Source organism: Pagrus major, chromosome 1, assembly GCF_040436345.1.
Source record: "Pagrus major chromosome 1, Pma_NU_1.0".
Taxonomy (NCBI): domain Eukaryota; kingdom Metazoa; phylum Chordata; class Actinopteri; order Spariformes; family Sparidae; genus Pagrus; species Pagrus major.
The window spans coordinates 14175534-14247622 of NC_133215.1; the positions used below are offsets into that span (position 1 = coordinate 14175534).

A 72089-nucleotide genomic window follows, 5' to 3' on the forward strand; every position below is an offset into this window, starting at 1 on the left:
GATGTTTTCAGTAGGTCTTGGCTTCGCCAGGTTTGTCGGCTGTGCCCACCATTCTCTTTGATAGGATCTCAAGTTGCACCCAAGGGGAAAACTGGTTTGTCTGGGTTGGTCTATGCTATTTGCATATGATATGGTTCTGTTGGCTTAACCAGACCGTGACCTCCAGTAAACACTGAGGAAGTCTGCAGTCAAGTCCGAAGTGGTCGGGATGAGTGTCAGCCAGAAAAATGGTGGATTTTTCCCTTCCAGGGTGAGAACGAGTTGCTGCCCCAAAACTTGTGAGACTGCGTGAGACTGACAGGAGGACTGGTGTGACATCAGCAGTAATGTGGGCATTGTGCCAAGAATTTGATGGGTGGATGAATGTTGCAAACAAGGAAGTCCTGGCTGTTGATCTTTGACTGACTGACCTGAGAGCCTTTCGTGTGTGGTTGTTACGCTCGACCAATGACATTCAGGGCAAGGAGATGAATTCTGGCTTATCCCAGGTGGACTGACGAAGCAAATTCATTCTCCAGTCGTGCCAGTCAGAGTGAACCTGCAAGCATGTCTAACACAGATGAAGGTAATGACTTTACAAATATGTTTAAAAGTAGAGTTGTGGATGCATATGTTGGTGTTTTTTTTATTTAGAAAAGGAAACACAATGACATTTAATTTCAGATGTAATTCGGACTCAGCATCACCATTGTGTTTACTATCCTTTAACTGTGTGCCTACACAAGTGCTGTCTCAAGTTTTCTTTCTCTTCAGTCTGTCACCAAGTTTGTACAACATGTGAGGGAGTTTTTTGATATCATTTTACTTTTCTCAACGTCAAGACTTAACTGCTCTTTCTTTACCAGGGAGTGTTGCTACAGACAGTACAGGTGAGTGCTATACACTAAGTTACATACTATTTTTAAAACTTGTTTCTTGGGAATTTTTAGAGAAGAGAAGATGTTATCAGAGCAAAGGTGAAATAAACAGGATAAGGTTGATAAGAAACCAGGTTTTATTGCCACTACAGTCATATCACAGTCAATATGAGTATGGTGAACTGTTTGGTGAACAAACAAAAACTGATCAGCTTGGAACTATAAAGGTATTGGTTTGTACATGACTCACAGTAATAATCAGGTAAGTTTGAGTGAATGATTAATCTCACCCTATTCAGTTTATTGTACTTTGGCTTTGCTGGCACTAAATAGTTCAGCTTCATAAATGACTGCTGAGTTGAATCTACACCTCTATGAAACCAGTCAAAAGGAAACTGAACATTAAGACCTTCATGAAAGTTGAATTTACTGGAAGACTGTTGTATTAAACTGCATTAATTGAGTGTGTAAATGTGTGTATAGACTTTGTATATTCATTTTAACATATATTGAATATTGGATTTTACATTTACATTCTGCGTATTTCTAATATTAAAAAAGCTGTGAAGTGAGACTTTTCAGTACATTATTATTATTTTTATTTTTTTTGCATTAATGCATGGTTTATTCATGTATGTGTTGTTTTCTATAGCATGCACAAAGAACCAAGCAGAGACTGATGCCTTCATCAGAAGGTAAACTGCTTCTTTTTGTTTGTGTGGTTGGATCAGCTGGACATTCTCTTCTCCCCCTGGTCCACTACTCACCTAATATTGTGTTTTTGTGCTTTGTTTTCATTATTAAACAGCTCTTTGGGTTCTCTGGAGGAGTACAAGATGGACAACAAACGACGAGGCCGTGCGCTCATCTTTAACCAGGAGCGCTTCTTCTGGAGCCTGAGGTTGGAAAAAAGGGTCGGAACCGATGTTGACCGGGACAAATTGGAGATCAGGTATCACTTCCCAGCTTGTTGCTGAAGAAGGAACACTGTCTTTTGTATTACTAAGAGTTTTCCATGTCTTTCATACTTGCTGAACCTCTTTTTTAGACTGAAAGAGCTCAACTTCGAAGTGGAGACTCACAATAACCTCAAAAAGAAGGAAGTCTTAGATAAAATTGGTGAAGGTAAGTACATGCATGATCACTTGTACTCGAACTACCCTGAACAACAAGATAACCATGTCAGAACTAACATGTGACATGCTTTAGTACGGTCACTTTTACTTGTTAATACTCCAATTTAACAAATACCTGATGTCCCACCAGCCGCAGAGGATGATTATTCAGACGCAGACTGCTTTTTGCTCGTCTTCCTGAGCCACGGTGAGGAGGATCACGTTTGGACCTTTGATGAAAAGATCAGCATTCAGGATATCACCTCCAAGTTCAAAGGAGACAAGTGCAGGAGCCTTGTGGGAAAGCCAAAGATCTTTATATTACAGGTACATGTAAACAAAAGTCAAAACCTGGTTAAATCCTCCAGAATATGGGAGCATGCAGTTTTACCTGTTTTTAATGCTTTACTTGGTAATCTATAATTCTTAAACCATCACCAGGCGTGCCGCGGAAACAAGTATGATGATCCAGTGACTGCCTGTGCTGTTAGGGACAGTGAGTCGGACACAGATGACGTAGAGGATGCCTGCGCCATACAGACCCTCCCTGCTGGGGCTGATTTCATCATGTGCTACTCTACAGCTGAAGGTGAGCCAGCTGGGATGTTTAAAACTCTTAATCTGCCCTTTTCGTTTTTGATTCACACTTTGACGTAACAGTAATCCCACCAGCAAACTACTTCATTTATATACTGTATGTATCTTAAAATATCTGTTTTGCTGTTCAGTCACTAATCATCCTGTCCTGTCCACTGTGTTGTTTGTTTAGGTTACTATTCTGTCCGAAACACCCAAAATGGCTCCTGGTACATCCAGAGTCTGTGTGAGCTGCTTGAAAAGTATGGGCACTCACTTGAATTCACAGAAATACTCACATGGGTCAACAGCAAAGTGTCGACGAGGAGTGTATGCAGTAACGACAGCGAAGTCAATGGGAAGAAGCAAGTGCCCTGCTTTGCTTCAATGCTCACCAAGAGGCTCTACTTCAAACCAAAACAGTAACAGTTTCAGACCTCAGGCATAAAATGAGCTGGTTTGATATTACTCAGCGTCCTTTAGGGAGATTTTTAACAATTTGTAATGTAAAATTTCTTCTGAATAAAGTACATTTCTTGGCTGGGTAAAACATGACCTGATTAATAAAGGCGTTTTCGGGTTGGCCCTGTATTTTTGTAATCTTCCTTTACTAAGTATACTAAAACATGACTCTTTTGCTTCCAATAAAGTGATTATATTTCATGAAAAGTGTATTATTTTTGTGTGTTCATGATGTGTATATTTCACCTGTGCCCTGAAGTTGTTTACACATTTTAATCCTCTAAAAGAACCCAGGGTTATTAATAAGTGTCTACCAGCAGTGAGTACAATCACAAAATCAACATGACGATGGAAAGATGGGTGAAGTTTTGTAGTCCACAAAACATTCCTGGAGCTCTCCGTGCATCGAGAGTGTAAATAACACTGGAGACACCGGACGAGCTGTCTGGAGACATTTTGTGTTTTTTATGGGTTGTTTCTCTGAGTTTAAAAAACGAGTCCCCATCTACTTCACCTGTTTCGGAGAATGCTGCAACTCTGTTTTGTTGTGGAGCTCCAGAAATGTTTTGTGGACTACGAAACTTCATCTGTCTTTCCATCAGCATGAATGCGAATAGATAATGAGTTTTGGGTGAACTTATCCTCTAAGTGTCTGCACCCGTTGCTGAGGCTTTAGCCAGTGTGGGACTAAACAAAGTCAACGAATTAACCTTACATGAGCCAGTTCATCGGTTGACCTGTATAATCCAGTGTTGGACAGGTGCAATCTACTTCAAAAGTAGAGGACTATAGTGGCATAAAATTTAAGATAGCATTTTACAATATCTTATAAAATAAACAAAACAATCTCTGCTGTAGTTCAAAGTGTATAAATGGTTGTAAAATGCAGTATGTCCAGCAGAGGGCACGATAGAGCTACTGATTATATAGAAATCTATATACAGTAATCAGAGGATCAGAGTGACCCTAGTTGACAAGTTATTCTTCAACACTAACAAGCTAATCTTGTCTGTCATAAACAAAATCAACATATCTGAATTGTTCTGATGGTGATTAGGCTTTAACGTGATAGCAGTAGCTCACTGTATTAGCACCAAATTTGCCAAGTTCTTGCCAGAAACTTGCAAGAGACATAATAAATAATGGACCTTGAAACACAACATACCACCCAGTCCCTCCTCCCTTAACCCATATAGGAGCAGGACAGGTGATTAAGAAGTCAACAATGTCTAAAACACATGTGATTATCCCTTTATAAAAGGTGTTACATATGTGTGAACTACCACACATGGAAGGTAGTGCAGTTGTTTATTGCTGACTGTGTCAGTTTTCATCACAGACATTTCTATATAAACTATGTGGCCTATCTTGTAAGCAGCATCCTTTAACACAGGAAGAGACTACAGGTGATGTTTAAATGGACTCCCATTGACCCCTCATCCAAAAGTTGAAACATATTTCTTCTATCGTGTCTTTTAAGTTGATGTTGTAAGAAAATCCCACTGAAATAAGTTCAGGATTAGAAGTTTATCTCTCCTAATCTCCGGCTGTACCAACGCTGATCTCACTTTTACTGATTCATTAAATCCCTGGATTTTAATGTTTGGCGAGTCGCTATTGCAATGTGACAAACACGGAAGTACTGACGCTTGACCTCTGACTGACAGACGCGAGGACCAATCGTGTTCTCCACGCGTCACACTCGGCCAATGAGATCGAGGGGGGAGGAGCTAAATCACGTCTCATCGATGCTGGATTGACGAAGCAGTTTATTTTTCCCAGTGGTGGCACTCGGAGTGAGTCTGTGAACATGTCCGACACGGCTGAAGACAGATGTGGAGGTAACAACTTTACATGTATATTTTTAACTGAAAGTAGAGGGAAGTTATGGACACCAGCGTGTGGCGGTTTAAAAGTTAGACATATAAATACAAACACTTTTAGTATCACGAGTGACGCTGTTTACTATCGTTTACCATGTTCTTACATAAGCACTGACACGCCTTTACTATAAGTCGTCTTTCTGTTCAGTTAGTCACCAAGTTAGTAGCTTTTACTGCCACTAAACTAGTCTCAATGTCATTGTTCTTTCTCTCGTCTGCCCAGGAAGTGTTGCTAAAGGCAACAGGACAGCAACAGACAGGGCAGGTGAGTGCTTTACATTAAGTTACATACTGTTTTCAATTAAAGCTCATGTCTCTGGGACTTTTCACATAGGGGAAGAGAAGATGTTTGCTTCTTATCAAAGCAAAAGTGAAACAAGCAGGATAAAGTTGTAAAGAAATTGCAAAGTGAAGCCAAAGTACAGCCAACTCAAACAGGGAGAGATTAATCATCAACTAAAATTGCCTTGATTGGAGAGATTATTGTCTACACATGATATCATTGTCCCATATTCCATGTAATCCTTTGTCACATAGAAACTGACCAGCGTGGGATTATAAAGGTACTTGTGTTTTGGGTGGAGTGAGAGTCAAGGATGAGACGCCCAATTGTTATATCTTAATCCAATATGCATTCATTTTTTACACACACCTAGCTCAAATGAATGCAATATAATACAACAGCCCTGATGCAAGTCCACCTTTCATGAAGGTTAAAGTGGGATACCACCTGAGCGGCTTGCTTTAGCACACAGAGTCAGATCTACACATCCGTAGGGTGGGGTGTGGAGGTGTCACTTTTGGCCTCTGTTCTTTTAGCAGCCTTTGCCATCTTTCTCCACCTGTCACCCAGCTATTGAAGGCCATGAGGACTCTAAGCTGATGGAACAATGGCTGCTTGACCCCATACCAGCAGCAGTTGAGCAATTCATGCACCTGTAGTTGTACTGCTTAACAAAAAAGCCTGAAAAGCTCAATCCTCCGGTGTATTTTTGGCAACTTCAGTCACATAGTGTATTTGTGATCTCTAAAAAAGCTGTAAAGCCAGATCTTCCCATGCATCGTTGTTTAGCAGTTATATTCTACATTGTTGCGTGGTTTATTCATGTATATGTTTTTTTTTTACAGCATGCACGGAGAACCTAACAGAGACCGATGCCTTCATCAGAAGGTAATCTGCCTCTTCTTGTTAGTTTGTTTCCACTTCCCTCTGGTCCACTAGTCACCTAATGTTGTGTTTATGTGCTTCTTTTTCATTATGAAACAGCGCTTTAGCTTTGGATCCGGCGGAGGAGTATAAGATGGACAACAAGCGACGAGGCCTTGCGCTCATCTTTAACCAGGAGCGCTTCTACTGGCGCCTGGGGTTAAATGACAGGCATGGGACCAATGCTGATCGCTACAACTTGGAAAAAAGGTATAATTTCCCAGCCCGCTGTTGGAGGGGGAGCACTGTGTTATGTATAACGGAGAACTTGTCTGTACTTGTTCAGTGACTGTGTCTGGATCTTTCCTGTGGTAACATTTGTAAGAATTTCTTGTTTATTTCATTACATGCTGAACTTTTTTTCACCTCTCTTTTAGACTGAAAGAGCTAGACTTTGAAGTGAAGGCTTACGAAAACTACAAACAGGTGGAGGTCTTAGATAAAATCAGTGAAGGTAAGCACAGGCACACAAATGACTAAAGATATATTACAGCAAGCCCTTTCAACACTTTATCAGAAAGGCTGACTAGTAGCAATTTAGTTTTCACTGGTGAAATTTCAGCATGTCTGAATCTCATTTTTAAATAGTTGAAATGTTAATTTAAGATATCTGTAAAACTATTTTGACATGTTAAAAATATACATGTAGATGTTACCTTTCTACTTGTCAAAATTGATTTGTAGTTACCTTAATTTAATTATAGATATCAGTAATATTCTTTTTCACTGGTAAGAATAACGATTACAAATACCTACTATTGTATTTCCACATGTTGATAAAGGATTGGACTAATGCAATTTCCCATTTCAGATATCAACATTTGCCTTTTCTGTTTATTGACAAATAAACCATTTCGGAAATGTCACCCAAATTGCCATATTCATTTCAGATATGAACGTCATTGAAGATAACTACAAAAGCATTTCCGAGGTGTCGAAATTATTTTGGTTATGTTGCCCAATTGACCTTATTAATTAAGATTGCCGTCATTAACATAATCATCTCTGACATGTATGTATGACAAGTGGAAACTCCTCTTTTTTAAATTATAGGCATCTCAAATATAATTGTTACTGGTACAGATATAATTTAGTAATTTTCATTACTTGTGAGAACTGAACTGAACTTGTTGATATCAATAATTAACATTTTGACGAGTGAAGATGTCACTAAATAGAATTGCTCCTAGTCAAAATGGCGTTATGGATATGTCTGCTTGGAATTCTGATTAGTCTAAAAGCAATTATTGATATCTACAATTGCCAGTACCGCTATTGATTAAATGTTAAAAGGGCTTGCCATAGATATATTAAGGACGCAGCGTTACAAGATCATTACTGTAGTTTAAATGCTTCACTGTCCTGCAAAGATAACTATCAGATCCAACATGCGACATGCTGTAGTACGAGCCACTTCTCCTCTTTCAGTCGCAAATTTAACAAATACCTCATCTCCCACCAGCCGCAGAGGCCGACCATTCAGACGTAGACTGCTTTCTGCTCATCTTCCTGAGCCACGGCGAGAACGATCAAGTTTACACCTACGATGGAAAGATCAACGTTCAGGATATCACATCCCTGTTCAAAGGAGACAAGTGCAGGAGCCTTGTGGGGAAGCCAAAGATCTTTATATTACAGGTACATGTAAGCAAAAGTCAAAACCTGGTTAAATCCTTCAGAATTAAGGCTTTGCTGGAAATCCATTATTTGTAAACCATCCCTAGGCGTGCCGTGGAGACAAGCATGATGTTCCAGTGACTCCCTTTGATGCGGTGGACAGCGAGTTGAAGACAAATGAGGTGGTGGTGGACGCTTGCGCCGTACAGACCCTCCCTGCTGGGGCTGATTTCCTCATGTGCTACTCTGTGGCTGAAGGTGAGCCAGCTGACATGTAAACTCTTAATCTGCTCATCTTATTACAAGATGGGTAGATTCACATTTAATTTGAGTCAGTTGATGCTTTGAAGATATGAACAATAACCCCACTTTGAAACTTTAAATGTCACTTTATTTCTGTTCAGTCAACAACTATCCTGTCCCGTCCCTTGTGTTGTTTGTTAAGGTTACTATTCCCATCGGGAGACCATAAACGGCTCCTGGTACGTCCAGGATCTGTGTGAGCTGCTTCAGAAGTTTGGGGATTCCCTTGAATTCACAGAATTACTCACGCTTGTCAACAGGAAAGTGTCGATGAGGAGTGTCGGCAACAGTAGTGACCGAAATGCCATCGGGAAGAAGCAAGTACCTTGCTTTGCTTCAATGCTCACCAAGAAACTCTACTTCCGACCAAAAAAGTAACAGCTTTAGACCTCAGGCGTGAAATGAGCTGTTTTTTTTTTTTATCACTCCTCCAAGGGAGATTTTAAAGATTTTTGCTGTTTTTCTCTAGTCTTCTTCTGTATGTTTCTCATGAAAACTATGATTCATTTCTAAGTGCTATATTATAGGCAACCAGACTTGTTTCATTTGTTCCAGTTGTCTACGATGTAGCACTCAGAATTACCATGACTTGGATGACTTGACCAACTATTATTCACATATGCATTAAACAATCAGCTAAATGGGGATCTACAGTGAAACCAGTGGTTACAAAATAACAGGAACAACTTGTACTTACACTGCACTGAACACATTTGAATATTCCTGGCCTTAGGCAATTACATAATTCCCGAAACCACACGTCTGTCGAAATTTCAGGTTTATGCATTTGCATGGCAGAGAATCAAGACAGGGGAAGTATCTGTGGCAGCAGTATGGTAGAGGTAGAGAAATTGAATACTGACCAACTGCAAGTAGACATTTTACAGTTTATTTGAGCCATCTGAGCCTTGTTTCCCACATGGATCCAGTTTCTTGTGCGAATTCGAAAACATACAGTTGACATTTTAATGCAATCTAATACAACAGCCCTACATGAATTTAAACTGAGACAAGTTATATTTGAGGACCAGTTTTGGTTTATCACAGGAAAAAAGATAAAAGCAATTGAAGCTTTTTTGAAACACTTTTATAGTAATTTATCTTGAAAGCTTCTGTCTATAATACTCAGCACAGCCCTGAGTCTGCAGGGTACTTTATCATAGTGGATCAGATTATTGAACAGTATATAAAATCAATTCATTTATAGTCCTGGCTGTAAATTATCCTGCCTCTAGTATATATCTGTCACAACTCTTTTACAAGAGGCATCGCTGCAAAAAATGCTAGTAGAGCTGCGCCAAAAAAACAATTATCCCAGTTATAATTAAAGTTGATAAACATTTCCAAAATAAGGTATCAAGGGAAAAGAGTAGAGGCGCTATTTTACACAGCAAATGTCATATATTTAATAGGTGGGACTTGTTTCTTTTACTGACTAAACTGATTGGATTTACCGCCTCAGCTGAACAATGCATATTTTAATTTATTTGCCTCTACTAGGGGTGTCACAATATAACGTTATGGACGATAACTGTGATACAAAAGAAATTAAATATCGATATTGTGAAGAGAATACACATAATATTTTACAGATAATCCAGCGCAGATGTTGTGGATCTTTTCTTTATCAGTTCATCCGGTTCCTGTTTCACTGATCATTGTGTAAATGTTCGCTCTTGTACAGTTATGGTTACAGACTCTGTCCACCTCCCTACCCTCATATTTTGAGCCTGATTTATTTGGCAAAAAAGAGACAAAACACAGTAAACAAAGTTAAAGCTACATTGGACTGAAAGCATTAAAATTTTTTATAGATGTCCCTATTACATCCATACCGTGATAATCATGAAGTGAAAATGTGATATCGCGACAGCCCCAGTCTGACTTCATATCTTATACTAACTCACAAAACTATAACTTGAATTTCTTTGCTCATTTGCGACAGAAATCGCAACTCAAAATCCAAGGTAATTGAACTTGTGGTCTTGTTGTATAGGATTGCATTATATTTAAAGGTGTTCCTGTTATTTTGTAGATCAATTCACATTTTGCACAAGAAATTGCTTTTAAACTTCAGGTTTTTTATGGGCCACATTCTGTGTTAGCTACTTTTCTTAGCTTTTTTGTCACGATTTTGCTTGCCTGTTTAATCCAGCTGAAATTACTAAGGTACCACAGATAAATTGCCTCATCCTGCAGCTGACATTTCCAGTGGCATTGCACAGGGAAGACCAAAACATTATCTCTGAGGAAACTGGAAATGTCAGTTGAGCCTGGTTTTCTTGACTGTAAAGTCGGCTGCAGGAATTTCTTACATGCCAGACAAATGATTTCCACCTCACTGTATCTCACATAAAACAGCATGGCAAGCTGGTACTTCTAATGACTTTTCCACAGGTTATATTAATACTTAATTATGTCTTTATTAGCAGCAATGATCAAGTAATAACACTCATAACAGATTATCCAAGCACCACATAAAAATGCTGTTTGTTTAAGCTCGCTCCATCAAAAAGGGAATTCATGTTTGTGTTGTTCTTTGTGTTGTAGAAGTTTACAGTACAAAATGTAGTAATGCGTATTTGCACCCAAAATGGCAACAAACACCAGTGTGGAAAGTACCTCAGGGAGAAGGGGTGTTAAAAAAACTGTACTGTGGACTTAAACACTTCTAGCTGTGTCACATGATCTACGACTCAGGAAAAATCAAAGCTACCAGCATACACTGATCCTGTACTTTGTGGTTTTACTGTTGTGACTTTGTGTAATAAAATGTGTGTCATTTTAATGACTTTTGCTTCCTGCAGAGCAATTATGCTTTATCAAAAGTTCATTTTATTTGTGTGTAATGATCTGATGACTTATGTGTAAGTAAAATCACAACACATTTGAGATTTCAATAATAAGACATCAAGCAGACATGAGATTCTCCCAATATCGGGGAAATACATTTTATTTCAATAGACCTTGGTGTCTGTTCTTTTCTCAAAGATATAATTGGCATCATTATCAAGACTGTAAACACAACATAGAATGCTATGGATTCCTAGTAAAAAGGCGCCTTTATCAAAATAAATCAGAAAAATTGTTTTTGCTCTGGAGCGTGTAAGTGACCGTTATGTATGGCTTGGCTTCGTTCATGGCTTTGGCTGGATCTGATCAACTGGCAGCTGAAGTTCAGTTGGATTCCTCAGACGTCTCAGGTCTTCCTCCACCTGACGCACACAAAACAGTCACACAGACCATGATTAAATTATAGTAAATGATTAATTCAGAAGGCAGATTATTATAATTGAAGTGTCTTATCACAATGAATGCATGTAAGTGCAATTTTTATTTCATCAGAGCTTGTTTTTAGTGTAGTTTGGTGATGATTCCCTGACTTTTCTTTCACGGCTCCAGGAGACTGACATTTATAGTTTACAATGTCTTAATTATTGGATGAATTATCATATTTGGCACAGATATTCATGTCACCCTGAGTTTATGATGATAACTCTGGTGTCTCCTTAACTTTTCCCTAGCTTTACCATGAGGTCAAAGTTTTAATTTGTCAGGCTTTGGTTCATGATCAAATATCTGCAAAACTAACGACATGTTTAGTTCTGATAACCAAAAGTTACCATGCTAATATGCTAAACTATGCTGACAATCATAGTAAGCATTAAACCTGCATGTACATGTATAAATATATACATCACCATGTTAGTATTGTCACTGTGTGCAAGTTAGCATGCTAATGTTAACATTTAGCTCAAAGCACATCTGTGCATAAGTAACATTACAGCCTCACAGAGAGGATAATGGGTCTCTGGAATTTCCATAATTCTTCCATTTTTGCTCTTATATGAAAATAGCACATGTACAGTCCTGTATACCACATGTTCTTCCAATAATGTGATGTGTCCAAAACATGTTGTGACTTGTCTGTACCTGTGGTGTAGCTAATGTGGGACTGTAAGAAGTGAGCCAATCAACCAACCTGAGACAGCTCCTCCTTCAGTTCATTGTATTTTGTCACGTTGAATTTCTTCTTGCTGGCACCCTTATAAAAGTAATGCAGGAACTGTCTGTCTTGAACCTCTGGGTATATGTAATCCTGAGGGAAAGAATAAAAGAAGGATTGCCATTAGCGTGGGGAGGAAAAATCTGCACACACATGATTTAGTGCAGCTGAGCTTCAGATTAACTGTTCAGAAATGTGCCATCTTGTCAAGAGATGGATGAGAGGATTGCCATCACTGTCATACCTGTCTGTTAATATGAAACCACAGCCAGCAGCTAGCTAGCAGTTAGCTCACTAATTAACATATAATATCTAGTTTATTTTATCTATACGATAACAAAAGTGCAGAAATGACATCTTTTTTGTTTTTATGGTCTGAAGTTATGTGCTGAACTTCTTGTCTCAAGAAGCATACTTCCAAAAATGCCAAACTATTCCTTTGTATTAAGTCATTTAAAGTTTCCTATCCCAGACTAAAGTTTCTCTCTTGTTTCACTGAGACTTGCCTGTTTGGTGAGGACATAATAGGCGAAGGCTCCCATGCTGGTGGCATAGGTGATGAAGTAAGTGACGGGCTCCATGACGTCCCATGAATAGACCCACCAGGTGAGCCAGGCCAGAGCTCCACCCTGCACAGATAACAGGGCCATGCCGGTCCAGACAACCCTGGAGGAGTGGAAGTCTGCTGTATGGGACAGCTGTGCCTTCATCTGTCAGGCAGTAATAAAAAACTGGCAGGTCAGGGATGTCACTTTGAAAACAATAAAAACAGACACTCAAGGAGAAGTGATGAGGGAGAAATAGAGGTTGAATGGCATACAGATGTTGAGACACTACCTTCTCCAGAGGCGACAGCTCCTGTTTGAGGTTGTCCAGTCTCTCCAGCAGCTGCCTCTCTTTCAGCAGGTGGTGCTCAGGCAGGTGGAGCGCCGTGTGCAGCAGATGCACAACATGCTTCATGTCCTCCAGCTCCATGGCATGCTCATTGGATGTACACACTGCAGCAGAGGACACAACAAGGTGGGCGAGGATGAGAAAGCGGGGTGAAATGTGAGAGCAGTCGTGCCTGGAGAGATAATAACTGCTATTTATCCGCGGGTCTGAGTTGTAATTACGAAGCAGACAAAATGAGGACCGTTTATGAGCGGAGAGAACTGTGTTTATACCCTTTTCAGGAGAGCGGACGTTATAAACTGCATCATTGATGACGAGCTGGAAGTCCTTGTCCAGCAGAGCGTCGATCAGCGTGGTGTTGGCTATGCGCTCTCCATCTGTCAGAGGACAAATGTCTAACTCAGTACTTTTATAGCATTCATATAACTTCGTCTTTATAGCCCAGCAAAAAGGTTTTCAGACAGGTTGCCCAAATAAAACACAATAAAAACACAAAACAGACAAAAAAATGCATAAAAACATAATGAAATTCCTAACAGATCATCTCTGCATCGTCTACATAAACCTCAGATGAATAGCATCATTCATTTACAGGATAAACAAAGTTACTCATCACTGCAAATGTATGTGTCCTATTTCCTGAAATGATAGCGATCTAACCGTCAACCTGCCTCAGTTGGTGATTTCAGGGTACTTTCTGAACAATCTCCCTGCATGTGTCATAGGTGGTGTAGATGGACAGAGCGATTGCTACAGAAACAAGCATGTTTTTCCAGTCAGGAGAATGTGAGTCACATCCCCTTTTTTACACTGCAGCAGTGTTGCATTATGGACCATCAAGGAAAAAAGACTTAACGTCTTTGTAATATGTCATCCCATTGGCTTCCATATCACCTACTGTAGTGGTTCCCAGATATATCTGTTGGGGTCATAAGGTGATTAAATGGAGAGAAAGAGAAGAAAAAGTTTCCTTTATGTTTTACAACCTTTCTGGAAGTTTTTCTCTTTTAACTCCCCAAGGAGGTTATGCTTCACTGGTGTACCTTTGTCTGTTGGTTGGTTGGTTTGTCAGCAGGAATACACAAAAACTACAGAACGGATTTCCACGATACCTGAACGGAGGATGGGTCTCGGCCCAGCATAGACCTTATTAACTTTTGGCATGGATCTGGATAAAGGGACGGATCCAGGAATTGAATAATTGTGAGATAGGGCTTTTTTTCAACATATCTGCTAATTTCTAATGGATCTTGATGAAAAAAAACAGGCTTATTTGGTTGACTGGCATCTGGCTCGAGTGAGTACAGTTTGATGTGGAGAAAGGGGACTGTTTGGAGGTATACGCTCTTCGGAGTGTCATTCTAGTTTCTTGAGCCTCTAAAAATCCTTCAAATTAAAACAACCAACAAGATTGAAATATCACGCCTTGGTTGAACTGCTCATAACTCACTTCTACATTAAAAGCGAAGACTGTGGCCGCCGAAGGGTAGGGAAGTGTTTGTGGACTGCCAAAGAAAGGATCAAAGTCGATGCAGCAGAACCACAGACATCTATTATTCCATGCATTATTTTTCTTTGTCAATGCCTGGCACATGCATTACCCACAATGCAACTTGACAGCTGACAGGTTCATTTTCAATTTTGTTGTCGATGCTGACTCATGACTTGAGGCAATTTGTCAGACTTCACATAGCTCCCTTTGGAGCCACGAAAGGCTTTATAAAACATTTCTCACTGAACGGTACGCCAAATGAACTGTAAACAGACTTGATTTGTAAAATCTTTGATTTATTTTATGGGCTCACAAGCTAAAAAGTTTGGAACTACAACGAATTTCTGCTCTCTCTCTACTATTCTTTCTACTTCTCTCTACTCGCTGATTAACCTTTTGAACCCTTTAGGGTGGATGCTGGAAAGCAATCAAGCAACAATGATAAAAATGAGTTAGTGGCTTGTGAAATTACATTCTGCAGGCATTGTGCCAAACTACTGTGTGCTGCTCTTCAGCTTTCAGTCCTACCAACCTGCCAAACCAGGTAGCAACAAAAATGGTTAAACAGGCCTGAGTTAGCATCAAGAATGTGGTCTGTCCGGTATGTGCGTAGCCGACGCGTGTCGTGTCCTACCCTTGGATGAAACAGAGGCAGTGACTCCGGGGTCCTCTCTCTGCAGATCTGTGATCAGGTCTCCTACACTCATCAGCATGGGCCTGAGGTAGAACAGACACTTCTCATTCCTGGAGGGCAACGGGACCTCCAGAACCAAACGGCCATATTTGTACTTCAAGGACACATCTGCAACAGAGTGAGGCAGAGATCTGTTGAGCTTGCATTTTCATGCTGTGTTTTGTGCAAAGATCATTACGTCAAGCTCATTTAAGTAGTTTTACCCAGCAGGACCGATTGTGAGGTCACAAACAGGGGGCAGACATGCAACAAACAGAAATGTATGATTATGTAGATGTAGTAACTGTACTTTACCACTGGAGGGTGGGAGTGTGCTGCAGAAAAGTGCTTGACAATTTCCAAGTAGAGGCAGTCTCTGTTGAACCTGAGAAAGAAAGAAATAAGGAAAGAAGGAAGGAAGGTACGAAGGATGGAAAGAAGGTTGGAAGGACGGAAGGAAGGAAGAAAGAATGAAAGAAAAAGACATTATCAGCTCATTCAATTTGTTCTTGGTGGAAAAAAAAGTACATCCCTCCTTTGGTAAACTGCTGTCATGTCAGCTGACATCGGAGGGTAAACAGACCAACAGCATCCTGAAGGATCTGAAAAAAGAAACGCCCCACACAAAACCAGTCTGCCACAAAGCCACATCAATTGAGTTTTGTGGGCTCTGCTCTCAGAGTGCTTTTTTCGCTAATGTGAATTTCTTCTGTGGCTGTTGAGCTGCTTTTCACTCCCTCACTAAATGGTGTGTAATCTGGCCAGCTGATGGTACAGATTCTTGATGAAACCAGCTCCTTTTCGCTGAGGCACGACTTTCCATTAAGTTAATTAAATTTTAGGCTGCAGCCTTTATTGCTTAATGAATTGCCGGTGTGCCCCTCAATAAAGATGAACCGTGGCACCTCAAGGCCTAGAGTCTCTCCCACACTCCTGATAATAGAGAGGGCGCCTGAAACGAACTGCTCATTATTCTAGTCAGCGGGAACACTTCTGCGTCCTGCACTCGACATTCTTTGGGTGTAGTCTCTTGTTACAGTTTACATGCAAACTCATATTCTCCTTAATTTTTAAAGCCACATGTTCATGCATTCACATGCACACAGCCTTACAAACACATCCACTGCAAATTTCAGCCTCATGGAGAGGAAGCTGCAGTTGCTATTTGATGACAGGACGTGGCTGTGCCATTGACCAACAAAAACCTGCTCTAAAGTAAATGCTGCTGTATTTTTCCCTGCTATTTTAAGGGCGCACATACAGTCCGCTTTAATTAATTAATGATTAGAGAGGCTGCTTCCAGTCATTTAAGTTTTTTCACATGCGCAGTAATGTCACTGCAGGAAATATGACACATTTTGGCAGCAAGACGAAAAACTGTACTCATAAACTTGGCAGGACGGAGGAAACTCTCCAGACAAAGCAGAATTACATTTTAGCTTCTGAGATAAATATTTTTTGACACCTCTGATCGAGCTCAGGATTTATCAGGTGGATTGCTGCTTTAGGCCAAGTCCAAACCATTTTGAGGCTGTCAGCATGTCAGGAGATTTAAATAATCAATGAAGTTAAGCTGGTGTGCCTTGTGCGTGAATGTGCGCATTGTCTCAATGGGGAGACGCACTTATCAAATCTGCTGCTGGGGTATCGCTGCAGGTAACATAATTAACATGTCCTCATCAAAAATGTATTATTTAATTCACGCACATCCCATTCGCTACTAATCAGAATGATCATTTTTATAACCCAGCCGATGATCTCAGTGCATCACTATAACACAAAGAGAGGACTCTCCTCCTCCTCAGGTAAATATTGGTGCATTTGCTTATCAAACGGAGTTGTTGATAGGATTGAGGATTAATAGAGGACAGAGGCAGAGGGCCCAAGGACCACATACCTGTCCCTCAGCAAAGACAGGTGCTGAAAACCATTGCCATCAAACGGTTGGGGAAACCAAACCAAAACAAATGTACAATATGTAATTGTAATAACAGCATTAATGAAACGTATGTATTAATGATATTATGTCCTCCAGTTTACTATCAAAAGCTCTAAACACCAGTTAATAAACACCAGTGTCCTAGTGTTGAAACACTTGTGCCTTTTAACCTAAAAAAAAAAGAAGAAAGAATCCATCCGGTGTTTCCCATTTAGCTGAGAGTCCACCAGGTCCCACTCCCGCATGACAACATCTTTCTTCAAGTGACATTTAAGGATGTTGCAGCCAATCTCTCCCGCCCCTTTGTCCTACAGCTGGGAGTTCGCTCAATCAATATCACATTAAAGAGGAGAAGGGGGCGTCCATGTTCATGGGCTGAGAAAGCTGTCTTGAGGCACACTGATGGAGCAGAGGCCAGATGTGCTCAAGTCCTTCTCACTCCACTGGTTAGGAGAAGAGGCTTTAACAGGAAAAACAACATTCACATACAGCAATGAGTGACTGTCCACATGACCAGAGGGGTGCTTTTGTTTTGATGGATTACAGCGGCTAGAACCAGAAGGTTAGAAAGGAAGCGGAGATTACAAACAAATTTTAACTACAAGTGTTTGTTGGCTGGCTAATGAAGCAGTGCACCACACTGTGACGGAAAGCATGATGTTATAAATACTCTATGTCCCCAAAAAGAGCCACATAAATTGATTCCAATGAGACCAGATTTAGCTGTTCAGCTTGTGTGCGATCTCCAGATGTTAATATACAGCAGAAAGCTGTCACAGAGCTGTACCGCCTACGCATCAGCTCACCAGCTCTCCATTGACAATGGGAAAAGAAGTATTTTTAGGGGATGCATGTATGAATTCTTTAAACCCAGTGAAACATTTGGCATCCAAATGGATCCAATCACGCATGCATGGTGGCATCCAAAATCATACATGTAAATTGAAAAAAGGACAGGGTTAAAAAGGGTTAATCACTTCCTGTTTTTAAAGATTGTTTTAAGTGATAATACAGTACAGGAGAATGAGTTTGGGCGGGTGACAATTAAAATCCTCTATCCCTATTTAAATGTAACTCTATTTTTTGATATATTACATTTTCTGGAAAATCAGTGAAGTAACAGTTAATGACTGTTAGATGACTAACAGAGGCAGGGCTTTCAAAATAAATCTGAGAGCCAACAGATGATGAAACTAATGAAAGGATATATATTTCTTAAAAAAGGTCCAGTGTGTAGGATTTAGTGGCATCTAGTGATTGAAGATTGCAACCAGCTAAAACTGCAAAAAATTCAAAAGGCCTTCTCCAGAGCCAGTGTTTGGTTTTTCCGCCTCCACTTTTGCCTCTTAACATTATCACAACTTCCTCTATTGTCGCCACGTTTGTTGTTGTCTGAATCGCTATCCATGCCCAGGGCTGCGACCAAAATTTGAGACAGTGGGACTAAATTTTACATTTAGTCGCGCATGTGCGACCAGTGAATTTGCAGTGCCAGAGTCAAATCCTAACTCAAAGGATCAGTCAGAGTCTGAAGACACAAGTGTGGCGAAAAAAGGGCAGAAAATACTGTTTTCGTGAAGAATGGCTGCGCAAATTTGACTGGTTAAGGTATCTCAGAGAGACGAATTCCATGAACTGCAAATTTTGCAGTTGATACCCACAACATGTGGGGGACACGAAATTTGCAGGTAATGCTGGCACTACACAGTTAAAACATAAGACATTGGTCAAACACAGTGCTAGTCTAAGGCATAAAATATGCTGTGACCTGTACTCCAGTGAAAATGCAACTCCACTGTCAGTTGCATTTAGAAGGCAAGAGGCCTTGTTTAGGCCTACTTGTTCTGTAGTGGCATTAAAGTTATTGACCAGTGCCCCAAATGCTTACATACATTTAAAGTATTTGTTAAGTTGTTGTCTGTGTACTGTGAAAGGATAGGAAGGTTACTGAGAACATACTTAGTTTAAATTTCTGAACACAGCTTTGCATTTTTGATTTCTGAATGTATGTTTGTTAATATTGTACTGTAATGACAGTAATGGTACTGTCTGTGTACCTTATTTCTCTTATGTTGCTTCTTCAAAAGTTCACAATAAAGTGTGACAGAATTTAAAACAAGACATTGTAATTTCTGCATTTACTATCAAAGTTAGAGTTGTCCCGATCCGATCACGTGATCGGAAATCGGGGCCGATCACGTGATTGCAGACTCGATCCGGACTCGGACGTTATGAGCCGATCAGGGATCGGATATATATATATACATATATATATTGAAAGTCATTATTTTTATCAGTTTTTAATATATTGGCTATTGGTGATTAAACATAAATTCGAATAAAATTAGTATTTACTACCACCGCACCGCACCGAGTCAGACCTTGTCTGTGTGTGTCACATGACACACAGCCAGAGCCCTTTCTGCAAGAGACAGACAGCTCGCAGAAACACCGCATGCGCGCAGAGCACGCCTGTTTGTTTTGAAGCTGAAGCAGCCCTCTGCTATCATGTCTGTTGTGTGGAATTACTTCAGAGTGAACGAGGAGAACGATGCTATCGCAAACTGTAAGATTTGTCAAATGGGGATTTCGAGGGGTGGCAAGGACAAAGCTGCTTTTAACACCACTAACCTGATACGACACCTGAAAAATAAACACCCAGCGCAATACACACAGTTTACACAGGCAACCAAGCCGAAGGCTATCCAGCCCACAGTGGATGAAGCTTTCAAAAAGCACAATACTGGCCTTACTTTAGTCACTTTCATTTAAATTTGTTTTATTTGTTCATTTGTTTTATTTTATATTTTAATGCCTGACTGGCATTTTAAGTTAAGCTGCTATATTTGTACTAGACTATATTGAGTCTGTGATATACTAGACTATTGAGTCTGTGATTGCACTAAGTTCTAATGTTGCACTAGTAGTTGTTCTACTTCTAATGTGAAGAATATTTTTTTGTACTGACTTAAGAATGTTCAAGCTGCCTACCTCCTATGTGCTCAGTTTACAACAGTACACGTGTTAAAATATAATAAAAGGGACATCCTGCACAATTTTCTTTTCTCTTCTTCATTTTTTATTGTTTTATAAAAGTATCGGATCGGGACTCGGTATCGGCAAGTCCTCAAAATCAAAGGACTCGGACTCGGACTCGGGGGCAAAAAAACTTGATCGGGACATCCCTAATCAAAGTATTTATCAGTAATACAGTAAAAATGAGAGGAAATGTGAATATTTGCTTTGCATGTGCTCCTAAAATTTTCAGTTAGAGGCCACTGTGCTCCTAGTAAAAAAAGTTAGTCTGGAGCCCTGATGCCTACGTGAAGGACGCATGGAAGTATGTGGGCACTTATGGTTACATCGTTTGAGATGGATGTATCTATTTTCGGATGTAAAAGGGGCATAATTATGAGCCATGAAGGTGAATTAATTTGTAATATCTCAGTCATCTCAATGCCCACCTGTAGTACAGCTGTGCATAGCGATGCTGTCCCTGAAACCTGAAAGAGTCATGTTATTTTGTGACTTGTGACTAGTTAACCTCAGACAGCAAACACATCACCACCATGTTAAACAGCCCGGAACAGCATTTTATAAGCCAACGCCGCTACAGCCGCAGCCATAGCGCTTCATTAAACTGAGTGGTGCAGGCGCTGACTGCCAACACATACAGCAACTGCCTGGGAATAAAAAGCCTATACGTTATCAATCTCATTAGCAAACACTTCATGCCAAAGCAGTCTAACAGGAGAATGAGTTTGAGCTTGCACATTGGTGCCCTGCTAATGTGAAAACAGCAGATCTGGAGCAAAGCATCAAGGGCGAGGCAGGCCTATTTGTCTCTTTACCGAGTGGGTGTGTGTGTATGTGAGATCACTGACCAGAATCAATTCAACAGCTGACTGACTCCAGCCTGTTTATATGCTGTGCGCACACATACCAATCCCATTCTAAATCAACAGAACGTGGCTAACGTCGCAGATAATGCAGCTCGAGAGCTGTGTGATGAATAATGGTCTATTTCCAAAGCCATGTTCCCCGCCCCGTGCCATTACATGCTGTAGCAGACTGCATTATATATACCGACCCTTTTAGTTCTCTCACCCTACGTGTGGAGGTTACAAATGCTCTGACACGGGAGTGCAATAACATTACAGAACAATTTGGCGACAATATGTCATACACGTTTACGAGTCATTCGTCAGATGACCCCTAGAGTTGAGTTTTCGTGACAGACTGTTAAAAGGCAGCAGACGAGTCCCCTGGCCTCGTTACGCTCAATGGCTGATACATAAGGAGCAGGTGCAGTAATGCTTTTTATCTGCCATATGGGGATAATCTGACTGCTGCTCTAAATGCACTACAACAAATTGGTAAACACTGCTGAGAATCTTATGGTACTGACAGGAGCGTCATGCTAACAACTCTGTGAGGCTGTGTTTCTTTAGATCCCTCAGTGCTTTGAGCTAAATGCTAACATTTGTAATTGCTCACATGCCAACAGTAAACAATCACCATACTGATGCTCAGCAGATGTTTATAGTGTTAACCCTTCCGACATTTTAGCCATAGACTGTATAAAACATCACTCATAGGTTTCTGGAGAGCCGCTGTGAAGCTCAGAGCAGTGGCTCTGGCCCGGTGATGCACTGGTTAGAGCTAAGGCAGGCCAAATCTAGACTGGTTACTGACAGATGCTTACATCTGCTAATATAGTATTTGGACATTAACCAAAGTACAGGACATGTTCAGATTTTGGCCAAGAGATGAGGCTATTAGAAGTGAGTTATTTCAGTTTTTCCCTTTATGAACCTGAATGTCTGCACCAAATTTCATGGCAATCCAACTAAAAGTTGTAGAGAAATTTAATTCAAAACAAAAGATGCCAACCTCATGGTGTTGCAAGAGGAAAAATATTGCAGTCTAGAGTGGTTGACCAATCAATCTGAAATGGTGGATCAATCAAGAAAGAGTCCTCCTGCTAAAATGGAATAGAAATAGCACAGTGGGTAGGTAAATATAAGTATGCAGGATCGTTTATAGATGAGTTAGAATAAAAGCTCATGGTTTAGGGTTTAAGAAATATGACACATTTTGAAGTCACTGATGTTGACGCCGTTACATGACTTACATTCGTTGGACATTAAGAAAAATTTACATACATACACTTTTTTGCTTTTAATTTCAACTGCAACTGTTTTCATCTGCTGATTCAACTTTGATGTGGCAGAGATTACAAGCTTTGGACCCAAATGTAAGAAAGGCCAGCTAGTGTGCTGGACGGGTACCATCTACTTGAGTAGCTCTAAATAAAAAATGTCCAACCATAGTACTATGATGTGTCGTTTTACTGGGACTACTCCCACGCAGACAGACACACCCATAGATTATTTACCACATAACAAAGGGATGTAACAGAATGCATACTGCCTCAACAAGCCTGTGGCAGTCACTCCCACGGCATGTCACAAGACACTCATACAGCCTGCAGAAAGCAGTGGGTTTCCAACTCCGCATGATGACTAATGTCACCACTGGCCTCTAAACTGAACATTTGTCTGCTTATCAAAACAAAACACACTTCCCAATTACAAAACTAATCTGTATTTAGAGCGCATGGTGGATGCCGTCTGTCCATTGTCCTTCACACATTTCGAGAGTCAATTTGCAGCTGCAGGGAACAACACTGCACACCTGTTCCTCTCAACCAAATAATTTCCTCCAACCGTTCTGTCTCAAAACAATCAGCTGAAGGTATATTTACCCCTTGAGCTATGCGTTTCTTATTTATGCCATGCCAACAGGGGGAGGGGAGAGTGCAAAGACAGGGAGTGAAAAGTGGGCTATATGGTGACAAACTGCCATGTCCCTCCTCTGCAGCGAGGCAGGCCTGCTCGAGCAATGAGCAGGGTTATCACGGTGACAGGCTGCCTCATTTTCCCAGGCGTCTCCCAGCAGGTCGCCCCATTATAGATCCTGTCACGGCTGAGCTATGGCCTGTTGCGTCTCGGCTACCTAAAGGTATCTCCTCCCACTCTCTTCAAGGGTTTGATACCACTAAACAAAAAGAAAGGATAATAATGTGATGACTTACGGTATCTTGCAGGCATGACTTCAAGCAGGCGGAAAGGAAAATGCGTGAGAGTGATAAACGGCCTAAAGACAAGAGTGAAAAACGAATCTGCCAAGAAGAGAAATTGAATTGGTCCCTGACGCTATCATGACTAAGAACAGCCAGCACTGTACCATGAATAAGATTTGCATCGAGGCATTTGTCTTCTGTTTCTAGGTTAATGACCCGGTCAGGTTAGGAGGACGAGGAGAGAATACAGTGGGTGGGATGAGGGGGACTGCAGTAACAAGGCAGCAGGTAGTGGAAAGATCACCAATTAAAATCTAATTGTTAAATTGTTTTACATGCTGTAAAAATGTGTCACAGAGGGATTAAAAAAAAAAAAAATCAAAGGATGAAAACCTAAAAAACATGGATGTACAGAATTACTCCAAATGAAAAGCCAAAGATTTAATTTATCTAATACGTGCTGGGAATGTAAAGATGGCCTTTAGTCTAGCATGTCCAACAAGGAGAGTGTTTCAGTTTCTGGCAGCTTTCCAGTTAGTTACTCTGCCATGAGAGGATGTCACCTGTCTGTTTGAAAGAGCTTCAGGAATGGGTGGTGCAGGATAACAAGGAGAGGCAGGACTTTTACTTATTTACACCACAGTCATAAGAGTAGGTCTTTTGTTCTTACAGGTAATCACTACTCAGCCCAAATTGCTATATTTATCACGGTCTCAGAACAACACACTACGATACTCCAAGCTTAAATGACTAAAGAGCTCTTTACCCTGCAGCTCAGCATAACACAATGGCGGAGCTGAATAGTGAAGAGGAGGATGAAAAGGAGGGGGCAGTGATTTAGGGATTCATGCGGCGTTCGCAGAGGTCCAGAACCGCAGACTTTGGAGGAGCAAATTTCAAAAGGAGCAAACTCTTCTAAAGCTAAAAAACAACCACCCTTTCTGAATTTAAAAGCAACGATGCCACAAAAACTTTGACTTTACCAACTGGAGTGAGTCATGATTCCCTTTTTGGTCACACACACATAGCCAAGCAATGCATCACCACAAGGTCATGCCGGGACTAGGGGCACACTTGAGTATGCTGGATTAAGAACGACAGTGATTTAAAACTCTGAGTAAACTAAATCTCAGGTCAATATTCGGAAAGGAAATTAATCCACTTGTGCTGCTTTGTCCAATAACACCTCAGAAAACTGGATCAAACAGATAGAATATTTTATGCACAAAGAATAATAATTAACAAGAAGGCGCAAATAGTTCAGAATGTATTGTTAACAGCGTTTATCAAAGTTTATGATGTTTCTTCCAACTCAACAGCTCACAAAATTGTACGATTTTTAAAAGGGAGTCTGGGGACTTTTTCCATAAGGGAAATTAGGGGAACAGGGAATTAACCTATTGGCTAATGTTTACGGTATTTCTAAAATTTGACAGGCTTACCATTCACGAAATGTTGTGCGCTTTCATAAATTTAGTATAAATGAAATCAGTTGAAACGGTGTTGAAACTGCTGCTACATGTTGGCAGGTAAGACACACTTTAGACACGGAAGCAGAGGCTGGTACAGCAGTGCCGCCACAAACTGACACTTTGCACAAGGAAAGATAAAACTTAATGTATTGTATTCAATGCTGAATTTACAAGATGGCATAAACAATTTTGAATTTGTCGTAGCAAAGCTTTGTAGACTTTATTTAACTTTCTCCTCACTCAACAACTCTCAAAATGACGTGATCTGTAAGGGAGTCTGGGGGTATAAGGTTACTAGTTCAATTGTTAGATTGGTTGAAACAGACAGTGTGTTCACAAACATCTGCTGCTAACATTGGCTGGTTAAGACAGCCCGAACATGTAATTTGCATCACACTGAACCACATGGAAATCAGACAGTGTGTAATCCATTCTGCCTGTCGTTTTAGCTTCCTGGATCACTCAGCACACATGGTAATACCAAGTCTGAACAGGGACATAGTGTCCAGCATGTGTTGTTGACAAGACAGAACACGTTATGTATCTTTTTTAACCACGAGGATAATAGACTGAATTTCATTATGCACATTTCTACAAGGAATCAATAACGACTTTGCTCAAGCAGTTTGCAAGAGTAAGCCTTAAAGCCTGTGCCGGATGAAGGAGATTCAAATATCTCAGCGCCTAGCGATGCAGGAAACATTTAACTTTTACAAGATGTCTTAAGTGTTGCATAACAGTTTAACATTAGTCACTGTTGCACTTGCAGAAAGAATGAAAACTAAGAACTCATTTACACCTGGTATTCCCTTGCGATCTGCACCTAGATACAGCTTGCTCCTTCAAGCTTTCGGTTATACTTTAGGAGGTGTTTGGAAGCAACAGCTGATAAATACCAGGTGGGCCAGCTGATTGCCAAGATGCATCATGAGATGAGATGTTGATGTCACAGGCCTAAACAGTTTGTAAAGTAGAACATCAACAACACATGTCAACACCCAGTGCTTTTAACACGATCCCATAATGTCTTCCAAATCTCACTGAATCTTTTCGCATCTAGTTACATTACCTGTTCAATAATAGTTGATTTTATCAGTGTGTGTTTTATAGAAGTGTTCTTCTTATCTCAATATGCAATTGGAGGATTGATTTGCAATCTCAAGGACAGAAAATGGGTCTGCAAACATGAAATGTCCAAGTTCAGGGGAAGCAATTCTGCTGCTGTTTTGACTCTACTCATTTTCCATTTACAGACAAATCTCTCATCTGTAGGGTTTTTTTTCCAGTCCTGCTTGAGACACGAAGAAGAGGCAGAATGTGGTGTAAGGTTATTGATTGCATTTACACGTAGCTCAGATCTGATTACACTGGGAGCCACCCATACGCCTGCTAATGTTATGCATTATTCCTTATCCAGATTAGATGTCCAGATATTCTGTAGATTGAATGTTTCTTTCATCCTTTTCTCTTCTTTGTTGGACAGCTGATAGTAAAGAAGCAGACAGGAAATACAAAGGGGAAGAAAATGGTGCGATATGCAACAAAGGTCCCCAGCTGGAATCAAACAGTGGGCGTTGCAGTTACAGGGTGCACATCTTAATCGCTAGGCCACAAGACGTCCCAGATTACAAGCTGCAAACACATCGTTTCTCTCACTACAGCTCTGCTGAGGAGCTTTCCACACTGAGCAGCACAGGTCTCGAATTCAAGACCTTGATATCTGCTGTGTGAAACACAAGTCTGAAAGACTCCCTGCGGGTGATGTCCACGTCTATTTCTGTGGATGCTGCAATAATAAAGAACAGCTCTATGCCTGGCATGACCAGTCTTGACACTGAGAAACAGGCAGTCAGGCCTGCCAGAATGAAACCTCTTCCATCTTGCAGTGTAATGCCAGTCCAGACAATGAAAGTTGTGCGACAACAGATGGTGCCAGCTGTCAGATAAAAATGTCAACCCTTGCGGTGAGAATGTGATGCTTGTTTCAGCAGTCTTGACGTTTTGGGGTTTCAGTGGAATAGCAGAAAGGTGTCACGATTTCAGGCACAAATAGAGAGTATTTCTGCACACTCAATGTACAAACTATAAATGTGACCTAACTGCAATTACAATAATACGGTTTGTTCCTGTCTGCTGTGGAAACCCTGCCTGTGCATGTTTTGTTTTCACAATGTGCTGTGTTGCCACTCCATGCTTAAAAGGAACAGAGTTACTGCTACCACACCACTGTCCAACGTGGAAAAATACGCCCATCAACAGCTCCAGAGCCGTCTGTTTCACATGTTGTGTCTTGTCAGCAAGACGGGGAGTCACCAACACATCCGGGAGTCACAGGGGTTTTGTGCAGAGTTGAGTTCATGACAATGCATAAACCTGGCAACCCACTATGTAGACTTTTAATATCATTGGGTTCAACGGTTTGCAGGAGAGGAGCCACAGGCTGTACCTGCTCGTAAAAATATGGCATCTCATTTTAGGAGATATTGCATATGTTGAATAGACAGGAGAATATTAAAAAAAAAAAGTTTTGATAAGAGAGCTTTGTGCTTTGTGCTGATAGGCACTTTTACATTTTATTGGAGCTACACTCGCAGATTCCCTTTGTTCTGGTTAGCCTCCTGAACCTTTCAATACTGGATGCACAAACATGAAACTGATATTTATCCTCTCATTTGAATCAGGAAAAAAATACAAACAGATTTACTTCCCCAAATAATGTCATACTGTTCCCTTTATACGTTAGTGTAAATACAGTATCGCTAATTTGCGTTAAATATGCAGCAGGTGAGTCAAATTTCTCTCAGCACTCATGTCCGGCTCACGAGGACTTCAGGCTCCATCATATCGAGTTCACTTGTATGGCATTCCAGTAGCGACTGCAGGAGAGAAACTTAAGTGACCGCATTATAACTTACTGACATAAAAGCCAAACTCCCTTTAGCTTCTCTCATAAAAGTGAAAGTATCTGCCTTGATGATATTTTCCCAGTCGCAAACTTTTGCTGAGGGCAATACAAACATTGCAGCAGATGGCAGGGTGTTCAAGGTTTTATCTCCTGTGTGCTCGGAGTGGATAATGAGTCTTTTTACAATTTCCTGAATTAAATCTGACAAAAATCTGACACTTTCCCATGATAACCCACAAGACAGTCAAAATTTAAGGAAATCCAATTTTCATATTCTACTCCGCAAACCTCTGAAGTCTCAATCCATTTTACTGTCTAATAATACTTCCTATCGGGACTCACTTACTCTATTATTTAACAAAGAAAATCTCATTTAAAACTGACAACCAGCTCTCTGGATACTGGTTTTGTATGCAGCAGCATTCTCTGTCTCGTCAGCAGCTCTCTGATTACAGGTGTTGCAACTCGCCTATTCATACAAGCTGCGGTTCAGCCACTCCTTCAACAGGAGTGGCTGTGGTTCAGCCACTCCTTCAACAGGAGTTTTACATTTCGTTCAATATCTGCATCTCATCTAGGAGGAAAACTACACTTGATGTATATATATTTGTTTTTACCTGGATCAGGAAACTATACAGCCCTGAGTCTGCCTGTTTGATATTCTACATAAGATCGATCTGTAGAGTATTAAACATTCTGTAGGCTGTGCGGGGTATCCAGGTGGCCTCAGGGTTGAAGATGCTGACTCTGTAATTGCAGGGACCCTTGTCAAGTGTATTTATGCAGGCTAAATATAATACACTGCTTCTGCTGTACCTTAAGGGTTTCAAAGAAGGTGATAACACAACACGGAAGCAGTGATCTTGATCATATTTTGGTGACTAGTTTTTAAAATAATGGCTACATTCAGTGTGTTACAACTCTTAAGGTGCAATATGTACTTGAACATTGTACAGCTGGTCCTGTATATTAGCTTGCTGGCAGAACTTACTGCACTTGTCAGTATGGTCAGTTTTATAGTGATTTTCACCTTTGTTAGTACTTTTTCTGTGCTGAGGCAGCGGCCAAGTTGGTGTTGATGAAATATGTTGAGCGAGATGATGTAGTTCACTAAGCTTTCACAGAAAACTAGATGATATTTTACTATCCTTACGACAAACAGTGACTTTATTGATTTGAAAAATTATTTTTATAATCAAGAGAAATCTGCCTGCTTTTTAAGATTTAGTCTGATTTAAGGGTCTTTGGATACATGCGAGTTTGTCGCTTGTGAGTGACATGCAGGCTCCGCACCAATCACAATCATTCTTGATCAATTTATCAACCAAAGCAGGGCCTACTTTGGTTGTTTGATAAAATGCACTCCCCTACAAAACCAATCTAATCCTTCTACAATCATTTATCATTTCCAAATCAAGTAATTCAAGTGGTCCAGTGATTTGCAATATATATACACAGAAAACCAAAATATCGCTGTCAAATGTTTCTAATATTAAAGCAGCCGTATCAGAGCAGTAAATGGGGATTGCAGCTTGCACTTTACTTACAGTATGTCATAAGAGGAAAAACTGCAGCTCCGATTTTATATACGGTTCAGTCTAAAAATAGAACTTAGTCACTCTGGCATGCAGGACTGACTCATGTCAGCTTGCCCATCTATCAGAGAGAATGGCTTTTTCCCTCAATCCCACAAACTGCACGTCAATATTCACTCAGTATGGATGTGTTAGCGTTTAGCAATACAGTCTGCTCCGTTCTCCCTGCACTGGCCGAGATCTGAGGCGTCCACTTGGGATCTGTGTGCTCACGACTTAGCTGACCTCTGCAGTTTCTTTGCATGGATCATAAAACGGATTATGAAAGATAGGTGATTTAAAGTGGTATTAATAAACCTGCATGTGAAGCCACGCTACGAAAACCTCTCGGTGATGCTGTGATGCAATGTGAGGTTCATGCAGCGTTTCCCACAAATGTGTACATTTAATGCTTTGTGCAGACAGACGTTTACCTGATGATGCACAATACTGACATAAGACACTATAAGATATTGACCTCTGTGCTGAATGTACTGTAAGCTGCACAGTATACGATGTTACTGATGTCTCTAAGGATTGTGTAGGGTAGGGCAAGTCTATACTTAAGGTTTTAGAAGTATATTTAGCAGTCTGATCATGGTCTGATTCCCAAAATGGGTGCCTGAGGGACTTCCTCAGAGGACTAATTAAATGAGCTCTGCTTTAGTGATGAGATAATGGACATTAATGATCAGCCATGTAGACATGTTTAGACCATTTAAACCCCCTTGTAGAGGTCGGCAACGTGCTTGAATTATTAATTTGTTGTTCTGGAAGTCCTGAGTGAAAATTACAGGACACAGAAATAGAGAGCAGACAGTGACAGACAGGCAGAGAGAGGGATGCATTTCTCCACCAAAGGGAATGTGACAAAATGGATCATACTCAAGCACCTTGAATGTAAACTTGCTCAAGTTTTACATCTGATTTCAGGCAGATAAAGAAACTCGTCTTGATGTGCCAGAAAACATGGTGTACAAAAGGGAACAGTGCTCTCAAATGACTGAAGTTTTCTATTCACACCGTCCACACGCCAAAGTGCACACAGCGCTGCGTTCAGTAAATCAGGAAACCAGCCCATCAACTAACTCATGTTAACATACCCACTTAAACAGAGGCGTAACGTTAACAAACACCAAGACGAATTAAACTTATTAGCAAAAGGTTTAATTTACCTGGTGAAGAAACGGAACCGGGCGGGTAGTTTTGAGACCGCGGTGAAGAGGCTGAATACTTCCCAAAAGTCTCGCCGTAACTTTGCTCGCCATCCGGACCGAAGCCATCGTCAGTCGTTAACCGTGTTAGCTTCTTCTCTGTCGGGGCATACCGGGTGGAAATACTTCGGTTCAAAACGAGCTGGTTGTTTGTCTAAATAACAACAGATGAGTTCAGTTGGTAGCTACGGGACAGAGGGAGGCACGGCCCCGCCTGAGCTGCATACCATTTCCTCCTAACAACAAACGCGCCCCGTGCCAGACTCCGCTTCCTTTTCCACCGTTTTTATTTTTTTTCTCCACGTCGGTCTGTTATGCGTGCAGCAGCCAGCAGGGAGGATGGAGCGTGATCCTTCCACATCCCCTGAACCTCACTGATCACTTACCTACGAAACAACTGGTGAGTAGTGTTTCTTTGGCTGGTGTTAGCATGTGAAAGGGTGACACCAGAGTGCTAACACAAATGCACTACACCGGGTGGTTATCAAAGTGGGGCTCGGGGACCCTCAGAGGTCGCCCTGTTGCGGATGTCGCCCACCTACATCCTGTTGGTTTCTCCTCATCCCCCACTAGGCATCAATGGGTAGTGTTGGAGCCATATTGAGATGATGTCCTGCAATTTAATTGGCTCTAGCTTTTTAGTCAGACCACTGCAGGACAGATGCTTCCTCTAAAATTTGACATTTATCCAATATCTGTGAAGAAAGGAGGGACGGCTGTCATCACCGGTCTGTGTCAGCAGCTGTCAATCAAAATGTGCAGTCACTGTCTCCGCAATGAGGAAAATTGAGAGTGAAAGGGATGGCAGATTTTGGCAGAATATAATGGAAACTACCGCAAAAAAACGACGATGCAGCTACAACAGAGACTGACTCTAACTCTCACTGAGTTTTTTGCAAACTTTGCCAGAGTTATTTCTCAACTTCACACAGAGGGGAATACGACCTGAAGCGACACAGCACCTGCGAGTCTCATAAGAAACGTGTGGCTCAAAAAGATACGAGCCAATCTATGAAAACATTCCTCCTGAGACCCAAAGATGACTGCCAGACGGATAAGGTAACAGCAGCTGAAATAACCGGCATTTACCACACTGTGCAGCACTCCCAATCATACAGGTCAGCAGACTGTGGTTGTAAGTTAGCACCCGTCATTTTCCAAGACTCGGAGATTGCAAAAAAAATGTCATGTGGTCGTACAAAATCAGCAGCTGTAGTTACAGATGTGCTTGCACCTGCCTCCGTGGAGAGTTGTTTGAGAGAATTAAAAACACCAATGGTTCCCCTACGAAGTGACAAAAGGTATGGTGTTTGGAAGGCACAACCATACCATTTGTTCATATCTGTTAGAGAAAATATTATTTGGCTTATTGGGATCTGGTCGCCCTAGAAGCGCGCCATCTACACCAGAGCCACGCGTACATTTCTGACCAAACAAAATGGTGCATCAACAGGTAGGTTTACTTTTGCCGTTTTGTCCATTAAATCTGCCGGCTGTTGTGTTTTCACCAGCAGTAACTTAACAGTAAACACGACTCCCAAAACAGCTGAAAGCGAACACGACAAAACGGTAAAACAAAGCAGATGATTGAAAGAACAAACAGGACGAGAGAAACTGAAGAGATTCAGTTAGAAGCTACAGAAGTACTGAAAGCTGAACACACAGACTTTTAAAAACATCTTCCTCTCAGGTTTCCTGCACAGACGTGAGTCTTGGATTTTGCATATTGAATTCTCCCTGCGTTCCAATACCAAAACTACCATAGTATTTAGCATGCCAGAAAAAGATTTAGTATGTCCCAATATTAAGTATGTATAGTGCAGAATGCCAAAAATACCAGGATGTCCTACTACGTCCTGTCGCATTTTGCAGTATGCATGCCAGCATGCCTTTCTGACTATTCTGACCACAAATCCTCTGCACGGCGCAGGATATGTCACATATGTCACGGTGTGTCTTGCAAATATAAACAAAGCCGACAGGGCACAAACATTTTACGGCTCACTGAGGGGTGACAGCTCATCGACAGAATGACAGACACCATAATGAGCGATGAAGGCACATTTAAGTGTAAGTTCTACGTTCTTTGTACTTTCGTGCTAAGGCTGCGACAGATAGAGGACCAAGAGGATCAAAGTTCAAAGTGCACTATGACGGAGTAGTATGTCCCAGTTGTATGTATACTGCATGCAACAGTATGCACTTTGTAAGGGCAGCTGCAGTACGTACTAAAAGTAAAAAAAAAAGTATGCGATTCAGAACACACCCAGAGTGCTACCAACCCCCCCAGGGAGAGCACCAGGCTTTGAAGCCAGTTTTTGTAGTGGTCAAACTGTGTCATCATCACGTGACACACTGTGGCCCAAACGTACTTTTTCCCATAAGCTTACATTGTAAAACAAGCAGCTGTAAAATGGTGGATACGTTTCTATCAATGTTGCAACCCCTGCAAAATTACTCTTTTCCGAAATGCAGAAGATCTTGGTAATTTTACACTCAGTCACTGAGCAGCGTTCATAGGAATGAACAGGATGCCGCCTCTGATGCTGTATCCAGAGTTGAATTGTTATATCCGTGGTGCTGCAGGGAAAACATGTTTTTGTACACCAGCTCGGAAGTAAGCATCACCCTGGTTCCAGGGATTTTAACTACAACGCTACTACTACTACTAGGCTTCTTACTTCACTATATTATACACACTTCACTATAAATTTAATTAAACTACGAATTGTAAAGCTAGAGTTAAAATAATGTGCAACTAAAGGCCGATGCTAATGTAGGCTACTGTATGTTCAGGTTGAAGCACCTATTCCTGTGGCAATCAGAGTATGGCTTCTTTTAGGAGTAACTTAGCCAATATAGTCCCTTCATCAACTTGAATTTTTATGATCTTTTGCTTAGAAATGAGTCTTTAAAGTACATTACATTATTTTACGCAGATGCAGAACTAATTAGTGACATTTCTTGTGGCTCTCACCTCCAGCCCGAGCCCCATATGTGATGTCGGCGCTCTGTGAACTCTGTAATTCTGTCACGCACACGTTTCTCAGGACAAATCTTATGGGGGAAATACACACCTTATGTTTTATTTTACCTGGTATCTGGCAGCGGTTTGCAACCTCTACGGTATTTTTGTAATCACACAGGTGTCTGCTGTCTGCCTGGGAAGAGAACATCTATGCCCATGGGGAAACCAACATTCAGTCCAGTTTCTCCACCAACAGCACGAACAGAATTACTAACATGGCCTCACTGTTTTCCTCTTAGCTGTATGATCTGTACGCTAGTTCTGAGGTCTCACATTGGACAGACCTCGCAAGGTTTTTTACTGTGGGATCCAAATCTGAGAAGGTTTTTGATGCTGAACACGATTTATCTGGAAGAGAAAAAAACAGGAACTATAACACAGAGAGAAAAAGTCATTTTTTCCCCACCTCAATAAACTAATAAGAAAAACACCCCCACTCCCCTCTCTGAAGACTCCTTTTGGTCCCTGGACTTTGGGAAGAGCTAGACTGACTGCAACTGTGTCTAAATTTGTATGAGAAGGAGATGAATAGCTCAGTTTTGTTATGATGTTTAACAAAGACCAAAGCACAGGGAATATATATGCATTTTAATTTAAAACCGAATTTAAAAATGTGTAATTGAATATGTGACAGAAATATGCCAGACTGTCTGTATATTTTTGCTTAAGAAAGTATTTTCAATTTCCTTCGATTATCACATAGCAATTAGTTTAAATTGAAATACATATGCTTGTGTTTATTGGCATAGGCAGCCTGTGAATTCATCATTACATTTAATCAGTCTGATTGATGACTTGAGTTATTACCCAAGCCAAACCCTTCATTGATTTATGGGTATGGACTTATTAGTTACTTGCCTCCAAACTAATCAATAAGCCCTCAGCCATGTGGTCAGTGAAAGAGTCATTGAAATGACCTGTCATCAAATAATGGACAAAAAATGCCAGTCTGCAAAATCACATTTAAGATATTATTGATTCTGGTGACTGTAGTGTGTGTATGTTTAAGCATTTCATAGAGGAGCAATGTAGTTGGCAGGCTGAACCTGGTTAATAAGATCAACAGCTCAATAGACAACCTGATATCTGATTGTCTTTTTACCCACTGACCTTCAACCCCAACAAAACTATACAACCACTTTAGACACACTCTTGGGAAATTGTCTCACATTCTACAAATCACAGTGTCTACTTTGGAGAACATTTCTTTTGCTTTTCTTCCTATAAGATTGGTTTGTCAGGTCTACTGTGATCGGAGTGTTTGTGGACCTGTGTTTATGCTAATCCCTTTAAGGGCCCTAAAGGAGCATGTTTCTGTGAGTTGTGACACAATGAGCAGATGCAAATTGAGACATTACTTCACTCTCTGAACCTCCCAGACTGAAAACAAATACCACTTCCGCTTTAACATATTAGATACAAAGGTGAGGATATTATTCATAAAAGCAGCTGCTCATTTTTCAGACTTCCTTGCCATATTCCACACCCTTCACAGCTGTGCTCTCAATCCTGTCGGACTGGTGAAAGTCATCAATACTCCCCGAGAGAATACACAGAGGGATGACAGAACGGCAGGGTGGAATCAATATGCTTCTGGCAAGGAGGTTGTTCACTTTCTTTTTTAAACTCATCCTTTCTTATTTGCATTTTTGCAGAGAAACTGTATTAAGAAAATATTCCCTTAGTGGTGTAAACAATAAAAGTTGACGCATCATTAAACAACAGCGTAATGAGAGCCAGCCATCATGTACAAGCTTTCCTCGATACAGACACTCTAATGAAATTGCAGACAAAATCTTCCGCTCAGCTATTGTTCTTGTTCTTTGTCAGCCATCATCCATCACCTGCTGCTAGATTTATCCTCTAATATTGGCCACAAGCTGACTACAAGTACATTCAGCTCTCCTGCTGAATGAAGTTGTTCATGGGGTAGTGTGGCTAGTGTGCTTAGAAGCTCCACTTTAATAGCAAAATCTGCCAGCACACAGATTTGTCCACAAATGAATTATTCAATAGCAAGGTGTAATCCTATATTTGTGATGACAAAACTCATTAAATCTACATTACGTCACTACATCTGGTTTTGCTGTAGAATTTAATATGATTTTCTTATTCGAGTTTTAATTTTTAAATTTGTTATATTGATTAAAATATTATTTTAGAGATGCACGATGTGGATTTTTCTCAGCCGATACCCATAACTGACATTTAGCTGCTTCTCATGGCCGGTACCGATATGATAAAAGATAATTTCACATTTTTGTATTTTGTGCGCACATGAGAGCAAGAAAGGTAAAGAACTAGAGGGCAAATATGGATGATTTAATATTCCATAGCTTTAATAAGACGTGTTGTGTTAAAACATGTACTGCAAATTACAGTCATGTTTTCCCTCTTCTCCTCCTTTTCCTCCTCCTTTGATAAATATGGCACATCCCTATATTATTTGTTTGACTGGTCTATATTGCAGGTTGAATTGCTCTTTACAAGCAGTAATATTGACTTGGAGAACCTGCTCAGTGAAATGGTCGCTCAGATAAACAGCTTGATCTCTGAGTTTGTACATTTTACACCATCGTTTACAGGGTCCGTCTTTTCCAATAGACCAAGTCTGCCGCCCTGTGTCCATGGGCTAGCATTACAAAACCCTAATTCACAATGAATGCAACACTACAGTACAGCTGCTATAGACATACCGACCTTCAGGATTCCCTACTTTATCATAAGGATCTACATATAAGCATACCTTGTTGAGGTCTTGCTCTTTAAATGAATGGACAGGATTGATAAGCAGCATTAAAGTGCTCTCTATGAGTCTTACACTTTGTGGATAAGTAGCACCATCTTGTGGTATCATACAGTCACATGCTCTGAGCATGTTCAACTCATGTTACAGACTGAAGATGACACAATAATGTATGAAATGTAAAACAGTATGGCTCTACTGACATTATGAACATGCAAAATACATTCTTCTTTAGCATGAACAGTTTCAAAATAAATCGTGAATTATACATGCTGCAAAAAAAAGGATGATGTATTTCCAAACCAATTTAATTTAGTTCCTTTAAAGAAGAACTGACTAAAATTTTCCACAAAAGTTTCCTGCACTTCTGTCTGCATATCACATCAAATCCAGACCCCTGTGTTGAGAGACCGTTCCTCACACAGAGGCACACAGGCTCCGAGACAAGTTAACCCTGAATTTTTAATATCTGCAGACTGAATATCAAAGGCCTGTGGAAAATTATAGATGAACCATAACAAGTCGAATCCATTTGAGTTAATTAGACAGAAAGACACAGTGAGAGAAATCCATAAAACTAATGTGGAAGCTTCACATGTAGCCAGTGGTGGAAAGTAACTAAGTACATTTACTCAAGTACTGTACTTAAATGCCATTTCGAGGTACCTGCACTTTATTTTATTGTATTTATGCTACTTTATACTTCTATCTGCTTACACTTTGGAAGCCAATACTGTTACCCCACTGCATTTATTTACCAACATTAGTTACTAGTTACTTTGCAGATTGATATTATAAATGCAAAGTATAAATCACATAGTAAATAATGATTTATTATTATGGGTTAAAGTAGCTGGGATTAACCCCACCTTTGCCAGTTGCAGTGGTGGAAAGTACTGAGAATCTGTACTCAAGTACAAGTAAAGCTACATTACAGGAATATAACTCAATTACAAATAAAACTACTGGTATTAAAGTAATACTTGAGTAAAAGTACAAAGTATTCTTCTCAAACGCTACTCAGAGTATTAGTTACTCAATTCAAATCGTGCTCAGTACTCAATTATAATTTTAAAAGTAACTGAGTAGATTACATGGTGTAATGCATACTTATATACGAGTAAAATTACAGACTTGAAAAAGTACTTCTTTCCCAGACCAGTTGTGACATTAATGATGCTTACATATCAATGCATCAAGAATCCAGAGATATTATATAGATTATTCTGAAAAGGGCCAATCTGCATAATTACTTTGCTACTTTAAGAATATTTTCATACTGATTTTTCTGTACTTTAACTTAAGTAAGAATTTGAATGCAGGATTTATACTTGTAACAGAGTATTTTTACACTGTGGTAGTGGTATTAATGCTTAAGTTAAAGATCTGAGTACCTCTATACTTTCATTTTAGAGCATACTGCACTAACAGTATGTCACTCAGCAGGTCGTGTGGTCAAAGTTACCCAATCAGATGTCTTTGTAACATTACAGGACTTCTTCTATGCTATTTGGACAGTCGGTATCACATTTTTTTTTGCAATGATCCATCAAATGTGGTTATAACTTGTCACTTGTGACAAAGATGTGTAATGAAGGCAGGATATTGTACTGTTTAACAATAAACTTATCGTCTAAGCTGACATCATTGCACCGAAACAATAAACCTGACTGGGAGCTTGAGCGTGATTTGTGACATCACAAATAGTTTGATTATACAAGATAATTAAGTATTCATAGGTTATGGAATTAGAATTGAACACGATCTTAAAACACGTCTGGATTATGTGACTTTTAGACCTTAAAATACCAGCTTCGAAATCATGTTGATGGTACAGTGTCTTCCATTTGATTGCACCAGTGATGATTTAGGTGTCATATTTATACATATTTACACAAATACATATTTTGTGTCCTACATTTGTAATTAATTTAGATCACTAATCTTTTTTCACTTAGAAATTATGCATTTTTTCTGTGTTGGTTAGTGTAAAAAAAACAAAACATGATAAAATTCACATTTATTCAGCGTTTTAAACAATAAAACTTTAACTTTATGGGCATTGCACCTTGACCTATTGACCTGAGCTGCTGCATGTTTGAGGTGTCTTGATGATTTTAGCTCATATCTGACAATCACAAAGTTTTTTTGTTCCCATGTTACAATATGTGATTAATATCCAAGCTTAGCTATAGTTGGAGAACGTGTGTGTGTGTGTGTGCAGGCTGAGCGGAGGCAGTAGAAAGTGCAGGGCTGTCAGAGTCAGAAGGACGAGCTGTTGTTTGAAGTGCCGGGGAGCGCAGAGCTGAGGTAATTGTGTCTGACGTGCGGCGATAATGATGAGGCGCAGATCAGATCAGCTGCAGATCCCCTGCCTCCAACCCCCCGCTGCTTGCCTTCACTTTTCCCTTCTCTCCTAATTGACCGGGCCGCGTCTCCCCCGAGCCCCTTTGTTATTATTTATTAATAATTCATCGCTAAATAATTCACACCCTTGGCCCCGCAGTGTTAATTGAGCTGGGTGGGGTGGCAGTGCTGGTGGTTGTGTGAATGTGTGTGTGGGGAGTGGAAGGGGGGTGACTAAAAAGTAGGGAGGAAATGGGAAGCGGGCCTTCCTCAGCTTGTAGGGCAACAAAAAAGGGAAAAGGTTTGTTTTGTTGTCCACAGGGATGGGGCTTTGGGGCAACTGGACATTACAGTTGTACATGTGTGTGTGAGTGTGTGTGCTTGTGTGTGCAGGTGAGAGCCAGAGAGGGGAATGAGTCAATAAAGTTCATTATAATGGGAGTGAGGACTGAACAGCGCTTGCATCTTAATCTCACATAGCTCAATTATGGCATCAAAGGTCCCACTCTTTGATAGGTAAATAAATACATTTTTCATGTGTAACTGACTGACGTTTGAGGCTTGTGAGTGCTCATACATGAATACTTTATCATTTGGAAATTAGTGGAAAGTAGAGCTGACACAATTAATGAATCGATTAGTAGCTTTATATATATGAATATGTATATATTAATGCAAATACTCATTAGTTGGAGCCCTATTGGAAGGCACAAGTTGGGGGAAAGTAGAGCTGCACCATTAATAGAGTTTTTATCAAAATAGCACCATTTTGGCCAAGTCCAATAGCCAAATCGCAGAACCTACAAATCTTTAATAAAGGTCAAATGTGCGACTAACAGCAATATAATGACATGCTGTAGTGCTGTAGAGATGCCCTGGCCTACAAATCTTGTTTTCCAGTTGCAGGAAAGCATGTTTGTTTGGTACAGACTCCAATATACTGTAAGTCACATCATCATGATTTTATCTGGTTTTGTTGTTGTTGTTTTTTTTGTGAAATATAAAATGGTTGATAAAAATGATCATTCCCTCCAATAGTGACTCATATAGCATTATCTGTAATATCTGGTAAAGTAACATAACTTTTCTTTACCAAATTGTGCAGCCTGAGATGAAACCTATAAAGACCCTGTGGAGACAGATAAGCAGAGATGGAAAGTAATTAAGTACAATTACTCAAGTACTGTACTTACGTACAATTTTGAGGTACTTTACTTGGGTATTTACATTTTCTGCTACTTTATACTTCCACTCAACTACATTTTAGAGGTAAACATTGTACTTTTACTCCACTACATTTACTCAATAACTTTAGTTACTTGTTACCTTGCAGACTGCATGCTGCATCAGAGCAAAAGTAGTGCATTTTTACTTAATTTTATCAGTTATGAGATTAAAAATAACACTGATTCCAATAATGAGAAAAAATCTAAATATTGGATCTAATAATCAGCTATGTCAATAATCAGTCAACCCACAGTATATACAAACAGATAAATACATTTATAGTTTTCTTGTACTTGCACATGTAATGCCAGAAAATTAGATTTGATATCTAAGTAAAGCTAATATCAGATACTTTAAGTTTACTTTCAGGTACTTTTTACAGCAATGCTGATAACTGAATGAAAATGTGAGTATAATGCAGAGCTATATGCTAATATTATCTTATTGCAGATATATCTTCGGCGTTTATGTAATCCAATAAGAAACTACAGCACAGAAATGCCAAATATAGATAGATGATCCACTAGAAAGCGCTAAAAAAGGCTGTAAAATGCACCTCTCAGTGCATATCTTGGTCACAATTATTTGATAAGCACCTTTAATAAATCCTTATAAAAAGCTGTGTTTAGTTTGTGTTAAGTTTTTGAGTAAAACAATATGAATATGGACCACTATGTCATCATCTAGTTTTTAAACTCACAGATATCGGTGCTGGCTTCAAAAAAGTCCAGTGTAAGAGAAGCTATAACATAGAAATGATGGTTTGAAAACGGGAAACTAAACTAAAATCTTTCTCACAAACTGACATGACAATATGTTGGATTTTTAGGACTACCATGTGGTGGTGCCTGAGAATAACATTGAGTCAGTCTGGTTGCCGGTCTTGCATTCAGCAGCAGAGCCGTCCAGTAGAGGTCAGCATCAGATCACCAGAACATCCACCGCATACCGCTTCATGTGTTTGCGGCGCTGCAGTTAATTTGGAATCACATGCTTTGTTTATGTTAAATTATTCATGCAACCTTTCATTAACACCCTAAACAAATACAAATTGCACTGCATAGAGGGATTCATAGCAGTCGCACTGTGCCAAGGAATGTTTTCTTAAGAAAATGCCTGCTTGCTGATTTGTACGACTACTTACTGTATATTATTACTGAGAATCACACATCCCCGCCAAAACCCACTGGCCGGCTCATTCGCTTTCTGCTTGCTAACTAGTTTGCAAAGTGATTAGAATACATAAAATATGGAGGGGTTAGACTTGAGACTTTTTGTTGCCTCTGGCTGAATAGCTCATCACACTGAATCCAATGTTTAAAATTTAAGATGGATTTAAAATTGAAAATGCTGACTATTTCATAACAAGTTACAGAATCATTCTCTCTGTCTTTTTTTCTTCCTCCTCCCTCTCCCACTCAGTCTCCCTCAGACTCAAACACTGGCACTGTGTCGAGTCGCTGGGGCAATGCTCGTCTTCAGAGCATTGCCTCGTTGCTAAATCTCTTTTAAGCAGAGCAACATATCAAAAAAAATCAAAGCAACTGTGAACCCAGTCTTTTAAAAGTTTAGATTTTTTTTTTGTTGTTGTTGGGGGAAATTTCTGGGTTGGGGGGAAAAAAAACAAGTTTGTGAGAAAAAAAAAGAAAAAAAAGAAATCTCCCCAGTTTGTGTTTCTTTGGGGAATGGTTCATCTGAAGCTGTCGACAAGGTCCATACAAGTCTCCTGCTGCCATGGAGCATACAGACTGTCTTTCATGCTGCAGCGGTTTGGGACCAGAGAGGAAGGGCCAGCAGAGAGGAATCTGTCTAGCCGAGCTCAGTGTATACGCTGCATGTATTTTTGTAGACATCGCCGTAGACTTCACTTAATCTAAGAGTACATCAAAGCATCCTCTGCTCCTCTTCTTCAGCTAAATCCTGCTCTGGTCCTTATTACCAAAGTGCTCATAAATGCCTTCGGGGAGTAGAGAAGGGGAAAAAACACAAACAAAAAACAAACATGTTTGCTTTTATCTTTCAAATAACTATTTATGCTAGTACAAATGAGCATTCGGAGAGGGGATCATATGGCTTCATAGTGCGTGAAGATGTAAAGATTCATGCTGGCTGCAAAGAACAAAAGGGAGACAGTGCACAGCAGAGTAGATTGTCTCGGTGACGCTTGCCAGAATGTCATCATCTCTGCTCGATTTAAGTGTGCTGCCAATCTCGAAAATGACGCTTTTTGATTCAGCAAGTGGTTTCAAAAAGTGCCAGCGAACATGAGATTAACAAATGGCTCGCACCAGCCTGTTTTTGATTTATTTTTGATGGCTCTGATGTGAGCATGGAAGTGAAGGGACTGCATGTACACTCGGGTGGACGGCGGGGCCGTGGAGTAAACAGGCTCTCAGCGGCGCACGAGTCTTTCCATCAGGATAGAGAGTGTAACCCCATGGAGATCCTAGAGAGTTCTGAAGCCAGAGATGGTGAATAATAGAACAAAGTGAGGATGAGTCTTCTGAGGTTCCACTGCTCTTCACCATCCCTCCATTGCAGGGAGAAGGGGCGTGTGAGGGAGAAAGATGGAGAGAGCTCTGATGGTTGCAACTTCTCCGTCCATCCTTGCTGAAAGTTACCCGACATGCTTTTTCTCTTAGCAAGTAAAACTTTATTTAGAAAACAACAATCGTTTTGGCACAATGACAGCTTCACATAATGACATTCATATGACAGACCTAATCCCATGGGAGTGTGGGCCCCTTCTCCTTTTTTTTTTACTCTTTTCGCTTATGAAAAATTCACCACAGCCACCCCCCTACGTCTCTCTTCTGTGCGTCTCCAACACCGAGAACTGACATGCGGTAAACGGAGAAATATTCAAAGGCAGGCCGGGGCTGCCTATCTCCCACAGGGTCTCCTTTTTACCCCCTCGCCACTGCTGAGAAATCAAAACTCTTTGGACGTCACACAGGCCGATTGAAGTTCGGTGCCTGCTCTGGAGCGGTCCCTTGCCCGACGATGGCAGGCTTCATTAGAGCTGTCAGTCAGGCCCTGGCGACGGGGCAGCGCCGCAGGGCACCCTCAGGGCCCAATCAATGTTGGGGTCCCCAGGAAAGAGCCCATCAAACGACCCTGTAAGACGATGCTGTAACCCTGCTTTGTCGGGCTTCACGCTCATCCCCCATTGATCACATGATTAATAGCACAGCTCCACACTTTCAGCCTGATGTTTTTGAACTCGGATGCAAAGCTGCAGTCTTGTATTTTTAATCATTGACTTCCCATTGGCTCGGGTATGGAAATGTGCACCCTGGAAGCCTATATAGGAACAGTCTTATTGAAACTCTAATGATGAAGGAGAATGAAACTTCTCTCACAAACAGCTCCCCAGTAGCGGCAGTGGGAAACAGGAGCCAGTTGTTATTTTTTGCATCATTTCAGCCTGCTTTTCCCAGTGTGTTGCAATTACAATGAGTCACATGATGCAACGAAAATAAATGAGCCAGTGGGTGCTTCTCCGTCCAACAATCTCAAATCCTGGAACAATGAGATATCCACGAAATCACGGTGCACAATTCAAATACAGGAGCAAACAAAACCCAAACAAAACAAAGCAAGCATCTTTGAAGAGCGAAACACTCAGACTGCCGTAGTTCCTTTCAACAATATACAGAGTGCAATATTCTCAGTACCAGTATGTTATTCAGAGCGTTCCTCCAAATATTTGGAGAGAAGGAGGGGAGATGAAACGGGGATAGAACAATGGGACTTTGGCTGTGTTATGGCGTTCGTGCACCTCGCCCCGCCAGCCCTTTGTAGTGTGTGTTGTGCGGTGTCCTCGTCCCCAGTCGGTCCCCCGCTTGTTCTGAGTCCAGGTGGGGTCTCAGCCCTCCCCACCCTCACCCCGCCAGCTCCCCCTCCCCCGCCCCCTATCTGCCTATCTCGCACACACCTGCTCCATCACCCTCGCACACACGCACACCTATTTGTTTCCAGCCATCCACACACAGATTAGTCAGAGTCAGTAAAGGGCTGCTTTGCTGTTGAATTATAATTATTCAATATTTCAAGCACTTTCAAAATGAGTTGGTGACTGTAATCCAAATCTGACTTTGCCCATAAAATCATTTGACGCTCCATAATGTTAATAACACTGTAAAATATTCCGTTTGATCTGTTTGCTTCAATTCTGCTACATATGAGAAGGTATTTTGAGGATTAAAAAAGAGAGAATATGAATAAAATCTTGATTATATAAAAGCTGAGCTGTATTTGATACATACATATTATATATACATATTAATTAAAATAATATATTATTGATTATAAACAAGATCGCTGCTGTCAAGAGCTGTGGATGGATGAAGAAGGATAAAGGCTGTTGCTAATTTATTCAGGCTCTCCTCTAATGGAAACGGGTAAAATATTCTCTCTGGACTACAACAGAGAACAACTCCTGAAAAGTTGGCCAGAGAAGTTTTGCTCATTTCAGATGCGTTTCATATGTAAAAAGTTGCCCTTAAAATGCCTAAAAGCAACACATTTAAATGTGGTAAGATATCAGTTTCATTTAATCTCACACTCACATCAAATCCATGAGATAAACCCTTCACTGCGTGTTTATCCTCCCAGTGTGCAGTACCTGAACAGACCACTGGGTGATGCTGCACAGAAATGAAGTTGTTGAGTGTGGAACAAAGAAAATAGAGTAATTTCCAGTGAAGTAGTTTCTCTGTGAGATATTTGGCTTTGGGTACAGCTCGCGTTCTTAGCACAGGGTGATCATTAGCAAGAAACAGGGACTGCAGACACCTTTTATCCAGCAATCAAAGGCAAATAACAACAAAAATGAGGTCTGACCTATATTCACTCTGCAGCAGCATCCCGTAGGAACGACAGGTACTCGGGCATCGTGCACCCTCCGAGCAATACATTAACTCCTTACAGGATGTGAAGAGTGCAAAACAAACATGATTGTAACCTTTTTACGTTTCTAAATATGGATTGGTAAAAAGAAACACCTTCCAACGCCTGATCAATTAATTCAGCTATTCAATATTAAATTTAAACCTGGCTCCCTCCCTCTCTCCCTCTCTCTATGGGGGGTGTTGAGGGGGTGTCTATGGTCAGCGTGTAGAGGCTGTGTCTGGTGGAGGTAATCCTTGGTGATCTGCCCTAATCTGTCACAGATACGCAGCTGAAGTGCAGAGAAGCTGTTAGAGAAGGGGGGAGGTGGAGGGGTGAGAGTCAGAAGGGGGGGAAAACTGGATTATGGCAGTACGTCTGCATTAACTCACTGGCCTTATCTCTTAAATGCTCTGCAAAAACAGCTTTGGCTTGTACACAGGGAATGGTGCAGCGTACAAGCTCGGATGTATATGTGCGCGCGCGTGTGTGTACCCAGGCGTGCGTGTGAGCTGAGCTTATTTCATGCCAGCCATACAGGCCTGAGAAATAAGAGTCCTTATTATAGAGAGGAGCACGCCCAGTGCCACCTCGTGCAAGTTCACATCCCAGCCTCCCGAGCTCCCTGCAAGCCTGGCAGCCATTCCCAGGTGATTCAGCGTCCATTTCTCCCTCTTTGGTTGGGAATCAACCCAATCACCAGAATAAATGTTAGCCAAGTACGTTTCTGCAAGTTAAAACTGGACTCGTCTGTTATTTTTTCTTTTATGTTTCCATTTGTTGAGGTTGAATTTTCTATACACTAACACTGTGCTCTGTTTTAGGCACAAAAACCACTTGGTGAGAAGTCAGAGATGGTCCGACTTCCTGTAAAAATAGGCGGTTGTGGTCACCACGAACACTGTAGAAATGTCCGCAGCGCTCCTTAGAAAACACCCAGTTTTGACACCTAAAAAATGGAAATATCCTCAGGCCTCCTTAAAAACACCGGTTTTTGTTGACACAAATTGCTGGAAATGTCTGCAGCTCTTTTGAAAAAACACCCAGTTTTGATGCAACAAACACTGCTGGAAATGTCCACAGCTCTCTTTAAAAAATATCTGGTTTTGACGACACGAAAACGGATAAAAATGTCTCCACAGGTCCTTAAAGAAACACCTGGTTTTGCCACCTCTCAAATGGCTGGAAAAGTCTTCAAAAACATCCAGTGGAGTGACTCCAACTCTGGCTGCCCGTTGGCAGCCTTGTTGGCTTGTAATAATGACACCACCTTTCCCTCAACCTCCTGCTGCGATAGGTGACTAACCAGCATACAATCGTGGACGTTTCTGTGGTTTGCAGAAATGTAATATCCTGGCAACTGGGCTGTGGGAGTACGATTTTTGGATTGCCACACGCAGATATCAAATTTCCTTTGTCGCTGTATCTGAGCATTATGTGCTTTGGACATCATTTTTCCTGTTGAAACCACACGCAATTATGGTTAACACGGTTATTGTGGAAAAATAACTAATTGTCGGTTGCTGCAGAGGAAACTGTCTCACATGTCGAGTCGCGCCCTGGTTTGGAGCCTGATTTACCCAGCAGCACAGGAACACACACATCCTTCGCAGTGATAAACACACACGCTTTTTTTTTCTCACACACCCACAAAAAAAAATCTGCTCACAAACAACTGTTATAAAACTGATATCGAGATTGATTGATACAGTCGGTGCAACTCTCCGTAACACAAACAGTCGGACGCCCAGGAGCACGCACAGTCCTGCGCTCGTGCGGTCCCTCATCTCCAGTCATGGGAGGGTCACCGCCGTGGCCCTGAGAGAGAGACTGTGTGGATGCTCTCATGTTTATGTTTGGGAGATTAGCAATGATGAAAGAATGCCTTTTCAAGTCTGGGCTAGAGGGGCCTCTGTTCAATGCTCCACCCTTTTCACCACACACTTACACACACTTGTGCATGTGTGTGTGCATACATAGGCTTACACACTTACTAAGACTTGTGTAATTTCATCATCAATCCCCACACATTGTTCTCTATAGCCACCATATGTTAACCACATCTCAAAGATTTACAAGATTGCAGAATCATTGCCTCCAGATCCACGCCTGACATTGATTCAGGGTCTTGGGATCTTAGTCGTACTGTACGTTGTGAAAGCTGCTCCGACACTTCACCCCCATCTTCCCTTCATCATCGAACTCCAGTGAAAGAGTCTTATTGTTCTGCTCCGTCTGTATGTGGTCTCTCGCTCTTTTCTCTCTGATTTTCCTTCTCTTGTTCTTTCCGCTCTCTCTTGCAGCCATTCGCTCGGCCCTCTTCAGTGTTTCTTCATCTCATCTCCTTGTGGTGTTGTGGATTATAATGTGACTTTTATTAATTTCTTGGGGGCTTCCCTTGCCCGTGCCAAGAGACGAGCCCAGTGCTCTCGATCTTCCTTGTCATTATCCGTCTCCGCAAAAACCAAACAGATGAAGTTATGAGGTTTAAAGCTGTCTCTCTCTCTCTCTGTATGGGTTGTGGATTTGGATTAGGGAATCCCTTAGTTTGAGGGGACAACATGCTCAGGCAATTTGTTTCCCATTTGCTGTAATATAAAACAGGGGTTTCCAAACAAAACTGGTCGAAGCACACACCGCATCCAGGCCTCTCCCAGAAAAATGATCTAAAGACTATTTGGTCACAGTCCCATGATCCTATTCACTCTTGAACTATTCCATTGTTTGAAATGCATCAATCACAGGTTTGTTTGACCAGGTATTACAGGCTCTATTGTGTAACTTTTCTCCTTTATGCAAAGCCGATTCTGCTTTCTTTGGCTCATTGACAAGGCCCCACATGACAGTTTCACTCACTGCAGAGATTCATGCTCGGGGAACAGCTCATGCTTTTACACCAGAACTCACGCTTGTCTTTAAACTGACTAAACACTTTGATATTCCCCGGTTTTATTACCCGGCGTGGTGACTGTAGCCAAGAAGCTACCGCCCTTTGTTGTCTCGGCAAGCAAACCATTCATTCATCAGATGGTTGGACCCACAGATGTAATTGAAGTTTTTAGTGTGATCACTGATTCTGGGGGGCCGTGGCTGTTGAGAGGCAAACTCCCTCAGGTCTTACCTACCAAACAGTGGAAAGCACCTTTTCAGGTGAAGTCATGAGAGAGAGCAGTTTTGCGGTGGAAGACTGAGGACAGGGGAAACGACTTAATTAAGCGTAGATCCAGATGATAGTGATTATCTCCTGATTGGCTTGATAATGTGTTAGCACCAGGAGCAAAGGTCCTGTGTGGAGAGCAAAGGAGAGGTAGACAGACATATCAAGAACAAAAGATGAAAAGCTGTCGTAAAAGCCGACTTATTGAGCAGTAAACCTGGAGGCACTGGCCTGGCTGCCTGTGTGCAACATGATATGGCTGCAGTGACAGCTGCTGACACGGCTTCTTGATGTGTAGACTCAGAGGTTGTGGAACCAGTCAGGAGGCATGGGAGCGCGGGTACTTGTGTGTGGCGGTGTGGGGTCGGGGTTGGCATGCTTATCCAAAAAAAATGCCACGGGGCAAATGATACACCATCCTCCATTTTTAGGATTGTTACTTGCAGATTAAATTGCATTCCGACGTGCCCCTCGCTCCAAGAATGAGACGCTGTGTGTGCTTCGCCTGCTGTCAATCACTGTCGCGGCGCTCGCAGTTAGCAACAAGCAGGCATGTGCTGTCGCGGGGAGCTGACCTATATCAGCATGGCCTTAATACAGATCGTTAACACTGTATACTCCAGGCGGCCTGCTGGCAGCTGCCCGCCTTGTCTGCTGCACAAGAACAGTCCTCCATTATTTGTCTAAGGGAACAAACATATTGACTCCATCAACATTGTCCTCATGAAACTTCCATGAGCGGTGAAACAAACATCCTGGATGTGTTACACGGTATATGCCCCAATATAAAGCCTATAGAGTGATCAAAGCTGCCGTCTGAGGAGCCGGTCCATATGTAACACAAGACAGTTTGTTGATGTAGATGTACAGTATTTGTTGTACATGGGGAGCAGATGGCACTACCGTTGACCTCTCCGTGTGTCTTCCTGTCCCCTAGCTGAACCACAGCGTGAGGGGACCCTTATCTGGTCAAACTGGGCGGTGGGGAGGGGAAGACTTTGAAGGCACGCTTGTGTGGCGATGCAATCAGGCAGACTGCTGTAGGGCTGCAAGCACCACCGACCCTCAACCCCTCCTGTCCAGTACCCCTCGCTGCCCTTCCTCTGACGGGGAGATGCTCACGGAGGACTCCTGAGTGTTGTTTGAGCAGCAGAAGCTCCCGGACAGGCCTTGAGAATTACGCGATAGGCGATATCACGTAGAGTCCTTCCCATTCCCCAATCACAAGTCACATCAAGTGATAAAACACTTACAGAAACCCAAGGGATTTGTCGCAAATTTTCCACCCTGGACAGAAAAATAAATAGAGATTATCTATAGAGACAATATGATCCCAGTGGTCCCCCCCTCACTCTACCCTCAGCATGGAGGACACAGATAAACCCGCTCAGATATCGGCTGAAAAAAAAATGAAGTCTTCTGAGATGGATAACATGTCCAGAAAATGCAACTAAATGTATCACATAGGCCAGAGACAAAGCTAATAACGTGTGAATGTTTCAGCCTGCTGTCAAAAACTGTGTGGAAATGTGGGCGTGTCCACGAGTCAAGTGATTCATTGATGTAATTGCACATGATGTGTGTTTATTTTGGCTGGTGAGGTGGGAACACAGTCTACACCGAGCCATCAGTCAGGTATCATTCAAGCAAGAAATCTGCTGTGGTCGGCCGGATATAAAGAACATCTGCATGTTAGCAAAAATGTATGCCAGCTCTCCCAGATTTTGCCAATTATTTCTCGTGATATAAAAGACATAATTTCATCTAGCTAACCACTTTGATGCTTTCATCTCCCGCTAATATGTTCCACACCAGCATTGTAACAACACTCTACCACTCACAGATATTGATTTGGATTAGGCTCTGTCACGTTCGGGGATTGCGTAAATGAGGCCTCTCTTTTTTTTCTTTATTCCCCCCTCACTCATTTTCGTTCCCCCTCTCACTGTCACATCTCCATGCTGCCTCCTCACAGGCCCTTTGATGTGCCTGCTTTAATTTGGAGCTTAATGGAATCTGTGGCACTGCTGTGCCTATCGGTGGCAGGATCACAGATCCCAGGGTTCATTGCGGCATGCCTCCATTCTGGTGAGTGGGTGTCAAGATAGCCGTGAAACAATGGAGGAGGGCCTGTAGCCCTAGGAGACAGAGTGCATTTCCAATGCAGATCCCAGAGTATCGGAAGCCCCTGTCGGGTTATTGCCAGTGTGTTTCACTGGAGGAAATCCCACCGGTGGCTCCGCGTCGCAAACAACTGTTGACTTAACAAAGACGAAAAACAAAGCATGAAGCCATTTTATTGGTATCACATGTTGTATTAAAATACAATGAATCCAAGAAGAGGGGGCAAAAATGAGCAATAAAAGTTTAAAAGGAGGTAATTAAAAATAATAGGAGTAGTAATGAAAACAATAACAACATCTGAAGTCACAGTGTGACTGGGCAGATATTTATCAAGTTATACAAGAGACAAGATTAATTTATTATCAGTATTTCCTTTGTATTCATTTTGCAGTGGTGCACCACAGCAGCAAGAGAAAATGTGAAAATAAAATGAAGACTGTAATTGCATCTTAACATCATCTAAAACTTATGAAAAATATCCCTGTGCCTTCGAAGACACCAGAACCTGTATACTTGAATCATACTGCATCTTTGGCTCAATCACAGACAGATTACGGACAAATGAAGACAACTTAACGGTGGAGACACTGTATATATGAAAATACATAATAAGTTGACGAATGCAAGTTCAGAAACAAATGCAAAGTGACTTTTAGAAGTCTCAACTCACCACTTGTCTCTTTTCATTCAGCAGTCTGGACAGTCACTCCCAGAGCGCCTGGTTCTGTTTGAACGAAACTGCAGGAGTTTCTCTTTTTGAATATGCTTTGGCTATAATTTCTGAAACATGTATGTTTTATAGCTAAACCGTCTGGCTTGTACAGCTACATGTGTGCCCTCAGATGGTGAAAAGATGATGTTGATTTATCCCTGTGTGGCACAATTCATATTCAGATTGTGGATTCTTGTTTTTTTGTTTTACCACTCCACCCCACTGTGGCTCACACATTACCTTTAACTCTTACCACTTGTCTCCTCTTTTCATATTAGCTCAAGTCTAACTCGTAATTCAGACCATCAGGCTCAGAGTGTGGACTGCCCACAGCCCAGCGGTGCGACTCAACCTAGAAGGAGATGTCAGGGATTTCACACACTTGCCGTCCAGACTACAACTTTCAATCCGTGGGGGTTATAAATCAAAGCAGGTGGTTTCCTCCCCAAAAACCTCTCCACAGGATAGAGCGCTTGGGGGCAGCGGGTTATGAGTGAGCGATGATAAAAGTATGGCCATAAATCAATTCTTCATCCTTATCAAAGGCATATTTCAATCTCTGTATGTAGCGTTTAACTAGCATGCTAGTAAAAAAAAAAAGACAGAAAGAGAAGGAACTTCCATCTGTGTGTGGAAAGAAGACAGGATCTGGGATCTGAGGCCTGATGAGAAATACGCCCTCAGCCATGCATTTGCACAGTATTCAAAGAGACTGGCAGTCATGTTCAGGCAGTATGCTAGCAGGGGGAAATCCCCCAATACAGGGGCCTTTATCTCTCCTCACATACTCAGCTTAATGAACTCTGCTGCATGTAATGGCACATACAGGAGCTGTGTTGGAGGTTCACTGGCTCCGTCTTTCATCCATGTTTGTATTTGATGTGTGCCTGCCAGATCATTACATTGCAGGGAGAGTTGTTTGTAGCTTTGAGGTCCTGCCTTTTGGTCCTGGATATGTTGCTCTCTTGTATCACATGGTAGAAAATGAATCACAGAGGTCCAAATATGAAGTCAAACAGACTACAATATTTGAAATGTTTGGATTTCAGTGATAATTTCTTTTATATCAGCTGCAAGAGAACTTTGTCCATTTTGAGACCCGTGTGGGGGAAAAAATGCTTTGAACGCTGAGACATTAAAATTCCACACCACGGCTTCCTCAAAAATAAGAGACATGTATGCACACAATCTCTGAAATGTTAATGCAATCTCATTTCGGGTGCATCAACAAATGGAAATTATGAATGAATACAGCAATTTGAAATGCAGGATGTTTAACCGGTGGTGTGTAATTTAGTTTTCGTGTGCACAGAAATGAGATCCGGCCAAACATTTTCAAAGATTTCGCGCGTGCACATTTTCGTATTTTCAACGAGCTCTGGTCAAGATATTAAATATTTTTTAACCGTCAGAGCAATTAATTCTCTGAAACAGACTCCGTTCCTGTGGGGTTCGGATTAAAACATTCTACTGAGGCTGATTCGAAAAAAAAAAAATGTGTATTATTACTTGCTCCTGCATTTATTTGATGTCTGACAACTCCTCATACAAAGACATATATTACGCTTGACTTCAATGCAGTTCAAAGTAAAATATGTATTTTTTTTTTTTTCTGGCTTACAGTGGTTTGAATACTCCTCATGCAGATCAAAGCTGAAAAGTTGAATCTTAACTTTGGTCAAACTCAAATTCCAATACACCCACAGGGGTGTAAACAAGATTTGCTTTGTTTGTGTAATGTACCTTATGCTACATCAAGTTAGAAATCAGCCACTCCGGACAAACTGCTGTTGCTATAGTGAGCTCCCACTTCCTGTCATCCCTCTCATGTCTTCTGTGAATGAAGTCAGTGATATTTAAGAGCCATGAAGATAAAGGCACATGGCTAAATTGCTAATACCATGAAGCAGTTTACTGGCTGTTGGAGCATGCTCTCTCGGGGCTTTGATGTGCCGACATACAAACCTTTATGGCTGCTGGTGGACACGCCACCTTACTCAACCCACGCTTCAGGACCCCGAGCTGGACTGTTTGCGCTCTTGCTCGTAAATCGATGTGTGTAACGAACCCAACAATGAAGCTGCTTTAGCCGAGCTGTCTGTTCCATTCAAATTTGACAGATGAGGAGGTTGTCGAGCTGCAGACCCCGGCTCTCTTGCTCCTACCTGTGCAGGAGAAGCCTCTCCCTCTGATGTCTGTCTGTAAATTGACTTGCCTTTTCAGGCTTTGACCCTGATGTCTGATGTAAGACCCAGACACCCACACATCAAAGGGAACTGGGGGGGTGGGAGAATGGATTTCTATTTTGGAAGAAATATTGACTTTAGGCACTAAAGTGATGAGGCATCCAGCTTTTTCGTATCTTATGTGATATTACAGGATCTTAAAATTGAATTTTTCTTTAAATCATAAACTATCACGGGAAGATGTAGTGTTTTTGGGTGCCAAAACATGAATTTGATCTGTTTTGCATTATTCGCCAATTTTTCCAGAATGGATATAAGATGAATGCCTCATAATAGGCTTATTTTGTCTTTCTATGCTCTGACGTCCTGTATTCTGTATTCACCACATTGATTAGTGGTTATTCTTATTGTTCATGATGGTCTAATCTGTCGTTTTTTAAAACAAATAAATGAATCATTATTTAATTTCTTATTAAATATGGAGATAATGAAAAATGTCCATCACAATTTTCCAGAGCCAAATATGACATCTTCAAATTGCTTATTTTATCGGACCATTAGTCCAAAAAACAGACATATTGCATTAACAATCATATAAAACAGAATAAAGCACCACATCCTCATGCTGAACCTCATACTTGTACTGAAAAAAAATCTGCTTTTCATCATGCAGAATATTATATACTTTATTATTCTTACTGATGCATTAATATGAAAAACATTATTGTAATGTAGCTGGTTGCTGACTTTGAAGTACTTTACTTAGTGTGGAGCAGTTTAACCTAAAACAATGCATCATATTTTATAAGGTGATCAAATGTTTTGTTTGTGAAATATTCATCTGCAAAGTATCTTCTAGCTGTCAGATAAATTCACAAAAAAGTTTGGTATGTCCCTCTGAAATATAGTGAAGAAGAATAATTAAGTAGCAGGACTGAAATACTCATGTACCCCAACATTTTCCTGGTAATTTTACTAGCACTTGACTCAGTGTACTAAGTTGCTTCTCATGCATTTGAGAAGCTAAAACCTGCAAATATTTTGCATTTGTGCCCAATTAATGACTTATTGAATTAGTTTAGTTTTATTAGACTTAATTAATTAAGCTTCTGCCAATTGATTAATTAATGCAGTGGCTCTGGGGACATGGATGACCAGGGGGAAAATATGTAGTGAAACAAAAAGCCAATGTTCAGACAGGCGGCCCAAATCCAATTTTTTGGCATATCCAGAATGTATCCAGATTGATTTTAAGAAGTCTGGACAGCAAAACAATAAACCGCAGTGAGAGTGATTTTTGCTAACAGGATCCAAACCACATTTGGAGGACAGTTTGAAATGTGATTCAAATCAGATTTCTATGTGTTGACGTCAAATCCAGAGTGACAGATGTGCATCAGTGCGGTTGAGCAGAAAACATGTTGCTCCTAGCAGAGCGGTGTGGAAAACACAGAGAACAACAGTCTGTGGACAGTCACTCTGAAAGAAATTATCTGATCTATGACTTGCTAGCGTGATTGTTTGAGGACGAGATAACCATTCCTCATGCTTCCGTGTTTGAAAGCGGTGTCATCAGCGTACGTTGTGACTGACGCGTACGTCATTACCACAGCAACCCACGTAGATAGGTTTGTGTTGTGTGTGACAGAAAAATCAGATCTGATCACTTGCCAATACTAACATGGACACTTAGATTTAAAGATCTGACTTGAAAAACTAATCTGATTTGCTTGCCGTCTGAACATAGCCAAAGTTTAATTTTCTATGTAGAGGAATTAAAAAAGAGTTTCCCGATGCTATTGATCTGACCTAATTTCACTAAAATTCAACTTGGATCCTTTTTTATGAGGTCTTTCTCCTATAATAGTTGTTGATTGATAAATAATTGTGGGTTGGGGGGCAACAACTTTTTCCTCCCTAAATGGGGCATGACAGAAAAAGTTTTTTAAACAATCAATGAATGAATATCAGCACTCTTTTACACTCTGAGGATCCTTACCCATCAAATCCAATCTCCTGCAGCACTGAATCTGTAAATGAGTTTGGTTATATTCATACACATATGTTACCCTTAAATATAAGGATTTTGGGTTTGCCAGGCTGCATTGAGAGTGGAGGGATACTGAGCAGGCCTCTCCTCCTCTTGCAGCAGTATCAACACACAGGACCCAGCTGTTGTCACTAGAGACAGGGGCCACCTGCTGCTTATCCTGCAGGCCCATTCTGCTACAGCATAAACATACCTGCACAGCTTTGGGACTGGAACATCAGGGAGAAGCCGAACGCACGCACATGGACACACACAGCGCTCAGAACCAGTTCCTGAGCCATACAGGTGCTAATTTTACTGTTAGTTTAGGTCAGGACAAGGATTGGCTGTGCTGGATTCCAGTAAAGACTCAGTGGTGAGTCACACACACTGCCAGGAAAGGCTGAACTGGCAGCCGCAGTAGTTTACTTCTTTTTAATATGCACTTAGCCAGCACTTCATTTTTTAAGTGTAAGTCACAGTCGTCGTATTTATGTCAACCATTTGACGACATTTAACATGCAACAGCTTCACCAAAAACAACAATTTTCACTGCAGTCAAGGCTTTTTCTGTGTGTAGTGAAGGTGAATCACCTGAACAAGAGTTTATAGGGTAATAAAAAGAAGTGGTGAGACTTCAACCAGTGTTGCAAATAATACACAAAAGTCATAAAAGTAATAGTAAATAAATTGTGTTAATATATTATTTAGGATATATACTTGAGTAAAAGTCTTAAAGTATCTATGTTAATATGTATAGGATATTCTCTTTATTTCACTGTGTTGTCATTCGTCTCTGTGTGTAATGCTGCTGCTACACCTCAATTTCCCAGCTTGGGATCAATAAAGTATATCTATTCTATTCTATTCTATCTGATATTAAATGTACTTAAGTATCAAAATTAATTTTCTGGCAATAAATGTACTTAAAGGAGCAATATGTAAGAACTTCAGTTGAAAACAACACAAATGATCAACAGAAAGTGAAAAAATATGTCCTGCTTTGCAAACATATATACTAAAGTTAGCATGCTAACCAGTTAGCCAAGAGCCATTCCCGTCCAAAGCTCCTGTGTTAGCAGTGTGAACACCAACACTCTCAAACTTCTCCGAACTCCCAGTTCAGACTGCTAGCTGCACGGCTAACTGAGCTAACTAGCTAAGGGCAGCCATAGTTAGCGGCAGTTAGCGGTTACTCTGGCTATAAGCTGCAGCCTATTTGCATTTTTCTGATTATCGGAATCTGTCTTTTTAATCTGATTGCCAGTAAAATAAATTCATTTAAAAATTGTGCTACTTTGGCTCTGATGCAGTAATCTGCTGAGTAACTAGTAGCTTAAGTTATTAAATAATTGTAGTGGAGTAGAAGTAAGTATTTAAGTAAGTTTACTGAGTAACATTCCATCACTGACTGCAACCACCACAGACATACACATACAACATTTTTACCATCACATTTAAGACGTTAAAATCAGTAAATGTTTGACATTTTTGCCTGAAAAATGACCGAAACAATGAATCAATTATCAAAATAGTCGGTGACTACTAATTTCCGATTGACTATTCAATTAATCGACTAATCATCGCAGCTCTAACACACACACACACACACACATACAGAGCTAGACTTGTAGAGGACCAAAGATAATACTAAAGCCTTTGACGACGAGACTTCACTCACACACACACACATCTAATGGCAGTACCAAAGCTCCAGATGATCTTTGTTGTGAAAAGTTAGCTGAGACTCTAGAGCCATCTTCAAGGTTCAGTCAGCCGCCGCGCTCAGAGAGGAGTTTGCGGGATGGAAAAGCATTTAAGCTGGATTCACAGTGGGGATCTCCACAAAGCACGCTCAGAAGACAGCAAAACCAAGTATTATACAGCTTTCTTTGAAGAGTGGGAAATACCAGTTGTTATGTTTCCCCAAAATAAGCAGCGCGGCACACTGTGGGTTTGTACCTTCAATTTTTCTCCTTGTACAAATAAAACTAAACATGGGGGAAAGGCAAACACACACAGCCATGCATGAGCACACAGGAAAACTCTTTTAGATTCAGGGGCACGTTGTGTACATGAAAAAGCCTCAATGATTTACTGTACTTGTACACGCATGCACACACTACACACACATGGCAAACCACTTCCTAACCCTTTACCGCTAACTAGAGTGCAGCAGTCTGAGAGTTACGTCCCTCCTCTGACTGCTCTTCTCGTAATCGTCGGCCGGCTGCTGCCTCGCTGCCTTGCTCAGGAGCCTCAGGGAAAACAGGCCAGCCAGCCACCTGTGAGGTAGGCTGGCTGGCCTGGTGCCAGAACAGAAAACAGATATGAAAGATAGTACCTGTGAAGGCGTCACACTCGAACGCAAACCATACACACCGGTGCTTGCACACACACACACAAAAGGAAGGATAATTCCCTCGGCCACATGAAAGCGGGAGGCGGCGGGCAGAACGCCAGGCAGCGCTACCTGGAGACAAAGGAGCAGCACCTCTGGGGGGGTTTGATGTTCATCTGGGATTCAACATGCTGATGGATCCTGCCTGTGAGGGGGAGACCGGGCTTGTGTGGTTGTGTGTGTTTGTGTGTGTGTCTGTGTGTGTACGCAGATGAATATATTTGAGCCTGCGAGCGGTGTGTGCTCCCAGCATGCTGCAGCTCCGTAGTCTGCAATTAATCTCTTCGACATCAGGCCTTACCTCGGGGGGGCAGATTTCTCTCTGCTGCTACTGATCTCCGCCGCGCAGCAGGCCCCAGGGTGTGTGGGCGGTCTGAGAGCTCACCCGGTCTACTCAGGCAGGAGGGGATCCACCCGAGACGTGAGGCACGACTCACCTGGCTTGGCAGGGTAGATAGTGTGATGTAAGATTAGTTGTGATCACCGGCTAATTAAGTGTAAGAAAGCACTTTAAGTAATGTCGTGACATGCTTTATTTTCCTCGTCATTCTTCCTTTCCTAAGACTGTTTCTTATTATAACTGTCTTGATTTTCACTGACCTACTTGGTGAAACGAAACTTTTATTTGTTATTTCTTAAGGATCTAAGTCAAACAGTGCAGACTTTGCTTTGATGACAATGCATTTTGACATCATCCGATGGGTTTTAAAAAGGCTTTTTCTAAGAGCCCCTCTGCAGTTTGATGGCGTCTCAACTCTTCAAGTGAGCTGACACCATGAGAATCAGTACGGATGTAGGCACAAAGAGCGAGAAAAGACAAATACATGAGTACAAATTTGAATATACTGTAGTTGTATGTATTTCTACTGTATATTTCATCTATAATATTTTGCACATCACACACATTTGCAGCCCAGTTGCCATGATTACATGTCAGCAGCAACGTTTTGGCAAACCACGGACATTTGTGCATTTCTACGTGCCATATCATGTTTACATTACATGTTTATTACCTCACTTTCTTACTGAGAGGTGGATGGGATGGTGGTGGAGCTACGGGCAGTTTTCCGAGTCTGCGTTGTAACATTTGTACATTTGAAACCACTGGATGTGTGTAAGGAGACCTCGGGAGAATTTCCAGCCGTGTTTGTGGTGACCAAAACCAATTTTAAGCCAAGGCGTGATCTTTTCCTCACCCTAACCAAGTGTTTTTTTGTGCCTGAACCTAACCAGAGCATAACACAGTGTTGCAGCTAATGATTAATGTCACTATTTACTGTTATGCCGGTTATTACCTCGGCCCATGTCCCTGTGCATGTTGGTTGGTTTGTCAGCAGGATTACACAAAAACTACTGTGCAGATTTCCAGGAAACTTGAATGGAGGATGGGTCTCGGTCCAGAGTAGACCCCATTAACCTTTGGTCCAGATCTACATTTTTTTTCTCACTTTCTTTAACTTTATATTTGTCAACTGACAGAAAAGCAACCAACTACTTTGATTGTCAACTAATTGTTTAAATCATTTTTCAAGCACAAATGTCATTCCAATTTCTCATTTGTGAGAATTTTCTTGATTTTACATTATGATAAGCTGAATGTCATTGGGTTTTGGTCCAGAAACAAGGCCGTCATCACTGTTTTCTGATGTTCTACAGACCAAACAATTCATCGATTTAACTGAGAAACTAATCGTTTAGCCCTAGTTTTGTCCAGCCAACTGTTCAGAAGCGAAATATATTAAGTTTGCTATCATAGAAGACGATGAAAACCAGCAAATGTCCACATTAAAAAAGAGAATGTCAGGCATCTCTTCTTGAAAAACGCCTTAAATGATTCACGATTAATTGGTGTTAACTAATCACGTGATCTGATCTTATCACTCATCTCTCATTAAAGGCATTACCTTGGAAGTATGAATGAGCTGTGACCTTTGCAGAGTTACATAATCTGAACACGAACAACAACAACAACAACAACAAAAAAGGATGACGTTCTGGAAAACATTACACGTTCCTGCCTCTCAAACTTCTTGGTTCTGTTCCACATACGACACAGCTGACTGATAGCACCGGTGACGCTGCTGCTGCTGCTGCTGGTGCCGGATAATCCCGTGTTTATGTTTGCATGTGTATACCGAAACATGCACAGTGTCACTCCGCATCAGCACAAAGGACCTGTGATGTGAGGATTACCACGTTCGAAACCACGCGGTGCTTTTGGTTTCACGCGGTGGGACGATGGTTTCGGCTGCTGCCTGCCTGCTCCGCCAGCCTCTGTACTGCCCTAATGATGTTGTCTGAGCACTGAGGGGTGGGGATGTGGAGGGAGGGAGGGAGGGAGTGAGTGAGGGGGGGAAATGGGGGAGGTGGTGGTGGTGGTGGTGGTGGGGGATGTTACTTATCTCCAGTCCTCCGCAGCATTTCTCTTAATTAAAACTCCTATCTGTGTCTTTGAAGTTCATAATGAGTCAGTTTGGTTACGCGGAGGAACAGGGAGAAAATAAGGCCAGAGCTGATATTTATGCTGTTATTTCTCCACCTCTGATTCCTCCTGGTATCCGACGCCATATAGAACGCATGTTACCGCGTGTTACGAGCATTGTGGCGTTGTCTCCTACTTAGTTATTTACATGAAAACAACCTAGAGGAGTGACGACGTAAGAAATGGGGCTGATAAAAAAAAAAAAAAAAAGGAGCTGCTCAGTTTTCATTATAGGACGTGAATGGGTTTAATCTTATCACTGGCTGCTCCTCACAGCTTGTGCTGATCTCTCTCTCTCTCCCTCTCTCTCTCTCTCTCCCTGCACACTCCTTGCTTTTACAGGCCTTTCAGATTACAGTCAAATATTACAGCCCGTGACCAATCTCCAATTAACCAAATGTTGTAGGGGTATAGTATCACCCTTGGCTCCTTTCATGCTCCTTTAACGCCTTTTCAAGGGGCTTGAATATTTTTCACTTCTGCACTATGAAATATCGTTCTGTTAAAGCCTCCTCACTCTTCCGCACGGCACCAATGGAAGCTTAACCTAAATAAATCAGTCTTCCCGTAATGTATTCCAAATCAGCTTGGAATTAATTGAACCTCAAAATTGTATTCCAATCAAGTAAATTACCACAGCGTCCCGGATTTGAAAGGCTGACCAAGGAATTTTAGTGTCTCTAATTTTTGTCGCAAACTGCCCGGCATAATCGGGCGTTAAATGAGCCGATCTCGTGACAACATGGTCGACAAGGGGTTTCGCTGGTTTACAAGCGTCTCTTTTGTGTGCGTTTTGACATGCCTGGCAGTGGTCTCCATGTGACTTTTTTTAGTGCTTCATGCTTCACCATCGTTCTAAGCACATAGGGAAAAAGGTGGCTGAAAGTCTCTGGCTGTGTTTTTTGCTGTGATTTCTTGACCTGCGCGAGTCTTCGTTTGCGAGCAAAACCAAAGCACTTTCTTCTGAAAGTTTTCCTACGCTCTGATTTTTCCTCGAGTGCTTTTCCTTTTGGCTCAGATGAACCTCAGAGACAAGCCGAAAAACTTTCTTTTATTCCTCCACTCCAGTTGCTCAAAGCTGGCACCCACTCTGTTTTCTCCCAAGCAAAGAAATCAGAAGCTTCATGTCCAGATATACGCTGGATGTGAAACTCCAGATAGCATGCTATTTATTTCTCCTTCTTTTTCTCGAGTCGAGGGGAACTTCAAAAGAACACCCAGATAGTGTGAAGCACGTTTGATGTCACCAGGGACAAATATTGCAGGCAGGACTGGTGTAGAGTTTGGAGAAGGCGAGGTGAAAAGCTCAATATGAGAGCGACAGAAAAGGACTCGCTGTATAGTGTGGGTCACATATAGCAAAACCGTGTCTTTGTGTTTTGAAATGAGTTTGGATTCGACCTATAAAATCTTTGAATTGACTTTTGAAATGAGCTTTGCTCTGTTTTCTGACTCACTGTGTCAACAGGGACAGACAGTCGCTGTAGTCAGACGGGAGACCGACATGGATGTGTGCTGTATTGCTCCATAAAGGCTGAATTTAAAATGACAACTGTGGGAACCAAGATCGTGAGAGTGTTTTTGGGTTTTTGGCAAAGGGTTTCCTGTTTGAAATAGTATAAAATACAGTTCATGGCTATGTAGCTTTTAATTGCTAATCTAATTGTTTTTCATGAGTGTTTCTCTGCTTCTAAGGCAGATTGTGATCAGTTGTAACCGCTAAAGATTCATAATGCAATTCTTGAACTTACACTTCTGTGTTATGGGGCTGTGAATCTACAACAACATCATTATTACTCCTAATCAAGTTATGAATAAGAATGAACTTAAACACACACTTTACAAAGCGTTTATATGAGATGATATTTGTACGGTAACTTCTTAATTCTGTATTAACAGATTTGTTTTTGCCCGCTCAGGGGCATTCACTGTCCTGGTCGGTTCTGTTTTTGGTCTTTGCTAATGCCTGAGGGAAACTTCTGTCTCTTTAAGTGCTGAATGCCTCACTGTGTTCACCAGCGAGTCACTAACTTCGTCCGCCTGCTGTTTAATGCTGGGCAAGTAACATACAATGGGTTTTTAGTGCTTTTTCACCGCCTCTTCCACTAAACCTAATGGGAGCATATCTCCAGTGAACATTGCACAGCGCGTGCTAAAAGTGTTTTCTCCTTGTGCTTGATATGCAAATGGTAACTCATCAAACTAGCTGTATGATATGCAGGTTTAACGCTACCTAGCTTGCTGTCCACATTCATTTTGTTTATTTTGTGGAAAACACTTCCAAACATTACTCTTCGAATCGAATGATGTCTGACTGAAAATGTTAGTATCTAAGACAAAAAAATATTGATGAGCAGCTGTGAAGCTTTTTTAAAATCAACTTTAAGCCCAAACTAAAAGAAAAAACGGAGTCACAGAAAAAAGCAAAGTTGATGTGTTTATCACTGATATCTCAAAGGCCAGGGCTCCAGCCGATGCCAGATTTTCCAGCACCTCTATTACTGACACACACAGCCCTGGGCCTGGAAATTGCCTTTCTGTGACCAGAGGCAGAATTCACCAGAGCATCTTGAGAAAATGCATCTGCAAGGACAGAAGTCCTCTTCAGGTCTAAACCTTTGATCCTTAAGAGACCCCCACCTTCCTTTTACCCCTTGGGTACAGGCATCAGTGTAATTGAAGATCATTACTAACCCACAATGCAACCCTCTCAGCGACCGTCTCCATAATGGAAATGAATTGTGCGGCGCAGAGCAGCTCACAACAGCAGAAAATGGAAGCCAAGAGGTAGAAGGAGCGAGGGATGTATTCCAAATTGAAATGAAGTGGAAATATCCCGTCCGTGGTGCCATTGGTTAGCCAAGGAGCCGAAACGAGCAAGATTACTGGCTTACATTTGTAGCTCCTCAGTGTTTTTGTTTTGTTTCGCTGAAGTGGGGTGGTATATGGGGGGGAAGGTTTGGGGGGTGGGGGGGGGGGGGTTGTGTGTGTGCACTTCAAAAGAATTTGCAACAAACCTAATTCATCTGAAGCGTAGGATGAGCTGGTAAGAAAGATGAAAGATGAAAGTGAGTTGGCATGGAAACAGAAAGCACATCAGTGCTCGCTGGCACACAAAAGGGCTGCCTGTGTTGCATGTTGCATTTCTGCGGGAAAGGATCCAGAGAGGCTTCAAGTGCTATCGTGACCTTACACACAAAATTAGCCAATTATGACTAACTAGGGTGCCCAATTTCCACTTTTTTATGAGACCGTGCTCATCATGTTTTTCTCTATTTTTACATAGGTCTATAATCTGGAGCATAGAATCAACATTTTGGTTACACACCTTCGAGTATATTCCCTCCACACTTGTTATGTTGGAGTGTTGCTGATCAACACGGGAGCATATTCGAGACTTCCAAAAACACCTATAAAGGTTCCCTCCATGTGCGCCTCACACTTTCTTTGAACCTCTGGCTGTCCCCAGCTCTGTCGTTATCACTTTTCATCTCCTCATAGACGCAGGTGAAGTATTAATTGGAAAGCAGTGAGAGCCCATATATCTTTTTTTCCATTTGATCTCAGGTAGGGGAATTCCACAAGTTGCTACTGCGCAGACCTCCGGTGCTGCTGTTGCTGCCGCTTAACACACACACACACACACACACACGGACGCACAGACAGAGGCATGCACGCTCGGTGCACGACAGCATAAAAACACAAGAAAAAGTCAGCAGAACACAAAGAACTGCAAAGATCTCAGAGAAAAGGAAAGTTTTTTCTGCTAACTGCAGCAGCATTCGCACAACAAACACAGTCCAAGTAAGAAAAAGAAGAAAAAAAAACATTAAAGGAGACAATCATTTCCAGAAAAGCAAACACTGTACAACACTGTTGCCCCTAAACATTTGCGGTCAGAACATTTGAAACAAAGAGAGCCTCTAAACAGGTAAACCGCCAGGACACAATGTTTACTATTTCATGTTCTCTCTCCGCAGAGGAGTTTGATCTTTTTCTCCTGTATATCCCGCAGTGTCACAAACACAATGCAGTGTCTCGCAGCTTCAAAGGCCCATCGGTGACAGGTTCAGGGGGAAAAGATCAAATATTCATTTCTAAGACACAGAATGGAAATTTAAATGAAATACAGCGAAAATAGGAAAATAACTGCTCGTGTCACTCGTGACAGGGACTCGCTCGAGAGGAGAAACCTCTGGGCTCTCCTTTGTGTCGTGTCTTTCCTGCGTGTTTTTGCTTTTGTAACATTGCTCGGTGCGGTGAAAGTGGCTGTTTTTCCTTAAATTTTGCTTGCACCCTTAAAAATGAGTTCTTTGTTTGACAGTCGAGAGAGTCTGATTTTAATTCACCCATCTCAAAACCTTCTTCAGCCCTTTATGAAACCTTGGGGGTGTCTCACTCCTCGCCGCAGCCAACTTCAGTGTGTGAAAGATCGCCGGCTTGTTTTGCCTTTAATTAAAACTTTTTCAGTTTGTTGCTTGTTGTGGCACCAAATGTTCTCATCATATCATCACATTAACTGGCAATCTCTCTCTCCCTCTCGGCTTGCTTTTTTTTTTTTTTCTGTCTCCCGCTTCATACCATCAACAAAATATCCCTCTGGGCCTCTGCGGCACGCCCAGCAAAAGGGCTAATTGAATTAAACTGAATTAATATGACGCTCTGTATGTCCTTCCAACCAAAGAGGAACATCACTCTCTGATGCCCTCGTGTTTATGATTATATGGGATATTGATTCCAGCACTTAAAAGAGACGTGCGTTTTATCCTATCATCCAAACAGCTTTCTCTCTCATGGTTGCTTGTTTACAGCAAAGCCCGACTAAATCGTAAACACAGATAGCAAACACATGCATGCAAAAATTCCCACAGCAATTTAAATACCAATCCTCGGCAAACACCCTTTTTGACTTTTTCTTTGCGCTTTGCGGAGGGAGCAACTTAATCTCTCTGCTCTTAGAGGCGAGAGGCGGTTGTCATCTGGAATATGGGCGGGCTGCGAACCGATTGCTAGCTGAGTGTTTCATCAATATAACAGCGATAACAGCGGGGCTGACCTCCCGAAGCCTCCACATCCAAACTTCACAGAGGGAGGAGGAGGAGGAGCTCCCTCCACTCCTGTTAAGTGTGTGAAGAGGTGGAGGGCTTTAGTGGATTATTGTGATCCCTGCCTGGCTGGCACACGCATGGGAGCGTCTGCGCTAAAAGTCGGGATATAAGGAGGATCCGTCGCTGCCATGATTGTTTTTCTGATGTCACTTTTCTTTTTAGTGTTTGAATTTGAGTGTGAAGCCGAAGATCTTGAGGTTTCCTACCAAATCCTGCAACAATTACTCACAAAAGCTGACATCACACCAAACGCCAGAGCCGCCAGGATTAAATTACCTCCTCTATTTCTTTAACCTTTATTCCCCTCCTCCCTTTATTGCACCAAATCATTCCTTCTCCCCCTTCCTTACATTTTGTGTATGTGTGGATGCATCTGAAATGCGAGAGACTGCTCCAGCAGAGGGGAAAGCGGAAGGCAGACCAGCCGGCACATGTTGAAAGGCATGGCTGCTCTTTAATGTGGCTCCAGCTCGGGAGTCCTGGGCCTAATGAGGTGCTGTGGAGCTCTGCTGCTCCGTCTCCCATCGCCTACACACCAGCAGCCCACATACTGCCACGGCTGCACCATTCAGGATCATTAAGGAGATGCTCCCAAATTCCTCCAGGGACCCTGAGAGAAAAGACTAGGGGGGGAAAAAACAGCCCTCAAGATTGGCACACAGGATTTTGGGTGTGATCTGCGTTTCAGTCGCCAGCAGCCACGCCCTACATCCAACACAAACACACACACACAGACATTCTCATGGCAGACTTGACCAACACTCAGCAGTAAGTCTAGCATCTGTTTAAGTAAAGAGAGGTGCAGCCGTGGCATTGTGGACAAAAGTTTAATCCAAGAACAACAGAGAAAGGGCTAAATATAATTTACATTTGACAGATTCTGATTATATTCTGCTTCTTGATTTTGGTGAGAAGAAAAAAACAACATTTTGTGAGCAGGAACTTTTGTTTTCTGTAATTTGGAGCAACCATAAAAACTCATTTGTCGGACTCAGTAGCCATTGCCACACATTTTGTGTTTTTTTTTTGTGTTTTTTTTTTTTGTCTTTTGAGATAAAGACATTCAGTGAATGCTGACAATTTACAAGTTGGAACTAGAGAATATTGAATGACGTATACAATTAAATGATTATTCTGTCGATCAAGTACTCAATAACAAAGTTAATCAACTCTAAATGAAGTGTCTGGACTTCCAATTCTGACCACTTATACCTGGGCAATGGGCAAAAATGATGCTAGAGGACAAAGTAGAGCGTCATATTTTGAAACGGAAACCACTGACCAAGACGAGTTTGGTCTCAGACCATGTTGAACATTTCCATCTCACCTCAGGGTCGGTCAGGCCCTCATTTGCTGCTGGCAGTTTGCACATCAGAACTGGATTTCAGATTACAGAATGTGGCTAGATGATGTGTTGTAAATGTAAACATGTTTGTCAAACATATTTGACAGCTACAGTACGAGCAGATCAGGGCTGCGTTTACAAAATAGGAATGGAGGTCACTAAATGAACGCAGGTTGTGTCCCATATTTAGTTTCTGTTGAGTATTTTCTGCACAAGTCATTTATTTCATAAAAAGGGAGTGTTGCAGAGTTTAAAACCTGATTCTTAACCTCAGTATGTAGGTTAATACTCGTATTTATGAGAAAATATTTCCACAAATGTGTCACTGATGCTCGACATTTTGCTAGAAACGACAAATTCTTGGTGACTTTCTTGCACAATATCACCAGTCTGATGATGTTTTTGCCATCTTGAGGTGCTAGGAATCGTCACCACTGCATAACTTTACAATATCTTAATAACAACAACGGATCCAACATCAAAGCGTAGTGATGTGAAAGGTCAAAAAAATCCTGAGTGGCAAATATTAGTGCAGTTATTTCTCCAGAGTGTGGCTGTATGTGTATGTCTGTATGTGCATGCGATGCTGCTGCTGCTGCTGCTGCTGCTGTGTGACAGTGGTGTACGGCCCAACGAACAGGGTGAATAATCCCCAACACCATCAAAGGATCCTCAACTGGGGAGCTCAGGCCATGACAGCAGCACATACAGCGAGTCTCCTAGCCTGTCTCATACCCCCTGGGGACAGCAGAGGCCGAGGAGAAAGGGAGAGAAATGGGTAAAATGACGGGAGAAGAGAAGGAGAAGGAGCCGAGAGGGGGAAATTGGAAAGGGAGAGAAAAGTGGAGAAAGGCAAAAAATAGAAGATAGTTGGTGGTTGAGGGGAAGAGATAATGTGAGCTGCAGTAAGTTCAAGAGCATTTAGGAACTATTCCTTTGGGTGATGGAGACAAAGTGTAGGAGATAGTGTTGTGTCCCAGCCTCGAGGAGCCTGGACTGACATGCAGTGTTGACTCGTCACTGTGCTCGCTCTAAAGTCTGACCGGCTTAAAAGAAGTTCAAAGTAAAGGCTTTGTGTTTCTTAGGAAAAGCTTTTCTAGTGACTAGTGCCAAAACAAACAAAAAAATGACTAATAACTATTTTTTTCAGAGGCTCTTAAGTTTCCTACACGCTTGTTTTTTTATTTATTTGTGCGCTATATTATCTTATGCACAAAAATAACTTGCACAAGACAAGAATCTGTGATTTAAAGGAAAAACAAAATTTTGGGGACTCTTTACAATTACATGAACGTACCTCGTCAAAAATAAAGAAACAAAAAAATTAAACAAACCTGATCTTCCCACTTCTACAAGTCAATACTGCTACTGGACTGTGTCAAACAGTTGACAGACAGCCGTAGTGAAGAGGGAACTGAACCGAATGAGTTGCTCAGACACTCAGAGGGAGCTCGGAGTAGAGCCGTTGCTCCTTCGCTTTAAGAGGAGCTAGCTGAGGTGGCTCGAGCATCTGATAAGGATGCCTCCTGGGCGCCTCCCCTTGGAGGTTTTCTGGGCACAACCAACTGGGAGGAGACACCGAGGCAGACCCAACTCGCTGGAGGGATTACATATTTCTTCTGGCCTTGGAACGCCTTGGGATCCCCCTGGAGGAGCTGGCGAACGTTGCTGGGGAGACGGACATCTGGAATACCTCGTTTAGCCTGCTGCCACCTCGACCCTACCTTTGATAGGCATAAGAAAACGGATGGATGCTTCACACACATGTTCAAGCCTGCAGCACAGAAGACCCATACAATCACCACAGTTTCAGGGTAGCGTCACACAAGATTCTCATTTAATCCTTCTTGACATTTGTTTGAATTTTTGTTGTAATTAGGACATGACTTCTTGAATTATCGGCAAATATGTGTTTTGTGAGGTCACAGTGATGTTGACCTTTGACCTTTGAAGAAGATCCCTCAAGTTGTTCCTGGAAACAATATTCCAACTTTTATTTTATATAATTGTTTATTTTAATGATATGATAGATGTTATAATGTTATATATACGTACACATATATACATATATTAAGAAATAAAAGACCCAAGGACGTGACCTCAGTGTCCTCAATGGTAGCTACGGCCCTGCTCCCAACCGTAGCTAACTGTATGATTGCTGCTAGAAGCAGGATGAGGCAATAAAATCCCATGTGACCATTGTATATTAAAGCGGCAATGATTAGTTTATCAATTGATTATTTGATTGAAAGAAAATTGCGTCCTATTTAGATAATCGTTTAACCATTTCAGTCATATTTCAAGCAAAAATGTCAAACATTTTCTGGTTCCAGCTCATTAAATGTAAAGAGATTTCCTGCTTTTCTTTGTCAATTATGGCAGTGAATGAAGAGTCGTTGGGTTTTGGACTGTTGATTGGACAAAAGAAGCAATTTGAAGACTCTTTTTTTTGTTCTGGAAAATTATGATGAGCATTTTTCACAATCTTTTGACTTTTTACAGACTAAACAATTTATCGATTAATAGTAAAGATAATGATGACTTCCCTTTCTCTATAAGCCTCCTCTCCTCTCCTCTCCTCTCCTCTCCTCTCCTCTCCTCTCCTCTCCTCTCCTCTCCTCTCCTCTCCTCTCCTCTTGGCATCAGTGCGTTACTGGCCTGTCTGACAGGGAAATACAGTAGATCACAGCTGGCTCGATGCCCACAGATAGAGCGGCTCCCGAGCGTCCTCACACCACTGCCTCAGATCCCGGGCCAATTCTCCTGCCCCGCCTCGTAGGTCAACCTTGGCTGCTCTCTACACCCTCGCACTCCGTCCCCTGAGCCGATGCCCAACCCACCACCCCTGGCACAGACAATCCCGCCTTTCCCTGCCAGCTTTTTACACAAACCAAAGAGGATACAATGCAGTGTTTTTGTGAAGAGATGGACATGTAATTAACCTTGGACCATGGGTGTTTTTACTCTGTGGCAAGACTTGTGGAGAGGTACGGAAAGCAGGTTAGCTAACAGTCAGGAATGTTAGCAGTGTGTGTGGGGGTGTAAATTAATGAAAGAGCCATCCATTAACCTTTGTGGCTCACTGGCTGCTCACTCGATCCGGAGGTCTGGATGGATCACAGCGATGTTAACTGCAAACAGCACGTTTGTACTTCAAGCTGCAACAAAAAAACGATTGGCAGAATATTTAACAAACACTATCTTGATTTGATTAATCGTTTTTTCACGTGTGAGATTTGCTCCATTTCTGTTTTATATTGTAGTAAATTTAATTCCTTTGAGTTTTGGACTGTTGGTGGGATGAAAAAAATATTTTGAGACTGAAACTGGATCTGAACATCGGGCCAAAAATGACATTGGCTTATTTTCAAGTGACAAAGCCTTCTATCGCCATAGAAATGATGATTTTAGTCCATTGGGAGCAAAATGGGAAAAAATGGTTTGACGTTGTTATAGAGCCACAAAGTCCACAGAGGGAGGAGGTTGAGATGGTTTGATGGGTCAACAAAACATCAGACATAGGATGCCACTGTCTGTTTCCTGTTTACAGCCCACAGTCAACATTGGTTAATTTCAACCAGGATCACGATTGTTCCTTGACCATAACCAAGTGGTTTAACAAGGTAGTAATTTTAACACAAACCATGTTTTTCTAACCCTAACAAAATTGTTTTGTGCCTAAACCCTTACATATAGCTGTGTAAGATCATAAAATGTTTTTAGTCGGAAACACTGATTCGTCATGGATTTGAAATCAGGAATCAGGAGGGCTTATCGATACTTTTGTGGACACGTTTCAGTATTTTCTGACATTTCGTGGACAAAATCAGGAAAACAATCTGCCAACTAATCAATAGACAAAACTAGAATGGCACTGGGTAGAGCACATACCTCCGCCAAGGCCCAATAGTCCCCTTTAATTCGAGCAAGCGCAATCAAATACCAAATAAAACATATTTCCATGCCTTACTTTCCCTGAGAAATTAACAAAAATGTCGAACAAAATTCCCGGAGTCATCACTTTATCAGGATCCCCACCAAAAGTAATCTCACATAGCCGCATCTATCTCCACAGCGCTGGAAAAAGGTCTGGCATGTCTTAAAACCAATCACAATGGGTGGCGCTTAATACAGGATGGCGTGACGGTGCCCCTGCAGAACAGTGTCAGGGGAAACTTGGTTTGCACGTGGGGAGGCGAGCAAAAGAAAATGATGAACTGCTAGCTTGATTACGTTCATGCTATAAGCTAATTAATGTTAGAGTAACTTGCCAGTTTTGGCGTGTAGGTTGCTAGCTCTGATTGTTGTTATTTCACGTAGCGATGGTGAAACAGTACACACAGATAGCGGAAGGAAGCAGCAAAAGGGGCCCAATGACAGGCTTTATACCAACAGTGTACATCCAGTAAGTCAGACTACACCTAAAGTAAATGGGGTAATTTCCAATCCGAGACACATCCTCCATCCAATTTCCGTGGAAATCCGTTCAGTAGGTTTTGTGTAATCCTGCCGACAAACTTCACAAACCACACCCACGGTTCCCCTTCACTTTTACTTCCTGAGAGTGAATCATCTGCGAAGGTTACAGTTAAATTTGGATTTGCACAGTCATACGGCTCGAACGCCGCCACCAATGTAAAGATAGTTCTCGTCATGTGACCCTCTAAGCCGTCCCAACCCCCAATCTGCCAGCTCTGTGACATTGTTCATCAGCAATTACATAAAGCCCTTACTGCTGCTGCCGATGTAAGGCAGCAGCTATTCACATGCAGATGTTACTAAATCCTCCTCTTGTTTTTTTATCGGGGATGGCTCATTTTGTTTTTCGCCCTCCCCCCTCTCTCCCACAGCTCCCTCTCCTTCTGTGTTTGTGGCTTCATCGCCAAAAAAAAAAAAAAAAGAGGTTAACCCAAATGTGGATGGTACAGAAATGTTAATTGGTTGCTTGGTCTATATAATCAACCCCTGCACGCTCTGGGTGACTGTATAGATGGCGACAGATAAATATTTTATCGCAGGCGTGAGGCTGTACGTACGGCATCCCCCCGTCTGCTGTGTGTTGCCTCCCTTCAGCTGAACAATAGGCCTGATATTTCTCTCCGTGCTCATCCATTTTTCCTTCTTCTCCGTCTCATTCTTTGCCATCCCACCTTTAAAAAGAGCCTCACAGATGCCCCATCAGCAGGGGCTCCCTTTCATCATAGGCTGAATCCATTGCTCGCCATTTTTTTTCTTTCATCACCCGCACAATAACTCGGGAATCATGGCGACATTACGCAATATGCTGTAACACTATTACCTCATTGTCACATTTTAGCGCCGCTGCGAAGGCGGGCGCAGTGTCTTCCAGCACCGTAATCCAACAAATTCAAATGTCCCCCTCACACGAGAGAGACGCGCTGTGACTTCCTTCCTCTGCCAGACAACCGAGTCACACTGCGGCTGGTTGGCCATCCCTAATTATTTCATGCCCCTTGGTTCTGCATGTGCAGGACGACACGGCGTAGTGTTGGAGAAGAATGAGGATGATTGACAGCCAGCTCCCATCCCAGAGGAACTCATTAGGCTTCCTGACTAAAAGCTAGTGGGCACGCTCATGCTGCTCTTGCCTCCTTCTTCCTCTGGTCCTCCTTTTAGTCCAACCACTCAGTAAGTTGGAAAAAGAAATGCCTGAACTCAGCTGCGAGCGGAGAGTGAACTTACTGTGCTCTTATCTCATCTGATCTGAGGATCAGCTCAGAATAAAAGTTTTTTTGGGCTCGACGCTCTTTCATTTCGAGTTTCTTTTTCTCTGTGAGGGTTTCTCTGCTCATCTCAGCCCCTATGACTCTTTTGCATTTTGGTTTTAGAGTGTTCTCCCTCTTGCTCGCTGTCTCTGGCGCTCTCTTTCTATTTCTCTTTGGCCCTCTTTTCTCTCCCTTCTCCCGGGGTGATACAAGGCAGTGGTGTGGGTTCTAAGAAGCCCTTGAAGTGTTGGCTCCTCTGAGAGTACTTTAAAAGGCCATTTCATCATGTTCATGAAGCAGCACTTGAG

General features: G+C 41.6%; 3 protein-coding genes across 3 annotated transcripts; 2 read left to right on the forward strand and 1 right to left on the reverse strand.

The window, feature by feature from the left end:
- Positions 1-270: 270 nt before the first annotated feature.
- On the forward strand, positions 271-3220 carry LOC141006175 (caspase-6-like). The gene is made up of 8 exons (XM_073478319.1): positions 271-565; positions 846-869; positions 1510-1552; positions 1666-1809; positions 1906-1982; positions 2124-2299; positions 2414-2561; positions 2742-3220. Exons 1-8 carry the CDS (start codon positions 547-549, stop codon positions 2972-2974), a joined length of 864 nt encoding a protein of 287 aa, XP_073334420.1. The 5' UTR covers positions 271-546; the 3' UTR covers positions 2975-3220.
- Positions 3221-4783: 1563 nt separating this feature from the next.
- LOC140995600 (caspase-6-like) lies at positions 4784-10811 on the forward strand. The gene is made up of 8 exons (XM_073465668.1): positions 4784-4851; positions 5117-5158; positions 6022-6064; positions 6161-6310; positions 6478-6554; positions 7563-7738; positions 7825-7975; positions 8163-10811. The coding sequence occupies exons 1-8, from the start codon at positions 4821-4823 to the stop codon at positions 8396-8398; spliced, it is 906 nt and encodes a 301-aa protein (XP_073321769.1). The 5' UTR covers positions 4784-4820; the 3' UTR covers positions 8399-10811.
- A 130-nt stretch (positions 10812-10941) lies between these two features.
- Positions 10942-30715, reverse strand: LOC140995592 (calcium uniporter protein, mitochondrial-like). The gene is made up of 8 exons (XM_073465655.1): positions 30236-30715; positions 15401-15470; positions 15047-15214; positions 13193-13297; positions 12864-13024; positions 12533-12736; positions 12003-12119; positions 10942-11235 (listed from the first exon to the last, which is right to left on the reverse strand). The coding sequence occupies exons 1-8, from the start codon at positions 30341-30343 to the stop codon at positions 11158-11160; spliced, it is 1011 nt and encodes a 336-aa protein (XP_073321756.1). The 5' UTR covers positions 30344-30715; the 3' UTR covers positions 10942-11157.
- Positions 30716-72089: the final 41374 nt, after the last annotated feature.

What these genes read in the sequence shown, in the direction of transcription:
- LOC140995600 (XM_073465668.1), top strand. Translation starts at nt 4,821, where the DNA reads ATGTCCGACACGGCTGAAGACAGATGTGGAG. An exon ending in CGCTACAACTTGGAAAAAAG is followed by an intron (nt 6,311 to 6,477) that starts GTATAATTTCCC and finishes CCTCTCTTTTAG; the next exon opens with ACTGAAAGAGCTAGACTTTG. An exon ending in CAAAGATCTTTATATTACAG is followed by an intron (nt 7,739 to 7,824) that starts GTACATGTAAGC and finishes AACCATCCCTAG; the next exon opens with GCGTGCCGTGGAGACAAGCA.
- LOC140995592 (XM_073465655.1), bottom strand. Translation starts at nt 30,343, where the DNA reads ATGGCTTCGGTCCGGATGGCGAGCAAAGTTACGGCGAGACTTTTGGGA. An exon ending in CACACTCCCACCCTCCAGTG is followed by an intron (nt 15,215 to 15,400) that starts GTAAAGTACAGT and finishes ACTCTGTTGCAG; the next exon opens with ATGTGTCCTTGAAGTACAAA. An exon ending in CGTCCGCTCTCCTGAAAAGG is followed by an intron (nt 13,025 to 13,192) that starts GTATAAACACAG and finishes CCTCTGCTGCAG; the next exon opens with TGTGTACATCCAATGAGCAT.
- LOC141006175 (XM_073478319.1), top strand. An exon ending in CGGGACAAATTGGAGATCAG is followed by an intron (nt 1,810 to 1,905) that starts GTATCACTTCCC and finishes CCTCTTTTTTAG; the next exon opens with ACTGAAAGAGCTCAACTTCG. An exon ending in CAAAGATCTTTATATTACAG is followed by an intron (nt 2,300 to 2,413) that starts GTACATGTAAAC and finishes AACCATCACCAG; the next exon opens with GCGTGCCGCGGAAACAAGTA.